The 69410-nt window shown below is 48.4% G+C and overlaps 1 protein-coding gene across 2 annotated transcripts; it reads right to left on the bottom strand.

Moving 5' to 3' along the window:
- Nucleotides 1–30259: 30259 nt before the first annotated feature.
- On the bottom strand, nucleotides 30260–58531 carry FAAH (fatty acid amide hydrolase). 2 transcript variants are annotated; one of them, XM_058303637.2, is made up of 15 exons: nucleotides 57789–58488; nucleotides 46463–46576; nucleotides 44173–44316; nucleotides 43783–43916; nucleotides 43499–43705; nucleotides 43253–43293; nucleotides 42888–43012; nucleotides 42179–42304; nucleotides 41546–41643; nucleotides 40234–40333; nucleotides 39875–39915; nucleotides 39032–39071; nucleotides 38438–38546; nucleotides 37765–37910; nucleotides 30260–30706 (listed from the first exon to the last, which is right to left on the bottom strand). In XM_058303637.2, the coding sequence occupies exons 1-15, from the start codon at nucleotides 57981–57983 to the stop codon at nucleotides 30644–30646; spliced, it is 1683 nt and encodes a 560-aa protein (XP_058159620.1). In that variant the 5' UTR covers nucleotides 57984–58488; the 3' UTR covers nucleotides 30260–30643. The 2 variants fall into 2 exon arrangements, with proteins under 2 accessions (XP_058159620.1, XP_058159619.1); XM_058303636.2 differs by lacking the exon at nucleotides 30260–30706 and adding an exon at nucleotides 36891–37297 and having other exon boundaries at nucleotides 57789–58531.
- Nucleotides 58532–69410: the final 10879 nt, after the last annotated feature.

Genomic DNA, 69410 nt, shown 5'->3' on the forward strand with positions numbered 1-69410 from the left:
GGACCAAGCTGGAAGAGAACAGCTGGAGGACAGAAGGTCATCAGGAGATCCCAGACCAGAGACCACGAGGCTGGCCACCCCTCACCCTGCTCCTCATCTTGGGCCAATCTGGGGAGTCCATGTATTGAGCATCCACACTGAGGAAACATAATGAAAAGGAATCCAGTGGGCTTCTAGGAGGAGGAAACATGAGATAGGTATAGTACTCATGGGCAGGAAGGAGCACCAGAAGCAGACGGGTGAGGATCCAGGAAGGCCTCTTGGGGAAGAGTGGGCTGTCAGTAGGGTTCCCCTTGGTTCTAAGCCAACGTCTCCAACTCCTTCATGAACCAAAGATACAGCTCCTCTTCCCACGGCAAAGCTCTGCACTGTACAGCCACCAGAAGTCCCACGAATCCTCCCACAGCCTGTCAGAAGAGAGGATCAGGGCCTACTTCCTGTTCACAGGCCCCTTGTTGGGCCCTTCTCAACACCCGTGCCACTCTGGGCCTCTGCACCAAGGGCAGGCCTAGGTTATACACTAGTCCAAGCATCTCATCCCCAATCAGTTTTAAGGTAGATATGTCCTGGACCTCTGAGTCCAGCCTTCCTCAGCTTTCAGTGAAACCTAGGAAGATCGTTCTGACTTGAGCTACAATTCTCCAGCAAGCTGACTCTATGTGATGAAATATAGAACGAGCACCCACCCAGTCAGCAAGGAAAGAAGAATATGCAAATCCCTGGTCCACAGCCTGGTTACACTTCTGCAGGGCAAGGTGAGCCCCGAGTCTTGATCTCAAACACAGGCCCAGGAACATGAGCCTGAGACCCTGCCATGAAATCCAAATATATGAGCAGAAATTCAACAAGTTTTCACTGCTTTATGAGGGTGATACCCTTTTGCCTTTAACTCTGGAGCTGGACCACCTGGCTTCAAGTGTTGTTCCTCCACTTCAACTGGCTCTGCAGCTTTGGTCAAGTCTCTTAACCTCTCTGGACCTCCATTTCCTCATTTGTAAAACAAGGATAACCTACTACAAAGGACAGTTGTGGGATTAATTATATATATAAATTTTAAACAGCTCCTGGAACAAAGTAGTAGCTCCAGAGATATTAAATAGAATAATTATTGTTATTTTCTCCAATTTCAGCAGTTCCACTGAGTGACTAGCACTATAATCAGACTTACTGTCTGACTCAGACATAGGCATACTTTTCAGTCAGTCTGTCTCCCTCTCTCATTAATGTCAGGGTTGTATTCTTAGATCCTACAGTAAAATAAACCCAGGTGATATTTCCTTTTATGGAGCCACCTCTAAATTAGTGACAGTAGCATTTTTGGACAATTTCTAATTGATTCATCCTCTTTTTCTAACGTAAACTTCAGCACAATCCTGCAAGGTAGATGCTTTTATTCCCATTTTCCTAGTGAAGGAATTGAGTCGCAGAGAGGGGCGGTATCCTGTCCAACCACGTATATACTCTAACCAGGGATCTGCGGCCTCTTCCACCCTGCCTGCTTCTGGCACCAACTTTCTTTACAGAAGTATCAAGAAGACCACTAGAATGACTTCCAGGAAGATGGCAGGCTCGAAAGACACGGGACTCTTCTCCTCCAGAAAAATAGCTAAAGGACAGACTGAAATAGCCTGAAAAAAGAACTTCTAGGGCTTAGGACCCCAGGCGGAGGCTGAACACCACCCAGAGGAGAGAGGGACAAAGGAGGGGAATCATGAAGACAGGACTGCAAGTTGAAACCAGTGGCTGCTGCTGGCACCCTCCCCTACACGAAAGACACTTTAGTATTCTCTAAATAAGGCCTCTGAGAGGGACACAGGCTAAGGCTGACTCAGCTTCTGGCCCACAAAGTTGGTCTGCTGTGTCCCAGGAGCCTGTCCAGGTCAGGTGGGGCCCACAGCATTGTTCGCCTTGGGAGCCGGCAAGGGGCTATAGCTATACCACCCTCCCAATCTTCTCTACTAACTGGGACTGCCTGTTGAGGACTCTGAGAGGAGTGGAGGTGTTTCCTACCCGGGAAAAGGGGTGTGTGGGGGGGTGGGAGGGTGCTGCCAGAGAAGGCTGGAGAACTGTCTCAGAGAAAGTTTGAATTACAAGGCTCCAACCTCCAGACAGGAAGCTCTATCATATTATCTGGTATGTGTTGCAACAAATACACTCCAACCAGGCATCGAACTGAGAGCTGCCAATGAGCGCCACCTGCTGGCAGACCAAGAAAGTGCATGCAAGATTATTAAAAATAAGTAAGAGAGGCTTTTTCCCGCCCCTATACTCTCCCTCTCAAAGGTCCTAGGAAATGGGTCTACAGTCAATTACTGGATCCAGAGTCCAGTTTTGAGCAACTAGCAGGGATAATCCTAACAATTCAGGTCAAACCAAGAATCAGAGAGCAGTAGTAACACACAGACTCCTGCCACTAAATCCCTACAAAAGCAAAAGAAATTGAGCATCTGAGTAAACTACATCCTAACCAGATGCCTAGAGATCAGCAAAAAATTATGAGTCATACTAAGAAAATAGAAGACATGACCCAAGAAAAGGAATATATCAAAGCCCCAGAAGAGATGCAGGATTTGAGAGAACTAATTAGTGAGATGCACACATATTTCCAAAATCAAATTAATGAGTTGAAAGACAATATGGTTAAAAATATAAATGACACCAAGAAGACATTGAGGGGTAGCAGCTGTGTCTCAATCGATTGTGCTCCCATCTACCATATGGAAGGTCCTGGGTTCGCATCCCTGGGCCTCCTTTTGAAGGCAAGCTGGCCTGCGCCCTCAGAAAGCTGACAGCCTGCACCTGTGGGGAACTGGCAAAGCAAGATGATGCAACAAAGGGAGACAGCAGACAAGCAGAAAAAATGCACAGCAAATGGACACAGAGAGCAAGCAAGCCACAAGGGGGGGGGAGATACATTTAAAAATAAATAAAAATAAATTAATTAATCTTTAAAAAAAAAAAAAAAGAAAAACAAGACATTGAGTGAGCACAAAGAAGGATTTGAAATCCTGAATAGAAAAGTAACAGAGCTCATGGGAATGAAAGACACGATAGTGGGATAAAAAACACATTAGGGGGAAGCAGCTGTGGCTTAATCAGTTGGGCTCCCATCTACCATATAGGAGGCCCTGGGTTCGCATTCCGGGACCTCCTTGTGAAGGTGGGCTCGCCTGCACACCATGGAGAGCTGACTCAGCAAGGTGGCGCAACAAAAAAGGGAGACGAGTAAAAACACAGAAGAACATGCATCAAATGGACACAGAGAGCAGACAACAAGCAAGCTGCAAGGGTCGGGGGGAGGAAATAAATAAAAATAAATACAAACACACAGAAGAACGCACAGCAAAAGGACACAGAGAGCAGACAGCAAGCAATCCACAAGGGGGGAAAATTTGAAAAAAAGCACACATTAGAGGCATACAACAGCAGACTTGAAATGAAAGAAGAAAGAATAGCTGAAATTGAGAAGAATGGGAAAAAATTGAGCAGGGGCTCAGAGAGTTGAATGACAACATGAAATACAACAACGTATGTGTCATGGGAGTTCCAGAAGGAGAAGAGAAAGGAAAAAGGGCAGAAAGAGTATTTGAGGAAATAATAGCTGAAAATTTCCTAACTCTCACAAAAGAAATGAATTTACATGCCCAAGAAGCGCACCTTATCCCAGTCAGAATAAATCTGAATAGACCTACTCCAAGACACATATTTCTCAGAATGTCAAATTTCGAAGATAAAGAGAAAATTCTCAGAGCAGCAAGGGAAAAACAAACCATCATATACAAGGGACACCCAGTAAGACTTAGCACAGATTCTTCTTCAAAAACCATAGGGACAAGAAGACAGTGGTATGATACAATTAGTGTACTGAAAGAGAAAAACTGCCAACCAAAAATTCTTTATCCAGCAAAATTGTCCTTCAAATATGAAGATGAGTATAAAACATTCACAAACAAACAAAAACTAAGGGAATTTGCAAAAAAGAATCCACTTTTGCAGGAAATATTACAGGAAGGCTTACAACTTGAAATAAAAAGACAGGAGAGGGAAACAGACTTGGCCCAATGGATAGGGCATCCGCCTACCACATGGGAGGTCTGCGATTCAAACCCTGGGCCTCCTTGACCCATGTGGAGCTGGCCCATGTGCAGTGCTGATGCGCACAAGGAGTGCCGTGCCACGCAGTGCTGTCCCCCGCATAGAGGAGCCCCACGCGCAAAGAATGCACCCCGTAAGGAGAGTGCTCAGCATGAAAGAAAATGCAGCCTGCCAAGAATGGCGCTGCACACATGGAGAGCTGACACAACAAGACAACAACAAAAAGAAACACAGATTCCTAGTGGTGCTGATAAGGATGGAAGCGGTCACAGAAGAAGATACAGCAAATGGACACAGAGAGCAGACAACTGGGGTGGGGGGAGAGAAATTTTTTAAAAAATACATTACCAATTATTAAAAAAAAAAAAAGGAGAGAGAACCCTGGTGGAGAGTATAGAAGAAAGAATAGCAGAAAGGATAACCAAAAGAGTAAAAGAACAAAAATATGATATAACATGAAAACCAAAGAATAAAATGTAGAAGTAAATAACTCATTTACAGTAATATCATTGAATGTGAATGGATTAAACTCCCCAGTCAAAACATATAGGCTGACATAATGGATTAAAAAAAAAAAGGGGAAATGGACTTTGGCCCAGTGGTTAGGGCGTCCGTCTACCATATGGGAGGTCCGCGGTTCAAACCCCGGGCCTCCTTGACCCATGTGGAGCTGGCCATGCGCAGCGCTGATGCGCGCAAGGAGTGCCGTGCCACGCAAGGGTGTCCCCCGCGTGGGGGAGCCCCCACACGCAAGGAGTGCGCCCGTGAGGAGAGCCGCCCAGCGTGAAAAGAAAGTGCAGCCTGCCCAGGAATGGCGCCGCCCACACTTCCCGTGCCGCTGACGACAACAGAAGCGGACAAAGAAACAAAAGCAAACAAAGAAACAAGACGCAGCAAATAGACACCAAGAACAGACAACCAGGGGAGGGGGGGAAATTAAATAATAAATAAATAAATCTTTAAAAAAAAAAAAAAAAAAAAAGGCATGAACCATCCATATGCTGCTTACAAGAAACTTGCCTTAGACCCAGGGATATAAACTGGCTAAAACTGAAAGATTGGAAAAAGACACTCCATGGAAATAGTAACCAAAAAAGAGCAGTGGTAACTATCCTAATTTCAGAAAAAATAGACTTTAAATGCAAAAAAGTTATAAGAGATACAGAAGGCCATTATATATTAATAAAAGGTACAATCCACCAAGAAGAAATAGAGTCATAAATATCTATGCACCTAACCAGGGTGCCCCAAAGTACGAGACACGCTCTGGCAAAACTGAAGGGAGAAATAGACATCTCTACAGTAATCACTGGAGACTTCAACACCCCACTCACATCAGTCAATAGAACAACTAGACAGTAGATGAACAAGGAAACAGAGAACTTGAACATTATTATAAACGAGTTAGACCTAACAGGTATATACAGAATGCTGCATCCAAACTCAGTGGGTTATATGTTCTCCTCAAGTGCCCATGGCTCTTTCTCCAGGATAGAACACATGTTAGGTCACAATGCAGCTCTCAATAAATATAAAAATATTGAAATTATACCAAGCACCTTCTTAGATCATAATGGAATGAAATTGGAAATCAATAATGGACAGGAAAAAAGTAAATTTGCAAATGTGTGGAGGCTGAACAGAATGCTCCTAAATAATCAGTGAGTCAAAGAAGAAATTGCAAGTGAAATCAGCAAATATATTGAGACAAATGAAAACAAGAACACAACTTATCAAAACTTATGGGATCCAGCAAAGGCAGTCTTAAGAGGGAAATTTATAGCCCTAAATGCTTATACTAAAAAAGAACATCTAGAAGAACTAGAAACTGAACATCTAGAAGAACTAGAAAAAGAACAGTAACCCAATCCCAAAGGAGAGAAATAATAAAGTTTAGAGCAGAAATAAATGAAAATGTGAACAAAAAAATAAAAAATAAAGAAAATCAGCAAAACCAAAAGCTGGTTCTTTGAGAAGATCAATAAAATTGACAAACCCCCAGCTGGACTAACAAATGAAAAAAAGAGAAGGTGCATGTAAATACAATCAGAAACAAAGGGGAAGTTTCAGCTGACCCCACAGAAATAAAAAGAATCATAAGGGGGCATTACAACCTACACTGATGCTAAAAGAAATAAAAGAACTTAACAAACTAATCACATTTAAAGAGATTCAATCCATCATCAAAAATCTCCCAGCAAGAAAAGCCCCCAACTTGGTAGAAATGCTTCTACCAAGCATTTCTAAAGAATTAACACCAATCCTGTTTAAAATCTTCCAAAAAAATTGAAGAGGAGGGAAAATTACCCAATATGTTTTATGAAGCCAACATCACCCTAATACCAAACCAAGATAAAGATAATACATGAAAAGAAAATTACAGACCAATCTCTCTAATGAACATAGATGCAAACATTCTCAACAAAATACTTGCAAATCAAATCCAACAGTATATCATATCCAACAGTATATCAATATATTATATATTATGACCAAGTAGAACTTTTTCCTGGTATGCAAGATTGGTTCAACATAAGAAAATCAATCAATGTAATATACTACATTAACAAATTGAAGGGAAAAAAAACACATGATCACCTCGAATGATGTAGAAAAGGCATTTGACAAAATGCCTTTTTTGATAAAAAAACATTTTAAAACATAGGAATAGAAGGAAAATTCCTCAATATAATAAAAAGGCATATATTAAAAAACCCACAGCCAACATCGTACTCAATGGGGAAAGGATGAAAGCTTTGCCTCTAAGATGGGGAAAAGACAAGGATGCCCACTGTCACCATTGTTATTCAGTATTGTACTAGAAGTTTTAGCTAGGGCAATTAGACAAGAAAAAAAAAGGCATCCAAATAGGAAAAGAGGAAGTAAAACTCTCACAGTTTGTGGCTGACATTATCCTGTAATTCTGAAGTATCCATGACAAAGCTACTTGAGCTAATAAATGAGTTTAGCAAAGTGGTAGGATGCAAGATCAACATGCAAAAATCAGTAGTGTTTTTGTACACTAGTGCTAAACAATTTGAGGAGGAAATCAGGGAAAATTCCATTTATAATAGTAACAAAATGAATAGAATACCTAGGAATTAAATTAACCCAAGAAGTACAGGACCTATATGCAGAAAACTACAAAACAATGCTAAAAGAAATTTTAAAAGATGTAAACAAATGGAAAGACATTCCATGTTCATGGATTGGAAAGAAATAAAAAAATATGTAAACAAATGGAAAGACATTCCATGTTCATGGATTGGAAGCCTAATATCGTGAAGATGTCAGTCTTACCCAAGCTTATTTATGGATTCAATGCAATACCAATCAAAATTCTAACAGCCTACTTTACAGAATTAAAAAAGGCAATTACAAAATTCGTTTGGAAGGGAAAGTGCACCTGAATGGCCAAAAGCATTCTAAAAAGGAAGAGCAACATGGGAGGAATTTCATTGCCTGACCTTGAAACATCTTACAAAGCTTCAGTGGTCAAAACAGCATGGTACTGACATAAAGACGGACACATCAATCAGTGGAATAGAAATGAGAGTCCAGAAATAATCCCTCACCTATGTGGTCAACTGGTTTTGACAAACCTACCAAGTCCATGTTAACAGGACAAAACAATCTCAACAAATGGTGCTGGAAGAACTGGGTATCTATGACCAAAAGAATGAAGGAGGACCCCTATCTCACTCCTTATATAAGAATGAACTAAAAATGAATCAAAGACATAAATGTAAAAGCCAGGACCATAAACTACTAGAAGAAAACATAGGGAAACATCTTCAAGACCTTGTAGTAGGTGGTGGTTTCTTGGACCTTATACCCAAAGCATATGCAACAAAAGAAAAAATAGTAAATGGGACCTTCTCAAAATTAAACACTTTTGCACCTCACAAGACTTTATCAAAAGGTGAAAAGCAGCCAATTCAATGGCAGATATTTGGAAATCACATGTCAGATAAGGGTTTAATATCCGGAATATATAAAGAGATGTTACAACTCAACAATAAAAAGACAAATGACCCAATTTAAAAAAGGGCAAAAGACTTGAGTAGACATTTGTCCAAAGAAGAAATACAAATGGCAAAAAAAAAAAAAAAAAAATGCTCAACATCACTAATGATTAGGGAAATGCAAATCAAAACGACAAAGAGATATCATTTCACACCTATCAGAATGGCCACTATTAAAAAGACAGAGAACTGAAAGTGTTGGAGAGAACATGAAGAGATAGGAACATTTATTCATTGTTGGTGGGAATGCAGAATTGTACAGCCACTGTGGAGGACTGTTTGGCAGTTCCTAAAGAAGTTGAATATAGACTTGCCACGTGACCCTACAATACCACTACTGAGTATATAATACCCAGAAGAACTGAGAGCAGTGGCACAAACAGACATCTGCACACTAATGTTCATAGCAGCATTATTCACTATTGCCAAAAGTTGGAAACAACCCAGGTCTCCATCAACCAAGGAATGGATAAACAAACTGTGGTGTCTTCACATGATGGAATATTACACAGCTGTAAGAAGAAATGAAGTCATAAAGCATATAACAACATGGATGAACCTGGAGGACATTGGTGAGCAAAGCAAAGCAGCCACAAAAGGAGAAATACTGTATGATTGCATAACTATGAACCAAATATATTGTATAACATATTGTATGATTAAAAAAAAATTATGTATCCAATACATGTAATTGAGAAATGTATGTTTTTGTTCAACTGTGTTTTCTTTTTATTATTTAATTGTTTACATTTTCAGTTATTAAAGGTATAAAATAGGGAAACGGACTTTGGCCCAGTGGTTAGGGCGTCCGTCTACCGCATGGGAGGTCCGCGGTTCAAGCCCCGGGCCTCCTTGACCCGTGTGGAGCTGGCCCATGCGCAGCGCTGATGCGCACAAGGAGTGTCTTGCCACGCAAGGGTGTCCCCCGCGTGGGGGAGCCCCACGCGCAAGGAGTGCGCCCGTGAGGAAAGCCGCCCAGCGTGAAAAGAAAGAGCAGCCTGCCCAGGAATGGCGCCGCCCACACTTCCCGTGCCGCTGACAACAACAGAAGCGGACAAAGAAACAAGACGCAGCAAATAGACACCAAGAACAGACAACCAGGGGAGGGGGGGAAATTAAATAAATAAATAAATCTTTAAAAAAAAAAAAAAAAAAGGTACAAAATAAAAAAGTTTTTTAAAAAGGGTTAAAAAAAAAAACAAAAAAGACCACTGATTTTGCAAAGTGCTCTCTCCTGGTAAGCACAGGGCTGATGTGGAGGTCAAATGGTGTGTCCTCAGAGCAGAATTGATAAAGCTTAAGCTCTAGGAATAACCAGCCCCACCTCCCACTTCAACCTCAGTCCCCATCTGCCACACCCGGGAATAAGGAAGAATCAGTCCTAGTTTGTGCCCCTTGGGGAGGGGTACGGACAGGGAAACTGATCTCCCAGAAATTTTTGTCAAAATTGTCTCCGTAGTATCCCTTGTGGGAGGCCAGGTCCTCCTCGCCCTGCATTGTCACAGTGGGGATGGGCACCGAGCCTACGGGGACGTTCAGGATGTTGTACAGGTTCACACAGGAGGAGCTTCCTCGGCAGCTCCCAGAAGACTCGGGTTGGGAAAGAATGTGGGTGAGCGCTGCCTTCCGGTCTCCTTGGAACAGCGGCCTCTGGGCTCCGGGTAGCAGCTTCAGGACCAGGAGTCAGCCTGACAACTGAGCCCTGCTTGTGAAGTGCTGGGCCTGCCTGCCTCGTGCTCTCCCCAAGGTGGAGGGAAGGAGAGAATCGGCACCATGGAAGCCTCCTCAGTGCCAGGCACTGTGCTGAGCTCTTTGCCTTGCTAATTCCTGGAGTCCTCTGCACCCCTGTGAGATGGGAATTCCCAGTGTACAAAGAAGAAAACTAAGTTTCCACAGGTTAGGTGGCTCGGAAGGGCTAGTGGTTGGCAGAGATTTCCACTCATGTCCTCCACTCTACTGGACTCCATGTTGGGAAGTGTGTGGTGGGGGTGTGCTTTGCAAACCTGGATTGAAAAGACAGCTCTTCTGCAGCAGCCACCTTTGTGCAGAGAGCATCTTCGTGATGGTGATGTCAACAGGGGACATCAAAGCAAAGCCAGGTGTGGGATGTGTGTTACCCAGCCAGTATGAGGGGACACAGGGAAGACATGTTCTTAGGTCAGGGACGAGGAGTCAGGCTTGGGTTGGGATAGGATTTCATTCTGCATTGAGCATCACCTCTGAGATCAGCACCTGTAGGTAGAGGACATTGGCCCTGTCCTCAGGGCCTGTGGTTCAGGTTTGCCGGACCGAAGACGCCATGTGAAGTGGGGGCAGCAAAGAGCATGTTAGGTGTGCGTGGATATGCTAAGTGCAAGAAGTCAGACACAGAAGCCTCAAACCTGATGATTCCACTTATATGAAATTCTAGAAAGGCAACACTAGAGTGACAGAAAGTAGAACAGTGGTTGCTGGGGATGGGAGTAAGTTGGGGAGAACTGCAAAGGGACAGGAGAGAAATTTTGAGGGTGATGGAAATATACTAGATTTTGATAGTGGTGGTGATCACACACTACGTACATTTGTTAAAACTCATCAAACTATGCACTTAAAATTGGTGAATTTTATTATTTGTAAATTATACTTCAATAAAGCTCATTTAAAAAGTGAATTGAGTGGAGAGGGTGTAGCTTAGTGGTTGAGTGCCGGCTTTGCATGTTTGACGTCTGTAGCAATTTGATATGGTTGTGAATTCCAAAATTAGGTATTGGATTATGTTTGCAATCTGATCTGTACCTAGGATTGATTAAGTTATGATTAGGGCTTTGATTGGGCCACATTATTAGGGTGTTGAGTCCTCCCTTTGGTGGGCGGGGACTCACAGATAAAAGGCATGGCAAAGGACAGAGTTGAAGGTTTCTGATGTTGGAGTTTTGATGTTGGAGTTTGATGCTGAAGCCTTAAGCTGGAGCCCCAGGAAGTAAGCTCAGAGAGGAAATAAAAGCCAGTCCCAGGAAGAGAAAAACACTGAACCCAGGAAGAAGCAAGGTCTGGGAACAGAGGAATCCTGAACCCAGAGAGAAGCAAAATCCTGGAAGAGAGGAACCCAGGAAGGCTGAACCCTCGCAGACGTCAGCAGCCATCTTGCTCCAACACGTGAAAATAGACTTTAGTGAGAGAAGTAACTTATGCTTCTGGCCTGGTATTTGTAAGCTCCTACCCCAAATAAATACTCTTTATAAAAACCAATCAATTTCTAGTATTTTGTATCAGCACCCCTTTTGCTGACTAATACAATGTCTCAGGTTGGTTCAATCCCTGGAACCTCCGGAAAAAAAAAAAGTGAATTGAGCTAGAAGGGGTTTGCCTGCATTTAGCAAATATGCACTACATTGTCTGTTCAACTTTTTCAACGACTTTTCTAGTGGAAGTGTAGTTTTGTCTTCATAACACACACAAAATGTTAAGTTAAAAACTAGAATAAAATATTTCCTCAATTTAAAAAAAAGCAAATTGAAAATGGAAGTGACTGCTAAGAGGTATGGTGTTTTCTTTTGGGGGTGATGGAAATGTTCTGGAATTAGATAGCAATGATGGTTGTACAACATTGTTAATATACCAAAAACCACTGACTTGTACACTTTATTTTTATTTTTTAGATTTACTTTTTATTTCTCTCCCCTTCCCCCCACCACCAGTTGTCTGCTCTCTGTGTCCATTTGCTGTGTGTTCTTCTGTGTCCGCTTGTATTCTTGTCAGCGACACCCAGAATCTGTGTCTCTTTTTGTTGCATCATCTTGCTGTGTCAGCTCTCTGTGTGTGCGGCTCCACTCCTGGGCAGGCTGCACTTTTTTCGCACTGCGTGGCTCTCCTTTCAGGGCGCACTCCTTGCTCGTGGGACTCCCCTACGCAAGGGATACCCCTGCGTAACAGGGCACTCCTTGCACCCATCAGCACTGCGCATGGGCCAGCTCATCACACGGGTCAAGGAGGCCCTGGGTTTGAACCTTGGACCTCCCATGTGGTAGGCGGATGCCCTATCCATCGGGCCAAATCCACTTCCCTGAGTTGTACACTTTAAAATGGTTAGTTTTACCTTAGTGTTTTAAATTGCAAGGAAAAAAATAGTGAATGGAGACAGAGGTGAGAGCTACAGAGGCTGCAGTAGGACCCAGGAGTCCTGGCTCTCCAGCCTGGACCCCGCCAGGACCCAGTGCTGTGCTGGCAGGATCGCCTATATAAAAGGCCCGTCCAGGCCTCGGGGTCGCCAGGGGGCTATGCACTATTGCGATAGTCCTGCAGGTGGAGCAGGTCAGGTGCTGCCAGGCAGAGTCAGATTAGGCATGAGGAAGGACTCCCAAGCCACGAGATCCAGACTCAGCCATCTGTGGAGGGGCCAGGTTTTCCCGGGACAGAGATAAAGGGATGGGAAGGAGCGTTTCAAGCTGCAATGATTTGGGGATGATGTATCCCAGCCCCAAGGGGTTGGATTATTGATTAACAGGGCCTCACAGTTTCCTCCAAAAGCCACAGGTTCCTTCCCCTAAACTGTGAGGCTCCAGGTCAGTCCTCAGGCCACCCCAGTCCCTACTCCCACTAGCATCTCACATTCAGTCCCCACCACACCCAACAGCAGACCCAACCCAAGACCAGAATCCCCTCCAACCGTGTATCTCTCAAACATGTATCTCTAACCATAACTCTAGTCCCACTGCAATTCCAACCTTAATCCAAACCCTAAACCCAAAATTGTCTTCACGCCCAACCTTAACGCCAACCTCAACACAAACCAACCCCAAACGCAGCCTCAATGGTAAACTCAACAGCAGCCAAAACATAATGTCAGCCTCAACCCCAACCTAACTCCATTCTTGCGTTAACTCAGATCTTATCTTTAAAGCCAACCCCAGCTCTAACCAGCCAACAAATCAAAACTTAAATTGAACCCTGGTGACAGCATAACCCTAAGGCCCTAATTAGATCCCCAAATCTAAATGAGCCCCACCCCCGCCCTTCCCACAGGACGCCAGCTCAAACCACAAACTCCGCCCCCACCACTCCATGGAAAACACTTGTGGGCAGGAAAGCACTGGACCTACGGAGTATTGGCCACCCACCCCACTCCACGAATCTCTTCAAAACTCGGGCCAGCTCAGGCGTCCTAGAGTCAGACAAGATGGGGAGCCCAGCTTCAAGAACCACAGGGAAGCAGCCCACCTGCCCAGGACGGGGTCCAGAGAGAGCAACGCCACTCAGGCACCTTGACGTGGAGCCCTCTGCGCCTCGGCAAGGCCCGACTCCCTCACCAGGCCGAGACCCTCAAGCCCTCACTCCTCTCAAGCTCCCCTTCCCACCCATGAGTGCCCACGCAGAAGGGTGGCCCCTGTATCAGCAGACAGACGCCCTAAGGACAGGTGTGGGATGCTGTGCTCTCTACAAGGATAGAAAAGGGTGAGACGTGTGCGGACAGAGGCTGAGTCACCACCTCAACCTCCTCCCACCCCACCCTGTTCTCTCTCTGCCTCTAGGATCTAAAGAGGGATGCCCTATTGTAGAAGTCGAGAGAGGCTCAATTATTTGCTTATAAAGATGGTTTATTGAGAGAGGTTACATTATTTGTGCATAAAGATGATTTATTGACAGCCGGCGGGACTTGGGAGTTTCCTATTTCAAACCCAAGCCCAAACAAAAATTTTGAGTTCCTTTTATACAGAGAGGAAGGGCCAAATCGTTCTTTGTTTCAGTGCTCAATAGGCTTGAATTAGCATATATCTTCCACATCCTAGGTAAGCTTTTGGCATGGACTTTATACATTTTAGATAAGCTTTTAGCACATTTGGTTTGCATTTTCCTGAATATTTAAAATTTATAGAGTTTGCACTGCTAAACTGTTTCCCAGGACTGGAGTCGTTGCTATGGTCACCAACGGCAAGACTGCAGCCTCTTACTGTCCCACACCCACAAGTCAGGACACAAACAGTTTAGGTTATCTACAAAGAGACTAACAGCCTCCCACCCACAGCCATCCATCTCCCTTCACTGCAGCTCCTCAGTGAGGCACGCCTACATGCGTCCCTGTCCTGCAATAGCCACCCGCTCAACAACTCTTGATCGCCTGAGCTTGATCCTCTGTGCTCACCACAAAACAGAGAGGTCTTTTGTAACGCATGTCCATGTGCAGATGGGGAAGGCAAGTGAGAGCAGCAGAACTTCTAAAGAATGCAGTGTAACAAGATTTACTTATCAGTTACCAGTTCACAACCAGTTCCCAAGGCTTGCTTTTTAACTCTTTAGGAATGGAAGTTTGCTGAGACTGAAAGAAGAAAGAACTGGAAGTGTTGGGGGAGAAAATGCCAAGTCATATATACCACAGATGGAATTAGAGTAGTCTTCATTTCCTGTGTGCTTGGCTGTGATGGAGCCACTGTGACACGTGCCTTACATATATGAACTTGTTCAATCTTCATGGCCCATGTGGGAGAAATCTGAGGCCCAGAAAGGTTAAGAGACAAGTCCAAGGTTACATGAGAGGCATGTGGCCAGTCAGCAATTCTCAAAGGGGAATTGGAGCCAAGGAGATAGGATTTTTGAGGACAGAGAACTCCCTCCAGCTATTTGGTGGAGGCAACAGAGACCCAGGCTAAAGGAATTATAAGCATGAAGCCCTGAATCCTCACCACAAAATCATGATGCCTTTTTCTCAGGGTGGGACTCACCCTGCCCCTACGGCTACCTCCACCCCTCTCAGTCTTCTCCAGAAAGCTTAGGGGGAGCACAATTATCTCAGCAGCCCAAACTCAGACCTGGACCTCCTCCTCCCTGGGCCCCTTTCGAAGGAGGGCTTAGCCCAGCATCTTCTCACCAGTCTAACCTCCCTCCCCACCAGGGTCAAGCGAGTCTACCTGGTGTCCTACATCCTGGAGCAGACTGGAGGTAAGCCTCACAGCCCTGGCCATGCCAGGGGATGGCTGGGTGAAGCAGCCTAAGTCATAAGAGCCAATCTTGGGGTAGTACTAGAGTACACCTGAGGACAGAAGGAACTGAGTTATTCTCTGGGGAGACTGGACTAGAGCAGGGAGGCCTCACTCTGCAGAAGTCAGACTTCTAGTCTAGGCCAGAGCTTTGAGCCACAGCTTTCCTTACTCAGGGAGGAATCCACAGGGCTCCCCAAGAATTCCTTGGGATCTCCCCATATGCTGTTCAGGCTCTGGGTCCTCTCGAGAAACATCTGGAAGGATGATGGATGGATGGGTGGATGGATGGATGGATGGGGAGATGGGTGATTGGGTCGATGGCATGAACAGGCAGGTAGATTCATGAATGGGTGGGTGGATGTATAAATAAGATGGTGAATGGATGGGTGGATGGGTGGTAAAAGTTTGAATGTATAGGTGGGTGAGTAGGATTGAGTGGGTGGGCAGGTACATGGGTAGATGAATAGATACAAATATCTTTAAGCTAAAGAAGAACTGTCAGGAATGGAGAGATCAGTAGGGGAAAATAATGTATGGCAGACAATGATTACAGATTAATAATACTAGGGTAGGGATAGGGAATCAGATAACAAACATTGGTTGGATGATAAACATATGCTCTTCCTATGGAGAAGGTTCCAAAGCCAGATAAGGTAGGGCTCAAAGTCCAGCTCGGCCAGTTGCTAGATCATAGACAAGTCATTTCACTTCCCCTCAGTTTCTTCATCTATAAAATGGGGAGATCAATGGTCGTTCTATAGAGTGCATTAGGATGAAAGTCTGGCACATAGTAGGTACCAATAAATGTTTGTTGAATGAATGAAGACTGCTAGAGATGAAGGGTCTAGATCGATCTTTCAGTCTAACCTCTTTATTGTACTAATGGGGAGTTTTTTTTTACAGAGAAAAGAAACAAATTTACTTTTAAGTAAATACTTCATACTGAACCCCAAATAGCCATCACACATGTCAAGAATCAGAACATCGAAGTCACACCACACCCTTTCCAACCCCACTGCCCTCATCACACTCCCTGTCTTGACATTTGGAATGATGCTTTCCTTCTATTGCTCTAGAAATTTTCATTTCTATATGTCCTTAAGTGATACAGTTTATTATTTTTCTTCCATATGTCTGAGTGTCATATAAATTGAATAATACTGAATACTCACCTTTTCTCTTGCTTCTTTTTGTCCAATATTGTTTGTTGTTTGTATCATTTACCTTTTGCATTGTATTTTTTTATTTTTCATTTTTTTCTTCTTTATTTTCTTCTAAATGTTACATTAAAAAAATATGAGGTCCCCATATACCCCCCACTCCCCCTACCCCACTCCTCCCACATCAACAACCTCTTCCATCATCGTGGCACATTCACTGCACCTGGTGAATACGTTTTGGAGCACTGCAGCACCACATGGAAGGTGGTCTACACTATAGTGTATACACTCACCCATTCCACCCAGTGGGCCACGGCAGGACACACAATGTCCAGCATCTGTCCCTGCAGTACCACCCAGGACAATTCCAAATTCTGCAAATGCGCCCACATCATATCGCTTCTTCCCTCTCCCTACCCTCAGCACCTACTGTGGCCATTTTCTTTACATCACTATTACAATTTCTTCCCTTATTAATCGCAATTGTTCCCCAGAAGAACACCAGTAAGTCCACTCTAATCTATACTCTATTCCTCCATCCTGTGGACCCTGGGATGGTTAAGTCCAGTCCCCCTCTACATCAAAAGGGGCTTAGATTCCACATGGATGATGGATGCAATTCTCCTGCTTGCAGTTGTAGGCACTCTTGGCTCCCTGGTGGGGTGGTTGACCTTCTTCACCTCCCTTTTAGCTGGCCAGGGTAAGTCCAATAAACCAGAGGGCAGGAGTTGCAAGTGGGTCTCAAGAAGAGCTGTGATTTGGCCAGGATCAACCAGAAGGTTAAAAACTCAGTTTAGCTAGATATCCAGCTTTCTGAACCATGCCTTCTAAATATCTGCCTGTGTGTGTTGGATATTTGATGTTGGAGCCTCTCTCTGGGGGCAATTACCGTTATGGCTTCAGGTGGCCAAGAGGCCAAAGCAGCTGATATCCAACAGGGGTGGGAGATGAATATGCCTGGGCAGGTGGGCTTCTTGCTCACTTGTACCTTGGAGTGAGAAAGGAGGTCTTCACAGAAGATGGTCAGGTGGCAGACAAATCAATGAAGAATGATGGGAAAGGATGGAGAAGAGCCCACCGGGTCTGTTCCCCTACCCAGCTCACTTCCTCCCTGAAAGGTGTGAGGGGTGCAGTGGGGGTTCAGCTGGTACATATCCTCACACAGTAGGGCCCACAGGTACAGTGCCCAACTCTTCCCGTCCTAGTCAAGAGGCCAGCCACTGTGGTCACTAAACATAGGGGAGGAGAAAGAGGTAGATACCTCTCAAACTTTCTGCCCTAGAGACCCCCACTGCTTGGCCTCAAAGGACAGGGCCAAGAGTCATAATCAGGATCAAAGGAAGACATCTTGGTGCCATCCTGGGTCAGGAGGTGAGGATAGGTCGTGTTGGTACACCAACCACGGCAACTCTGGTGCCTGATGGGAGAATCTCAGGTGGTGCAGACCATCAAGAGCCCAGTAGGGGGAAACGGACTTGGCCCAGTGGTTAGGGCGTCCATCTACCACATGGAAGGTCCGCGGTTCAAACCCCAGGCCTCCTTAACCCGTGTGGAGCTGGCCCATGTGCAGTGCTGATGCGCACAAGGAGTGCCCTGCCACGCAGGGGTGTCCCCCATGTAGGGGAGCCCCACGCGCAAGGAGTGCACCCCGTAAGGAGAGCCGCCCAGCGCGAAAGAAGGCACAGCCTGCCCAGGAATGGTGCCACCCACGCTTCCCGTGCCGCTGACGACAACAGAAGCGGACAAAGAAACAAGACGCAGCAAATAGACACAGAGAACAGACAACCGGGGGAGGGGGGGAATTAAATAAATAAATAAATCTTAAAAAAAAAAAAAAAGAGGCCAGTAGGAGAGATTAAAGCTAGATAATAAGAAACACTTCTAACTGGGACCAGAGTCACTGGAGTAGAAGGGGGAAGTTATATAGGCCCTTTTCCCAGATACTTTCATCACAGGAGGGCTGATCTGTCTGGAGATAGAGGTTGGGTGAAATACCCTTGGGAGAAAGGCTGACTAAGCCATTTTTAATGGGTGTGGCCACAGGTGCAGACAGGGACTTACCTGTAGCGGTTTGATATTGTTTATGAATCCCAAAAATAGATATTGGATTATATTTATAATCTGGTCTGCTCCTCTGGACACATCGGATTGTATTTACTTCAGAGGTTTCACTTTTACTTGATTAAATTATCATAAGGGCTTTGGTGGGTGGGGACTCACAGAGAAAACAATATGGTGGAGAAGAGAGTTGGAATTTTTGATGCTGGAGCCCCGGGAAGTAAACACACAGGAGGAGAACACAGAGGAATAGAGACAGCTCCATAGACATGGCAAAGGCCCTGGGAGAGCCTGATAGTCTACAGCTGACCTTGTGGAGAGATTGGAACAGCTGAGCCTGGAGAGGAACAAGCCCCGGGAGAGAGACGAGACTTATCCCAGCCTACAGCTGATATTAGAAGAAGCTGGGACCACAGAGCCTTAGGAGGAAGAAGGTGGCTGAACCCTCGCAGATGTTCGCAATCATCTTGCGCCAATACGTGGCAACAGACTTTGGTGAGGAAAGTAACTTATGCTTTATGGCCTGGTAACTGTCAGCTTCTACCCTAAACAAAAACCCTTTAAAAAAGCCAACAGATTTCTGGTACTTTGCATCAGCACCCTTTGGTTGACTAATACATTACCCAATTCCTTGTCCTTGAGAGCAGAGGCAACTCCAGAGTAGCTGTAAAAACCCCCACCCCGAGCTCAGCTCAGCACCTGAGGGGAGGCACCTGGGTACCAGGATGCTTAAACATCCATCCAAGACACTTCCCCTGGGCCCACCATACAGAAACAGGAGCTGCTTCAACCCCTCTATGATTCCCTACTGCCCACAGCATCAAGTCTGATCTCTTTGTCTGCCCTTCAAGGCTCTAGAAAATTAATTCCTTTCATAGTTCCCCTTTTACCCCATCCATACACACAGATTGCTCCCTTCAAGCTAAGTTGCTTGCCAGTCTCCTTACAAAACCTGAGCCTTCTAGACCACAAAACCAAGCTCAAATTCTGCCTCCCCCAGGAAGCCTCCCTTCTCTGGCCCTGTCTCTGAAAGTCTAAAGTCTAAGCTTTTAATAAATCCCTTTTGAAGAAAATGCCATCTTCATCTCATGAGTTCCCACAAGTTTTGACTCTCTCCTACAGTCCTGATCACATTTTACCTAAGCTATTTGGATGTCTAAGAGCACAACATGGGCAGGGGCTGGGTCTGAGAGTCCTTGGTGTCCCCAATATAGGGGGTACCACAGTGTAATTGGAAGATGGAGGGAGGGAGGAAGAGAGGAAAGGAGGGAGGGAACAAGGAAGGGTAGGAGGAAAAGAAAGAAGGAAGGATGTCTGTCTGTATGTATATAAATTTTACAAGGGCTGGGATATTTGTCTACTTTGTTCACTGATGTATCCCAAGCACCTGGTAGACTCCCTGACACAGAGTAAGCATCTTAATAAACATTTGCTAAATAAAATAAATAGTGGATGAATGGTGAAATTGATTGATGGATAGAAACTGGGATGATGACTGCATGGATGGGTAAATTGATGAAGACTAGAAGGATAAATAGACAGATTGACAAATGGGTAAGAAAGAGAGTAGGTGACTGCACAGATGTGCATTTGAATGAGTGAACTGATGAATTAATGAATGAATAAAAGGCCCATTCCACCCTACCTAGTCCAAACATGGTATGTTTAGCCATAGTGGAGGCAGATCCTGGAGCCCTTCTATGTCTACCTACTTCCCCTAGTATTGAGCTAAGTGGATGGGAGTTGAAGCCAGCCCTTCTATTATCCCAGAATCCAGACTCTTCTCAGCTGGGCTGAATCCACACTACCACCACCATTAAGTGTCTGAGGTGATATCTTGTGGTCAGGAGGTCATAGACTCCACAAAAGCTGGCTGGTACATGGATGCTGCCACTTGTGTCAGTTCCTATGGCCAGGATGGATCCCCCTTCAGCCAGCAGAGCTCCCTCATCCACTGAGGAGCCCCCGAGTGTCTTCTTTAAGTTCCAGGATTTCAGAGTTTGCCCATAGAAGGGGTTGCTGCATATGAAGCTGATGGAAGTAGAAGAAGGGGAGCTCGGAACTTAACTGGGGCAGGCCACCCCTCTCTCCACGAGAAGCCAACCACCCTCAGGAGTCAGCCCCAGGACTCCTTGGGCTTCCATGGTTCCATGAGCTCCTCCCTGGGGCTGGGCGCTCCTGGTCTCCCTTCTGACTGGGGTGAGGGGCTTATGCTGCAGGGAAGATCAAGATCATTCACCAACCACAGCTTCTAAAATTAGGATCAAGAAACTCACAGCTCTGTTGTCAGAATTGAGAAGAGTTTCCTCAGAAAAAAATGATACGCTGAAGGTGGAATGGGGAAGAGAGGGACTAGGAGATGCAAGGAATACCTGAAGAGACAAGCTGGTATAGAAACAGTGATGTAACCTCAGAGCCCAAGGGCCCTCAGAGACCAGGGGGTCAACCCTCTCATTAGAAGATGGGCCAGAAAAGCCTTGCCCAAGAAGCCCGGGCCTCGAGGTCTGCAGGACTGGCTCCACCTCCCCCTCCACCCTCAAAGGAGCTGTTTCAGCCCTGGGCCCTGCCCCAGCCCCCAGCCTGCCCGTTTCAGAGACCGGAGCAGCAGGTGGGGAATGTTGGCCTTAACAAAGGGAATAGCTCCCTGGGCCTTCAGCACTTTCACAGTGACCCCGTCCTTGGGCCAGGTCACACGTAGGGTCATGACCCTGCAGGGGGTGGGGGGTATATGGGGACCTAATATTTTTTTAATGTAATATTAAAGAAATAAAGACAAAAAAAAAAATGACCCTGCAGGAAAGGGACTATTATCTGCAGCCCTGGGGGTCAGGTGGAATTACCCAGCCTGCAGGCTCTCATCACTCTCCCCTCCACTCATGTACATTCTCACACCCTCTGAGACACAAGTGCTGCACACTTAGGAGAATTCATGGGTGGCATGTATCTGTATACGAACATACAGAGTGTGGTGGTGAAGTGTTTAGGTTTTGGAGCCAGGCTGCTGGGTTTCAAACCCCAGTTCTGCCACTTTCTACCCACGCAGCGTTGGTTAACTTACCCAATGCTGTGCACACCGGCTCAGTGGCATGTGCACATGCACACAAACCTGCACACGTGCATATCCACCTCAGGGCTCACTCTGAAATCATAGGTGTCCTTGAGGCTGATGGGGACCCCATAGAGAGGGTCTCTTGCTCTTCTTGAGCTTCTGCAACTCCTGCAGTTGCTCCTCACACTCCCCCAGGAATCCACCTGGCACTTCACCTCTGGGTGCACCTGCAGTGCCTGAGGAACACATTGAGGGAGACCAGGAGAGGGGCCCAGGGTGAGGGCACTCAGGCCCCAGCTCCTTCTACACTCTGGCTTGGAGCAGAATAGAGGTGACGGATGACTGCGGTGTGTCCCCCAGCCCAGCCAGGTGAGCCCCAAGGAGTTACACCTGACCCCAACTCCTGTAAACAGAACGACAGGCGACGTCCTGACCCAGCCTGAGCCCAGGTCCAGGTCCTTCCCCTAATTCCCACCTCCTCCAGGTAGCCACCGAGGACACTCCAGACTCAGCTCTCCAGGCCGAGGTTCCTGGGCCATAGTCACCAGGGGTAGCCCGGATGGGCTTGGGGTCCCGACCTGGCTCCTGAAGAGATGGGGTGAGGCGGGGAGGTGTCAAAGACTGGCCCTCTACTCGGGTCCACTCCCGCATACTTAACCTTGCACACCATACGCTCCACTGGACACAGAGTTGCACCCACGTCCATGTGCTCAGCACCTCTCTGTGCTCGCCCGTAGTGTCAGTAAAAACACTTCCTGGTCTGTCTCCTGGTAGGCATGACAGGCCCTGCAGGGCTCCAATGTTTTCCCCATTTCTGCCTCCCCAGTGCCCCACCCAGGGCCTGGCACAGAGGAGGGTCTTGCCCCTCGTGTTTGCTCTACAGAGGGGGCACGATGGAGGGGGAGTGCCCCTCCACCCCTCTTGGGTGATGGGAAGTGAGTTTCAGCTCTGTGTGGTGCGCCTTCAGGAGGCACCCCGGGCATCCCACTGCTCCTTCCTCTCCAGACCACCACTCCTCCAGGTCAGCCTTTTCACTGCACCTGGGTGGTCCTTATAAAACCTAAGTCTGACGAAGGATCCCAACTGCTGTCCAAATACAGTTTCAAGATCGTTCTCAGTAAGGTTTATAAGACTTTCACCATCAACATATTACATGTGTTCACATACAGATACACATGGATTCACATTTATGGAGTACTTGTGTGTGGCTGGGAACTGTGCCAAACACTTTACCTGCACATTTCATTAAACCTTCACAAAAACCCTCGCTCCTATGATTATTTCCATTTACCAATGAAGGCAACTGAGGCACAGAGAGGTCAACACTCTTGCCTGAAGTCACAAAGATAAGGAAGACTGGATTTAAACCTGGGTAATCTAAACCTTAACTGCTACTCTCTGACAGTTCTTGTTCTTGGGGAGGGGAGGTTGGTTTGTTTTTAACGATTTTTTTCTTCCATTAAGAGAAGTTGTAGGTTGACAGAAAAGTTATGCATACAATACCGAGTTCCCATATTCCACCCTATTATTAATACCTTGCATTAGTGAGGCACATGTGTTACAGTTCATGAAAAAATATTATTCTAATTGAACTATTAGTTATAGTCCCTGGTTTACATTTGGCTTCGCTGTTTGTATTGTGCAGTCCTATGTTGTTGTTGTTTTTATTTACCACCCCCCAGCTCCCTCATCTATCTACTCATTGTTTTGCTTGCTGTGTCTGCTCGTGTTCTTTAGGAGGCACAGGAACCTGAACCCAGGACCTCCCGTGTGGTAGGCAGGTGTCCAACTAGTTAAGCCACATCTGCTTCCTGTTGTTGTTGTTGTTTTCATTTTTTAATTCTAGGAACAAATATATAACCTAAAAATCCACCCTCCCCCCCTTTAACCATGTTCAAATATATAATTCAGTGCTGTTAACTACTTTCAAAATTCTGTGCTACCATCACCATGACCCATTACCAAGACTTTTCCATAACCAGGAGGGAGTTTTTTGGTGAAGTACTTCCCAGGTGCCAGGCACTGTCCCAGGTCCTTTAGCAGCAGGGGTCCCGGTGGGCCCAGCTCACCAGCCTGCTCTTTCATGCCCCTCCCTCACCCCCACATTCCCTGCTGCTCTAGCCACCCCACTCAGTGCCTCCACTTGGTAGGCCATTTTGCCACTTGGGTGCCCCAGCCTGCGTTCCACAAGGACAGGACGTTCCGGACATGGTCTCCTTGGACAGGGCACGCATTCAGCTAGACTGCATCTCTGTAGTGCACCGGTGGTTAAATGATGAAATACTTCTGAGTCACTTAGTAAGAAGTCAGGGGAAGCGGATGTGACTCAAGCGACTGAGCTCCTACCTACCACATGGGAGGTCCCGGGTTTGGTTTCCGGTGCCTCCTGGAGAAGACGAGCAAGATGGTAAGCTGGTGTGACAGGCTGGTGCAGCAAGGTGACTCAACAAGATGACGCAGCAAGGAGACACAAAAAGGAAACACAATGAGAGATACAGCAAAGCAGGGAGTGGAGGTGGCTCAAGCAATTGAGCACCTCTCTCCCACATGGGAGGTCCAGGTTTGGTTCCTTGTACCTCCTAAAGAGAAGATGAAGCAGACACAGAGAGCACACAGCAAATGGACACAGAGCAGAAAGCAAGTGCAAACAACAAGCGGGGAGAGGGATAAATAAATAAATATTTAAAACAAAATAGTCAGGCCCTTGAGCACCCAGCTGGGGAGCTGCCCTAGCCACTGCCCTGGGACAGCACCCTCTCCTCACAGTCCTACAGATAAAGAGTTAATGCCCGGCACAGCAGGGAGCATCTTGGCACAGCAATTGATTCCCTCGTCCCTGTTGGAGGGCCAGCCTGTGCTCCCATGCCCTGCTCCCTGCAGCCCCAAGGAGCCCCAGCAAGCACTTCCAGGGGCCACCCTAGCACTTATCCAAGGCACACCCCTGAGACAGCTGAGGCTGCCACATACCAACCCCTGTTCTTATGTATCTACCCAGAGGAAACGGTGGCAGGAGCAATGGCACCCTGGGGAGAGACCCTGTGAGCAAATGCGCACCTGGCCCTCTAAGGCTGGGTTTCCCTACAGTTGTCCTTGCATGGTTTACTTGTAGGAATAGCAGCCTTTGGGGGATTTTGGCTCTCAAGGAGCTGAAGAGAGGTGGGGATGGAGAGCAGGTGTAGCTCAGTGGTTGAGCACCTGCTCCCCGTGTACAAGGTCCTGGATTCAATCCCCAGTGCCTCCTATTAAAAAAAAAAAAAAGAGGTTGGGAGAAGAGGCCGGGGGCAGGAACGGGGGCCACTGCAAGTGTCTGGTGGGCTAGCCAACTCAGTGGGCACTCCAGTGACAGGAGGGGGCTTTCAAGGACCCAGCAAATCCCTTTCCCCAATCCTATTGAGCATCACTTCCATCTAGTAGAACAAATTCATTGAAACTCACCAAATGCCCACTTGCCTTGGACAATAACAACATTAATAAAATTATAAGTCTTATTTTAAAAATGAAAACTAGAATGCATACGGTGTCTGCTGTGTGCCAGTCACCCCTGTAAATACTGATTAAATCACCTGTGTACTATAATTACACTCACCACCCTATTGTCAAGATGAGGAAGTTAAGGCATAAGGAGGGTTTTTTTTTTTTCAGATATCTGAGTTTTTTTATTTGACAACTTTTGGAGCTCACAGTTTTGTGTGCAAAGAGGTCCCTAACATCATACCCCATCAACAAGCAGACATGACTTTATCATGCATTATGTAGCCCTAACTGACCAGCTTCTTTCTCTTAACAATATGAATTTGTGATGCATCCATGTCTTTCTGTGGCATATAGCGCTTTTCTTTTTACTGCTGAGTAACTATGTGGCCATAGTTGTACCACAGTTTGGTTATCCATTCACCTAGTGAAGGACATCTTGGTTTCTCCTAGCTTGTGGCTATTACAACTAAAAGTTGCAATAAATAGATCCGTGCTGTTTTTTTTTTTAATGTGGACATTAGTTATCAAACAAATTTGGGTACATGCCTAAGAGTGTGCTTAATAAGTCACATGCTGAGATATGTTTACCTTAGTAAGCCATGCTAAAATGTCTTCCAAAGTGGCTGGGCCATTTGCATTCCCTCCAGCAAGGAAGGAGAGTTCCTGTTCATTGCTAGCAGTTGGACTGTCTGTTCTTTGGATGTTAGCCATTCCAATGGGTGGGTAGTGTCCCTCGTTGTTGTTTTAAGTTACTTTTCAAATAATGATAAATGATGTTAAGTGTCTTTATATGTGTTTATTTGCCAGTTGTATACTAATTTGGTAAGGGGTCTGTTCAGTCACTTTCCAATTTTCTTGGTTGCCTGGTTTGTTTTCTTTTTATTGAGCTCTTAGGCCTTTTGTATATTTTGATACAAAATATGTGTTTCATAAAACTTTCTCCCAGTACATCAGTTTCAGTAAATATGATATGAATAAGTTAAAAGATCATCGCTGTGCCAGGGAGGTTATTTAAAACATGTCAGAATCAGGATTCAAACCCAAGCAGCCCAGCAAGAGATCACAGTCTTTTTTTTTTTTTTTCTTTTTTCTTTTTAAAAGATTTATTTATTTATTTAATTCCCCCCCCTCCCCTGGTTGTCTGTTCTTGGTGTCTATTTGCTGTGTCTTGTTTCTTTGTCCGCTTCTGTTGTCGTCAGCGGCACCCCCTTCTGTTGTCGTCAGCGGCTCGGGAAGTGTGGGCGGCACCATTCCTGGGCAGGCTGCTCTTTCTTTTCACGCTGGGCGGCTTTCCTCACGGGCGCACTCCTTGCGCGTGGGGCTGCCCCACGCGGGGGACACCCCTGTGTAGCAGGGCACTCCTTGCGCGCATCAGCGCTGCGCATGGCCAGCTCCACACGGGTCAAGGAGGCCCGGGGTTTGAACCGTGGACCTCCCATGTGGTAGGTGGACGCCCTAACCACTGGGCCAAAGTCCGTTTCCCAGAGATCACAGTCTTAGTGGCCATGTTACGCAAGACTTCTCCCATGGCCTGAAGTGTTGGGACAACACAATTAGGAAGATATTCTAATTATGATTATTTACCGCTTAGCTGACAACAGCACTGCTTGATGGTGTAAGATCTCATAGTATTACTCATAACAGAAGAGCTCAAGAATTTTGAGTGTCTGGCAGAAGCTGAGAGAGAGGACTTGGCCTAAGGAACAACATATCATTGATGAGAAAGTCTGTACTTAGTGAGTTACCTAAAGACTCTCCACTTATTGGGACAGCTTCGAAAAACAAGAGCATCCTGCCAAAGACAACAACCACTTCAAAAGATCCCCACAAATTCTAAAGATCCACAAATTAGTTTGGAAATTATTTGCAGGATTTGATAGAAGTTGAGTCTCAGCTTGATATTTTAAAGCAGTTTAAACATCTAATTTAGTTTTGAGCAAATCACCCCCTCCATGAACATCTGGCCCTTTCTCCACTCAACTGACGCTGACTCTCATCATGGCTTAACAAATAAATATTTTTTAAAGTTTGTAATAAAGTGCTTAATATTTCCAAAGTGGTTGTTAAATATTCTTAATCTGATAAGAACCCTCAACCCTCAGGGTGGCTGGGTGTGACCTGAGGGACCCGGCCTCACACAGCTTGTCTGGTTACTCCTGTGGGTCATGGGCACATTCTTTTTCATGTGTTCTACAGATACTCTGCCTTCTCTGAGACTCTTCCCTCCCTGGTGTTGCCTTTCTCCTTCTGGAGAACTCCTACACATCCTGCAAGGCTCAGCTCCAACACCACCTCTTCAATGAAGCCTTCCCCACACCCATCCTCCCCAGACAAAACGCATCACCTCCTCTCAAGTCCCACAGCTCCGCACGCATCTGGCCTAACCCACACTCGGGTAAGCCGCCTCCCATTGAGGTTTGCTGAACCTGTTTCTGCCCCATCCTATCCAGATAGAGGGCTTTTTTAAGGCAAGTCTGGATCAGATGTCTGATTCATCTCTCTTTCCCGAGAGTCTGGTACAAGACAAGACACAGAAGAGCCCTCAGTGAAACTGCTAAACTGAACTGAATTGGATTCGTTTGACTGCCCCTTGCGAGGGTTTAAACAGCGTCCCAGCTTCCTACCACCCCCAGAAACATAAGGCTGGATGCCTGAGGCCTTGGGGGTATCCCTGACAGAGAAGAGACCTGACTGGGAAGGTTGGGGAGGGAAGGTACCAAGAGACAAGAGGCCTGCAACCATGAGACCTCATGGGTGACTTGCCCCAAGCCCCTTCCACACCTCCACCCAGCCGGACACACACCCTCACCAGACACCCAGCCAAACAGTCACACACCCCAGACGTCCACATGTATACTAACCAGGTGCCCTCACCCAGCAACCAGACCATCCGCACATCTACACGTATACACTCCAGCCAGTAGCAGGAACCCAGCACATAGGCCCTCGGCCAGACACAGCCACACGCACACACATCGCACGTGCGACAAGCAGCCCACAGCTGGGTCCACACCGACCAGAACACAAACACCAGCGGCAGGCACACGCAAGCAGACCCTTGTGTTTATAGTAAAGGAACCTAAACTCCCCGCCACGCACAGATGGGGCCTCCACAGGCGCCCCGGAATTCTCTCCATCATGCTGATTCGCCACAGCAAACCCATTAGCCCAGACGTCCTCCCCATCAACCGGGGAGGGGTAGCTGCTCTCTGGGGGCGGATTGATTTATCCAACTAATTAGCCCCAATTAATATTAATACACATTCTCAGCAACTGTAGCAGCTCGAGCAGGGAAGCTGCCCGTTGGGGCCATCAATCACCATCCAGGGGACGGCAGAGGACACTCAGCAGCTCCCGAGCACAGGGATAGCGCCTCAGGCCCAACCCCCAACCCCCACCTCCGGGGCTCCTGCCTATATACCCACCCCCCCCCCCCAGGGGCTTTCAGAGGGAGTCTGCCACCATCGGGACAAAGCAGGGAACCCTGAGATACTGTGAGCTCCCCTCCACGGCCAGTTGGGAACCCCAAAGCCCAGAAAGGGGCTGCTACATCCTCCAGGCCACACAGCTGCAAGCCCCAGGCCCAGGCTAGGGTTGTCTCCGTGCCCCTCCTTCCTGCCCTTCTCTCTGCCAACCTAGGAAGGCTTTGCTGGCACACCCACAGCTCAGCCATCTCACTTGCTAATCCCAGGCCACAGACCAGCCACAGTGATTGGTCCTGTGCTTTGAATGTCTTGAAATACCACCACTGAAGCTGTCAAAGTCCTTTTTAAGCCTCCTGGGAGGGCCCTGTCTCAGTGACCCCTTATGCCTTGTGCCTATCAGGTGCTGAGCAAACATTTGCCAAACTGAACGGGGTAGGGACGAAAGGGAGAATGTGCAGACCAGGGCTCCTACCTCAGCGGGGTTTGGGGATGCTCAGGGATTGAAAGAGAGGCCTGGCTCCCTGCCTCCAATTGCCTTTACCAGTTTATCTTAACAAATACCTCAAGTGAGCGTCCGCCGCGTGACTGAGCCAGGTGCTGCGCGCTGGGAGAATAGAGAAAATATACAGTCCCTGACCTCAAGTTGCTCAAAGGATGCAGATGGAGGAGGAACTGCCAGCGACACAAAGAGCCAGGCCCGGGGAGGGCTTGGGACCCCTGTATTCTGAAGGGGGCATGAGTAATGGGAGGGGCCCTGCCCTGAGGGAGGGTCCACCTATTGTGATTGAGGGTCAAGGTCCCCAGGGGCTGATGCCGGCTCACCTGCAGCGGGAGACGCTGGGCCACGGCCTCCATCTGCTGCAGCGCAACCTCCCTACGCTTCCGTGCCCTGGGGATTGTGTTCCGCGCTGGAGCCTGCCGGGTAAGGCAGCCCCCAGAAAGGCCAGCAGCAGTAGCAGCACCAGGGAGTAAGGCATGTGGGACAGCCAGGCCTTCCCGGGCCCTGGGCAGCCTGTGCAGATGTATCAGCTGCTTCCTCCAGTATCCCGCCTGCTCGTTACTGTCAGCCTCGAAGCCAGGGCTCCCACTCACAACTGGGGCCCAGGCAGGCGGGGGCCATGGCCCTGGGTGTGGGAGAGCTACTTCCTCCTCCCAGCTAGTTCTTACCCCTTCTGAACTTGGTGAGGACAAAAACCCACATCCCTGAGGCCATGCAGGGGAAGAGGCTTCGGCAGAGATGAGCCTGACGACCGAAGGGCCCAGGCTGTGGCTGGACAGGTGACGAGGCCCTGACCGCCCCTCCAGCCACTCACCCACTCTGCCCCACAAGTTCCTGACGGAGCTGTTCCTGTGGTTTCCAGTTGTTTTGGGATAATTGCCAATTACCTTAATAGGGTTCACAAGGCTCTTTGTTCCCCATAAAAAAATACATGGAGGTGGACTAAAAAGGCCACATTTGCCCTGAATGGTAGTTTTGAGGGGGCGATTGGCCCAGGGAAAGAGGAAAAGAGGGAACGCTTGGGGGAGCAGTCGGGGGCTCTTGCGTTCTGTCCCTCATCAGGGCTGAGGCTCCTGCCCCAGGAAGATGAGCCAAGGAGGTGAGGGCTGAGGCATCGGCCACAGCCTTCAACCCTGCCCCTGCCCTGCCCCCCAGCTGGCCTTCAGTCCCATAACTCTCAAAGCAAGGCCGTACTCCTGATCCTGGCATTCCAGCCTCCCCAGTCTGTTGGTTCTTTCTTCCAGTATCATCTCCCACTTTCTCATCAGATAGGAGCTCCCTGTGGGTAGGGACTATCAATTGTTCACCTCTGAGTCCACCGCACCTATGGAATTAACTTAACTGAGGCCAGGGGAAGGGACCCACAAGCCAGGCAGTGAAAGCAGTGGTGGGAAGGAGTCTGTGGGGGTGGGGGTGAGTATGGGGAGGTCAAGGAGACTTCCTAGCAGAAGAGCAGGAAAGACCTGGCAAGGTGTGAGCAGTAAAACAGAGGGGACTTGGTTTGGGAACCTTCCACTCTTCTTTTTTTTTTTTTTAAGATTTATTTATTTCTCTACCCCCCCCCCACCCCCCAGTTGTCTGTTCTCTGTGTCTATTTGCTGCGTCTTCTTTGTCCACCTCTGCTGTCAGCGGCACGGGAATCTGCGTTTCTTTTGGTTGCGTCTTCTTGTTGTGTCAGCTCTCCGTGTGTGCGGCACCATTCCTGGGCAGGCTGCACTTTCTTTCGCACTGGGCGGCTCTCCTTACCGGGCACGCTCCTTGCACGTGGGGCTCCCCTACGTGGGGGACACCCCTGCATGGCAGGACACTCCTTGTGCGCATCAGCACTGAGCGTGGGCCAACTCCGCATGGGTCAAGGAGGCCCAGGGTTTGAACCGTGGACCTCCCATGTGGTAGACGGATGCCCTAACCACTGGGCCAAGTCCGCTGCCCCCTTCCACTCTTCTTGAGATGTTTCAGTCCAGTCTTCTGTCTCAGAGATGGAGAGAGGAGCAGTTAGTGATCTTAGCTGCCAGTCACTGTGACATGGAGAATGGTGACTTCCTCAAGACCAGGAAGTCAGGAGAAGCAGCAGATTTGGGGGGGAAGGAAATGCTTGTGGTGGTTACTGTTGAGTCTGAGCATGCAGTGACCACAGAACCAGCAATCTGACCCACTGGTCATGATTTAAAGGGTAGTCCCAAGGTCATCTGCCCTCTAACACTATGACTCTGACATCTCCAAGGGGCTTCTGGAACTCCCCATGTTCTCTGCCTCTTCTCTGACCATTTCCTCCCCTTACCCCATCACTGGCTTTCCCCTCTTGGCCTCAACCTCCCAGGCCATGTCAGCCGGCATCTGCTACCACAGCAGCTGGACCTTGTTACATCACCTTTTCTCAAGTTGCTCCCCTTCATTACCACACCACCCCACTATATTTCTTTACACTTATCAGTAGATGAAATGATCCTATCTGTTATTAGTTATTTCCTGCCTCCCTCTCCAAAAATTTTCATAAGTTCCATTTTTCAAAATGTCTGGCACATGGTAGGTGTTTAACAAATATTCCTTAAATGAAGGAATGATGGAAGGGTTGAGCCTACCCATTCCTACCTTTACTTATCCTCTGTGTATCTCTGCTGGGTCCTTCCAGCATTAACATGCTAAAGTTTCTCCCATCTTAAAAGAAAAAAAATGTTCTTTGAAATCTGTACTCTCTGTAGTTACTACCCCCAATTTCTTTCCTCCACCTCACAGCCAAACTTCATGAGCTATCTACACCTGCTACCTTTATCTCCTTGTCTTTCACTCACTCCTCAACCTAATCCAGTCTGGTTTATGCCCTGATTCCAATTATTTCCTCACAGCTAAAACAGCAGAATTTGAAGCTGTCAAATCCACTGTTCTTGAAACGTACTTATTCCTTGACCTCTGTGACACCACAGTTCTCAGCTTAAATATCACTTCCCCCAGGAAGCATTCCCTGAAACACTCATATTCACACACACATTCCAGGCTGGATCAGTCCCACTTGGTTTACTCTTACATTATGCAGTGTTTCTGCATTATTGCTTTTTTTTTTTTTTAATGATTTATTCCCCCTCCCCAATCCCTGCTGTTTGCACTTGCTGTCTGCTCTCTGTGTCCATTTGCTGTATGCTCTGTGTCTGCTCATCTTCTCTTTAGGAGGCACTGAGAACCAAACCTGGGACCTCCTGTGAGGGATAGAGGTGCTCAATCACCTGAGCCATCTCCATCCCTGCTTTGTTGTGTTTCTCTTTATGTCTCCTTGTAGCATCATCTTGTTGCCTCAGTTCACCATGCCAGCCCATCACACCAGCTTGCTGTCTTGCTCATCTTCTCTAGGAGGCACTGGGAACCGAACGCAAGACCTCCCATGTAGAGGGAGCTCAATCACTTCAGCCACATCTGTTTCCCTGTTATTGCATTTCTAGCAAGAGTTTTTGTGTAATTACATATTTGATGTTTGTCTTTACTTGTAATGAAAGCATTCTTTGGGAAGAACTCAATATATTCCTGGATATATAAGATGGATGGATGGTTGGTTGGTTGGATGAGTAGGTGGACGGGTGGACTGGTGGGGCGGCAGGGGGGAGGGATAGATGAGGAACTGAAGATCAGGAAATAAGTATAGAATGGGAGCCATCTGTCCTTAAGGATGCTAATCAAGATCATGGCAGTGGGTAAAATAAATATGAAAAGGACAGAGAGTCAAGAACTGACTGGGAAATTACCTGTTGGGGGCAAGAGGAAGTACTCAGGATGGGCCATAATGGGCTCACTAATAACAAGTCACCCATCCGTCCATTCAAAAAGCCTTTGCTGGGTACCCATTAGGGTCAGGCACAGAGCTGAGTGTTGGGCCTACAAGGTTAAACCACATGCAGCACTGACTCCAAATGGTCTCACTTTGCACAAGTTACCCAGTCATCACTCCAAATCACGTGTGGGAAATCTGGTAGGGCCCAGCCAAGGTTGGCTGCCCAAAGAAATGTGAACTGAAGATAGTTCTGGTTGGGAGACCTGTGACTAATTATGTGGCTGTCTCTTAAGGGTGTGTGGCAATGAGCTTGCCCTGGCAGGTCACCTGGAGTGACTCACTTTAGGGCTCTTTTTTTTGCCTCTAATCTGCTCAATATATTTATTGTTGACTTGGATGAAGTTGAAGTGGTCCAGTCCTCAAAGAGTTGTAGATGTGCAAGTTGGGAGGCAGAGGAGAAATAGTGGGCAACAGAGCCAGAATACCAAAGGCTCTCAACAGGCTGGAGCCCCAAGATGACCCTAAAAGTTGTGCCTAAACAGGGACAAATGGCAGGTAATCTTTCTGTGCCCTAAACTTGCATAGCACAAGCCCAGGGAGTGGAAAGGGAGGGTGGATAGAGGCATGGCAGACACCTTCTCTAAATATATGTCAGCTGAATAGCACAAGTACATGGATATTGCTTCTATCTCCAAAGTATTTGTGGTCACCTAGTACAAAGCCTGGCACATGTGAGACTGCTTAATGCATGTTCTTGCAATGATTATATAAATGAGGAAATCTTGCCTTCAAGCAAGCACAGAAGCATAAAAAAGCCCTTTCAACACAGCCTCACAGAGATGTAGGACGAGGACAATCGTTCGCACCTTGGATGAGCAGGTTTTTGGGTAGAGATATGGGAAGTGGCATTCCAGGAAGGGCAATGGGCATGGAATTAGGAGGTATATAGTGTCCAGAGGACTGCCTGTGGCCAGGTGGCCAGGAAGTGAGCACTGGGAGGAGGGAGGTGAGACCAGAGTGGTCAGCAAAAGGGTCAACGAAGAACACCTGCTGGGCCCAGAAGGGCGATAGCTCATAGTAGGTACTTAGTAAATGTGAATCCAGGAATTCAGAAAGCCCTTTCTCTCCTTTTCCTCATCAAAAACCACCTTTTCCCTTTATGCACTAAATATTTAGGGGTCTTCACTAGCACACCTGCCTGCTACCCTTTCTCCTTTCATTTATTCAACAAACATCCTCCAGAATGTCAGCTCCAAGAGGGCAGGAACCAAGCCTGTCTCCATCATCACTGCAGTCCCAGCACCCAACACAATGCCTGGTCCCTGTAGGTACTCACTTAATGCTCACTGAATTTATTGAGCACCTGCCAAGCACCATTCTACATGCCAAGAACATAGTGGTGGGGAAGCGGATGTGGCTCAAGCAATTTGAGTTCTTGCCTACCACATGGGAGGTCCATGGTTCAGTTCCTGGTGCCTCCTAAAGAAGACAGTGAGCTGGCACAATGGGCAGGCATAGTGAGCTGACACAAGATGATGCAACAAGAAACACAAGAAGAAAAACATGATGAGAGACACAACAAAGCAGGGAGCAGAAGTTCCCAGGGCCTCCTAAAAGAAGACAAGGCAGTGAGCTGATGCAACAGGCAGGCATGGCAAGTTGACACAATAAGAGACACAAGAAGAAAAAACATAATGAGAGACACAACAAAGCAGGGAATGGAGGTGGCTCAAGCAATTAGGAACCTCCCTCCCACACCGGAGGTCCTAGGTTCAGTTCCTGGTGCCTCCTAAAGAAACAAAGAAGGCGAATAGACACAGCAAGGGCAAACAATGAGGGGATGGATAAAAATAAGTAAATAAAATAAATCTCTAAAATAAAATAGTAATGAACAAAACAAAGTGCAACCCTCAGGAAGCTTATGTTTTAGTGGAGAAGACTGAAGAAAAAAAAACAATTTCAGACAATAATAATGCTATCAAGAAAGTACAAATAGTATGTGTTAGAAAGTGATGGGAAGCTGATTGGGGAAGGTGACATTGGAGCTGAGTGTTCCAAGCAGTGGGAACGGCTAGCACAAAAGCACTGAAGCAGGTACCAATTTGAGATGATCAAGAAACCAAAAGTGCTCATGTGACTGGAGACAGTGATCAAGAGAAGCAGCATGCAAGATAAGGCTACAGCAGGGTAAGAGCCATGATACACAGGGCCTTGTAAGACACAAGGCAGAAACTGGATTTATTCTAAGTGGGACAGGAAGGCACTGGAGGGTTATTCTGATTTTGCACTTTTAAAGGACCACGTTGGCTACTATATGGAGGCAGGAGAGGACAGAAGCAAAGAGACAGTTAGGAAGTTATTGCAATGTCCAGAAGAGAGAGGACCGTAGCGTGGGCTAGAATATACCCATGGAGATGAAAAGCAGTAGACGCCTGTCTCAGTGACGACCACCCCCTTCCCTTGGTGGCATTTGCCATCCTGTTCCCCAGCCCTAATCACCTTGGTGCAGATGTGTTTGTGTCCATGTCCAGCTCCCCTACCAGCCTCAGGAGGCTTTTAAGGATTGGAACCATAATATTGGTCTCCAGTGCCACTCAGCACAGGGCTGAGTCTGGCTGGCCATTCAGGGCCTCCAAGGGCTGAATCAATAAACCATTGAGGGAACAAAGTCCCAGTTGTTTCTGAGAAAACAAGGATATCAGTAACAGAGAAATGGGGTAGGTGGCAGGTGGTTTTATGGAGCAATAGGAGGTAATAATAGAGCAGCAGTTAAAGGAGTCAGAGCAAAATGCGCCATGGACCTGGATGTCCAGATCCAGGTGTCCATGTGGGCTGGGCCCTTGAAGAAGCCCCAAGGCATGTGGCCATATGCCTGCCCCCAGGGACACTACTGGCAGAGAGTGCAGTCACTACTGGGTACGGCAGCCTGGAAGCCCGAGTACGAGAGCCTGGAGGGGAAAGCCATTCTGGAGTGGCAGGAAAAGCAGGGCAGTGAAGGCAGCCTTGGAAGTACAGCTTGCCTTGAAAAAGGATTTGAAATTGACCAGGTGAAGGCCTGGGTCTACCCCGCCCAGAGAGTCCAGGCTCAGTAATGTCTTCTACAACAAGCAGGGAAGCTGGCATTGGGGCTAAGGAGGGTTGCGGGGACTCTGCTGGCAGGGTCAGAAGCCCCTGGAATCTGTTACATACTAGCCACACTTCCACCCACCAGGCAAGGCAAGACGTGAGTGGGCAGCCTGGGCAGGGGTGAGACTGAGCTGAGCAGCTCACCTCCATCCCAACCGTTATTTCCCAAACCACCCCTCTCTCCACCCCTGGGCCACTGCCCTAGCTCAGGCCTCAAGCCCCCTCCTCAGATGAGGGATCATGGAGCAGCCTCTTTACCTTTCTCCAGCCTCTGCCCCTCCAAAATCTACTCCCTCACTGTGCCTGTGTGAATCTTCAAGTGTTTCTCACTGTCTTTGGAATAGAATTCAAGTTCCTGGCCTGGCCCCTAAAGTCCACCTTGATCTGGTCCTGCCTACAACTCTGCTGCTTCTCCTGCACCCATTCAGCACACCTCCCCCACCTACTAACCTCACTGTGGCTTCTAGGCATGTATTCCCCTCTTTATGGGATGTCCTCACCCCCTATCTTAGCCTCTGAAAACCTTTTAGACTCAACATTGATCCTCCTCTTTCAGGAGGAATCACAATCCTTGCTAGAGCAATCATGTCCCTGGGCATCCCTGTGAGAACTTTCAGCCAGACAGCCTTGTCTGGTGCTCACCTACCCCAGGCCGGTGGGCTCTGCTTCCCAGCAGCATCAGCTCAAGGCCAGCACTCCTGACATCCTGCAGCTCAACCGAGGTACTCCCCTGCTGCCCTGTGCCCAGCCTGATGCTAACCACAAAGGACAAAAATGTAGCAACAGGGTCTCTGCCCTCAAGGAGAGCCCATGTGCCAAAGGAAGCAGACCCATCTACAGATGCACACCACTCAGGGCAGACTGGGAGTTAACAGCCCACTTACTCTGGGTGCTAAGAGGAAGAAGGGACACTTCTGGTGGAAAAAGAGGGGCCTGAGCTGGACCTTAAAGGATGCAATGGCAGAAGAGCAGAAAGGGCATGCTTGGCAGAGGGAAGGAGCAAAGGAAGGAAGAAGAAAAAGGGCAGGGTCTAGCAAAGTAGGGCTTAGTCTAAGTGGGAGAAGAGGGGCAGGGGTGAGGTGTCAGGGGTTGTAACACCCACTCTGAGAAGCCAGTGTCTGTTCTGTGGGTGATGGGAACCAGGGGAGGTTTTGGAGCAGAAGACTGACAAGGCTGGAGCTGGGCTTTAGAAGACCAAACCAGCCATGCTCTCAGCAGGCTCCAACCCCCAGTACCCCCAATAATGATGCTCAGAAAATACACACATTAGGAACCGTTTCTTGCTTGTTGATGGGCCTTTACCCATGTAATAGGTACTGGATGCTACATGAGGGATGGGTTGGGCTGACAGCAGGGACCAGAGGAGGGAACAAGGTCTAGACTCAAGGGGCCTGGGCTCCTGGTGGCAGTGGTGGGGGGTATATGGAAGCCTCTGCCCCAGGCTAAACTTTTCCTTGCAGCGGGGCAGCTGTGCCCTGGCTAGGCTGGGCTGCAGCGTGAGTGGGCCTCAGGTCCTCAGCAGCCAGGCAGACAGGTGCGCTGCAGTCAGAATGGCCGCTTTGCAGGGACATCAGTTGCTCCACCTCCCGCATGAACCGCAGACACAACTCTTCCTGCCAGGGCAGAGCCACACACTGCACGGCCACAGGCAGCCCTATGCTCTTCTTCATGGCCTGCAGAGATACAGGTGTCAGGATGGGGGTTAGCAAGGCAGGACCCCATCCGGGTCCAGCGTCCCAGCTGGAGAGGAGGGGTGGCAAAGCAGGGTCATGGCACGGCCTTCGGGGGCTTGCTTAAAGAAAGGCCAGTGAGGTGCAGCCTGCCCAGGAATGGCACCGCACACACGGAGAGCTGACACAACAAGATGACGCAACAAAGAGAAACACAGATTCCTGTGCTGCTGACAACAGAAGCGGACAAAAGAGGAACGCGCAGCAAATGAACACAGAGAAAAGACAACTGGGGGTGGGGGGAAGGGGAGAGAAATAAATAAATAAATAAATCTTAAAAAAAAAAAGGTAACTTAAAAAAAAAAGAAAGAAAGAAAGGCCAGTGAGAACTAACACTGTTTCTTCCACAGTGGGGTCCGGATGTGAGTTCACGGGAAGGTGGGGGCTCAGAGCAGGCCCCACGGCCTCACCTTGTGCAGCACTTTGTCCCAGAAATCTCCGAAGTAGCCCTTGTAATGTTCCAGCTGGGCCTCATCCTCGGCGGTCACCGTGGTGACAGGCACCACCCCCGCAGGGAAGTCCAGGCAGTTGTAGAGCATAGTGTAGCTGACGGCCCCTGGAACATATCACAAGGGGCTGGCGCAGGCCGTGTGGCCTTTGGTGCTGACTGTCCCTTCTGGGCCTCAGTCTTTTCCCTGGGAAATGGCATCCTGCCCTCGCTGGCAGGGAAAGCTCTCTGCCCAGGGCTGAGATTTGAGTGACAAAGCTCACGGATCCAGACTGCAGGACAGGGCTGGAGGCCTTGCTGATACTTGCCCTGTCCATTTGCCCATATAGTTTACCCCACCCGAAATGTTGTTCCCTTTTTTTTTTTTTTTTTGCTTACCTAAATTCCACCTGGTCTTCAAACGCCACCTTTCAAAGCCACAGCCCCTGCAACTTGAGATTCCCAAAAGCTTCCCTAACTTCAGTAGTGCTGAGACAGCTCATTCCCTCCCAGGGCATTCCACATGACACCCATCTCTCCAGCCAGCCGAATGGGAGCACCTCCGGGTGGGGAGACAGGGCCCACCTCCAGGGCTCCTCTTCCGGCGCAGGATGAGGCCAGGGTGGCAAGGGCATGGGTGGGGCAGCAGGCCTCACCTGTGGCCCTGCCTGGGGCATTCAAGTCCATAGCAGGGCTCAGCATGGGTGTGAGCAGCACATCCAGGTCCAGTGCTCTCCACTGAGCAATCACGGCGTTGCGGTACAGCTGGGGAGGACACCAGCACACCAGATGACGCATTCAGAGCCAGCCCACCACGTGGGCTCTGCAATGCAGGGACTGCGGCTGGGGTGGCTTTGGCCCCAGTGCCTGCCCCTGGATCTGGGCTGAGCCATAATGGGCTGGAGGTCCTCCTGGCAGGCAGGTAGTGGCTGCTTTTCATGGGGCATCTTTTGTTCTGCCTCCTGCATAAAACGTAGAAGCAGCTCTTCCTGTCAAGGCAGAGCCACCTAGTGCATGGCCACAGGCAACCCCAGAGGGGTGAAGAAGCAATCAGATCAGAAGCCCCAGGCTGGGACTCAGCGTCTGGGCAATGAAGGTCAGAGAACAGGTAGGTACAAGAAGTGGAAGAGGGAATGCTCAGCGGCTCCAGGAGACCAGTGGGACCAGTAGCTAAGAGACTCTGCTGGCAGGTGCCCTGTCCATCTCCACGCATCCCCCGCCCTGCTCTAGTTTAGGGGCTCGGGCCTCACCTCAATCTCATGCTGCAGCTCCCAAAGCTTTCCAGCCGACCTGGACAGAGGGAGTGAGGTCAGTCACCATGATGGGCATTGTCAATGGGGTCAGCAATATCAGACCCCCTACCCTTTACACCTTCCGGATCTCACTCCTCCACGGACCCTTCTAAACGCTATGGAATCCTGGGAAGGAAGTAGTGCTGGAGAGAAGTGCAAACCAGCTACTGTCTGGGTGAGAAACTCAGGCCCCAAGAGGGACTTAACCAATGTCACTCCATGACTCCATAACAGAGCTAGGACTAGAACAGGCCTAATTCCTAGCTGTCCTTCAGAACACAGGAGAGCCAGAACTGTCAAAAGTCCTGAATGCCTGGTGGCAAGAAAGGAAGACCACAGAATGTCAGGGCATGAGAATGGGTGGTCTGTGCGCTCCTTTTCCAGCTTGAGGCACTAAGGGGCAGGTGGGATCTGATACAGCTCAGTTCAGTTCCAATCGCTAAGAGTAGAATCTCTCACCAGGTCCCTGGTATCCATCTACCCCTTCCCCAGCCCAACTCCTCCCTGGTTCTTTCTACCCCTGCCCCAGTCAGGTCAGTCTTCCCCCTCTACCCCCTGCCCTCACCCTCTCCCACTCTGTGATCTCCCTCAGACCCTTGCTCTCCAGCCAGACCTGGCCTTGCAGGCTGCCTGCCTCTGCTGAGACAGAACTTCCAGGCCCCACCTGAAGGCCACAGAGGTTCCACCCTGCCTGAGCCACTTCTAGCCTTGCAAGCTACTTCTCTCCAGTCTTTTGCTGCTTGCTGTTAGAAAGCACTTGGACCCAGAGACAGGGCATCTGGGCATAGGAAATAATCTTACCGAGATCTAAGGCTGCTGAGAAAAGATGACAACCTTGGGAACTACAGAATGGAAAACACAGAGTCAACGACTAAGTCCTGGCAACAATCTTCTTCAGGCTGAGCCACCCTTTCCTCCTCCCTCTGTCTCACCCCCTCACCCCCACACCCCCAGGTTCCAGGAAAGCACCCCTTTCCACATGCAGGGTGGCTGAAGATTGCAAGGGGGTGGAGGCTGGAGAGAAGAGAAGGCTACGCCTGCCCAAACCAAGAGAGGGTGAAGGGAGGGGGAAAAAAGCCAGAGGCCATGGAAGGCAACAGGAGGCTCCCAGAGGCCCCCTCCCACGCCACCCCAGTCCCTTCAACTCCTTGTCCCCTCACCAGCGGCTTCAGCAGGAACGCCAGCAGTCCTTTAAGCCACCTGGGCAGCTTCAGAATTAAGACCATGTCCCCCAAGCAGGGATCCACGAAATCACCTTTGCTGAGAGACAAAGAGTCCAGCCCAGAGCCCTCCCTCCCCAGGCATCCCTCCTGGCTTACCCACCCACTGTGTCCCCACTGTTCCCCTCCCTCCAAACCAGAATCCGGAACCACTGGTGTCCAGCCCCTTCATTTGCCTCCTCTCAAACATGAGGCTTGTTTCTGCTGATTCATCAGGTGCCTGGGCTCTACCCACAGCCATGGGAGCTCCCCCAAGGCAGGGCTCCATGTCTCCTTCCTTGGCCAACCCAGCTTGGCACAGTAAGAACCAAAGGCAGCTTCTCTCTGACCAGGGCTTGATAGGAAAGCATCCCCTGCTCTTGATACTGATGCCAACCTAGCGGCACAAGTGGGGAGGTCCAGCGTGGGCCACCCATGAGTCTTGTCTTGGAAGCTATCTCTGACTCAAGATCTTGGGGAAATGTCTCATTTCCAGGTCAGGGTGAGGGGCTAGCCCTTCCCACTGAAGCCAGGACCATTCTCAGCTACTGGGGGAGGGGAAGAACACTGCAGGCTGGGCCCTTTGGTTGAGTGCAGGTGCCCAGCTTCCCCACAGGTGAGAAAGAGGCGTGGGTTTATGGTCTGAAGGGCACCAGTCACCCCAGCCCAGGCCTTCACCTTCACAGGTCTGATCACCATCCCTGCCAACTCTTAGAGACTGAAAACAGCCAAGGGGAACCAGTTTCTCTAAATATGAGCCCTGCAAAGTTACTTTAAGTGGGTCTGGTCCAACCCACCCACTTAACAGGAGAGGAAAATGGAGGTCCTCCTCAAAAGGGAAAGACTAGGCTCAGGTCGGGCAGAGCCTGGAGTCACAGATAATGTCTAGACCCCACACTCCTGCCTTGATCCTGCCTCTTGTCTCTCAATTGCCCCCACCCTGACAGTAACTACCCTGTCACCTCCTCCCTCGCAAAAAGCTCAGCTCAGAGCCATGCCATGGATGCTCAATCCAGTCTCCCCCTGGCCTGGCATCTTTCCAAAGCCTCCCTGGCAAGACATTCCCAGGCTCAACTTGCACAGTCTCAGGGACAGTGAGGTCCCGTCCCAGAATTCTCAGACCTTCTTCCTGTTCAGCTGGCACCTGTCCTGGTCCTCTCCCAGCTAGCCCATCGTGGGGCTCACAGCACTGAGCTGCTTTCCCTGCCCCAGGACTCCCGGGTCTGCCCATCTCCTGATCCCACCACGGGCCGCAAAGCCCAGCATCACTCACAAGTTCTGCAGGAAGCTCTGCCCACCGTCGCTGAACAGCCCACCTATCGACAGGATATCCAAGGCACGGGGTATGTCGCTTGGCAAGAAGGGAACCAGCTGTAAGGGTTGAGGGATATAAAGCCCCCAGAACTAGCAACCTCTGATTCCCATGACCTCAAACTGCTCAGGGGGCCCTGAGGATGGACTGGACCAACTCTGCCTGCTTGGGAGCTCTAAGGGAGCCACAAATCAGCTTTCTTGACCCATGAAAACTTCCTGTCGAACACACACCATACACACCATGAAAGAAGTCTAAAGTCACAGTTAAAGTTTCCTCAGATAAGCAGACCAGAACCCATCTCAGGGCCTGGGGACCTCCGGATAGCTGTGCACTATTGCTCATAGTTGACAAGGCCCTCCAATTTTGCAATGCTCACACTTCCACCCAGCAGAGGACCGAGTTCACCATCAACCACTCTCCACAATACTCTGGATCAGCCCTCTGTATACCCATCGCATGGGGACACAGGTCTACCCCAAGCACAAAACACTCAGGTCGGGAGAGCATTCCAGGGAGGGGGTGGCCATGGGTACCAGGAAGGCTCCTCCAGAGAGGGGAGAGGCCAGGACTTCCAGGCTCCCGCAGCCATACCGTGTGGCCAGCAGCTTCGAGGCATTGCTTGGTCTCCAGCAGGGCCCGCGTCATGGCTGGTGTGGGCCTGGTATAATTGTCAGTCTCATAGTAACCCACACGCAGGGGCTGAGAACTTGTGTATACCTGGAGGCAAAACACAGAGGTTGGGGTAAGGAGAGGTCAGCCCTAGGCAGGCCTCCCGGAGGTCAGAGAAACCCCTCCGCCCCAGGCATGGCTGTGAGGCTGATATTTTTGGAGCCAGCATTCGATGCTACCCATAGATACCAGCTTCCTCTGGGAGGGAGACATCTCTGCTTCTAACTGCCCTCCACTCACTCACTCTGTTATATGCCAAGCATCATACCGGATGCTGGGGATAGGGGAAGGAATGCCGTCAAGAAGTCTCCTGTTTACTGAGGGCCAAACATCGCTGACATGGGTGTTAACTCCCATTTCTCAGTAAAAGCAGCAGAGGCTGGGCCAGCAGAGGCGACTCCCAGCCCCTGTCTGAAAGTTTGGGAGTGTTTCCAAATACATACAAGGGCTCTATCTGCTGGCTAGCCACACAGCAGCAGCTGAGCCTGGCTTCAGATTCCTGGGAGACAGTTTCCAGGAGACAGGGCTTCCAAGGCCTGCTCATACCACCTGGGGGCTGCATCTGGGCTCTGGGGCACCAGTGATAACTGAATTGACCCCCAGGTTCATCTCTCCTCCTACCCCTGCTCACCTCCTCCCTGAAGGGCAGGGGGGGCACGGTGGGGTCCAAGTGGAACATGTCCTCACTCAGCAGGGCTCGCAGGCACAGTGCCAGGCTCTCCACATCCCGGGCCATGGGGCCAACTGAGACTTTCACTGTGGGGTAGGGATGGGGGCAGGAAGGAGGAGGAGTCACCCAGCCCCAGTGGTTACTGGGGCTGGGTCAAAGCAAGGGGCTGGGTCATGGCCCAGGAACTAAGCAGACACAAGCAGGTAGGAAACTCAGAGTGAGAGGGGCCTGCAGGCCAAACCCTTCCCACAGGAGAAGTAGGGGCAGAGGTGGATCAGGTAGACCCCTATCCTCCTCCTGGGAGCTGAGGGAACCACAGACCTCACCTGTCTCCTGTCCTTGGATACAGCTCTTCAGGCCACTCTTGCTAGATAAGAAACAAAAGATATTAGGAGCAGTAAAAGGCCACTCTCTGCCCAACCCCACACCTACACAGCAGTTCAGAACCCTCACAATTTTGGAAACTAGGAATCTGGTGAGTGAATCTCTGCCTGAAGCCCAGAAAGGTTGGAAGTAGGCCAAGGTCACACATCGAGGGGCCCAGAAGCTTCCTCCACCCACCTCCACCATACCTGAGGCGATTACTCGTAGGCTTGAGACCGCAGATGCCACAGAAGGCAGAGGGGAAGCGGATGCTGCCACCGATGTCAGTGCCCAACCCCAGAAGGGAGCCTCCAGCCCCAATGAGGGCCCCCTCACCACCTGAGGAGCCACCCGGGCTCTTCCAGGATCTCCAAGGGTTGATGGTCTGGCCGAAGAGGGGATTGCTGCAGTCGTAGCTAAGGGGAGCAGGAATGGGTCAGCCCCATGTCATACTGGCACTGGTACCCTTGCCCCATCCCACTGGAGATCCAACCTGAACATGGACTGGGGAATGTTGGTATGCACGAAGGGCACGGCGCCCTGCAGCTTCAGCACCTGCACTATCACACTGTCGCACTCTGCCGGTATGCCCTCATTCAGGCTCAAGCCCAATGTTGAGTTTTGGCCCTGGAAAGAAGGCCAGGCACCAAGAAGGACAGGACTGATGAGCCAGGAACCCTTCAGTAGCCCAGGTCCCTTGCCCCCTGCCCACCACCACAAGGGCCAAGGCCAGTGGAATCCATGGTCCCTTCTCAAGGCCTCTGGACACCATGCCTCCCCTGAGGGCCCAGGGTGACCCAGGATACAGAGCTGGCAGGGATGGGGGTAGGGGTGGGTGGAAACAGAGGCCTCAGACTGAGGCTCTCAGGGAAGCAGAGTGTACCTTGTAGCTGAAGCATTCCTTGAGGCTCACAGGGACCCCGTAGAGTAGGCCCTGCTTTGGGCCTGCCAGAATCTGGGACAACTGAGTCTCACAATCAGCCAGATAGGAGGTCACACAATTGGTCCATTTGTTCACTTCCCAGGCCTGGGGAGGAGGGAATGAATACAAAGAGGACAAGGCTGGCTCTTGAGAAAGAGAAAGGGTAATCAGCACCATGGCTCAGAGCAGAGGCAGAGGATGGCCTAGTGCCCAGCACCCACCTTGCTGGGAACATCTGGCCCCAGCTTGCCTGTCTCTTGCCTTCAGCTCTGAGATGGCAAGAGATCGCACTACCAGGGCGTACCCCAAGGCACTCAGGGAGTACGATAGCAGCCTCAGAAGCCCCCAGCAGGAGATGAGCCCTTGGCCATTCCTCTCCTCTTCCAAGCCACAACTCTACCCAAGGGAGGCAGGTGGGAACCAGACAGGGGCAGACCCCCATCTCAGGTCACATTGGGAGTCAGCCACAGAGCAGGCCTAGAACCCCCACTCTGACATCCCAGAGCCCAGCACTCTCTCCTCTGCCCCATGCCTGTCCCAGCTAAGCCTCCCCACTCCCAGGAACTCTGGAATCTGTAATCAAGCCACATGTTGGAGTGACTCACTGATACCAAGTGTGATCAAGTGTGGAGGAGTTTGACTGAAAGGAATGATGTGCTAATAGTGGGTGTCTGGCATGGACATTTCCAGAGCCCTTAAACCATACCCAACAGAGCCCGAAGAGAAGGAAAGGCCTGCGCAGAGTGTGGCGCAACTTTCAGCAAGTACTCCTCCTGCTCCTGTCAAACACCACAGGAAAAAGGGCACAGGTCCTCTTGCTACACTCAGGCACCTGGGCCCAGGCTCCTGAAATCCGTCCCAGGCTACCCAAAGCAGCAGAGGAGAACACCGATCTGTGACTAGAACACTCTCTTGTGGATGACCAGGAAGGACAGGAACCTTTTCAGGGACATTGTAGAGTAGGGAAGAGGCAACACCATCTGTTGAGATTATATATATGTCCTTCCTTTTAGTGTCACGCAGCCCAGGAGTTTCTGGACCTTTCTCCACACAGGCATTCTCTCTCTCTTGCTCTCACCCACTTGCAGCTGCACTCACATCATTTCATACACAGTCGTAACCGTGACATATCACACTTATATTCACCTTAGTGATCACTCTTACTGTCACATACTTCTTCAAGAAGTCATATACAAAGCCATGTTCATAAAGCACAATTCATTCATTCACTCTTTTTTTCTTTCATTTCAAATATATTTCTTTCTTTCTTTCTTTCTTTTTTTTAAGAGGTACCAGGGATTGAACCCAGGACCTCGTACATGCAAAGCAGGCACTCAACTACTGAGCTACAGCCGTTCCCTCAAATATACTCCTTGAACACTTACTATGTGAAGGTCATTGTATTTAGCACCTAAGTTCAAAAATGAAAAAGCTCTTTCCACAAAGACCCCACACTTGTACAGGAAAGAGAAAAGCCCTACATTGTGATGACAAATATGCTATTAGAAAGGGAGTGCTGAAGCAGAAACCTAACGGGCTGGGAATGAGAGGTCAGAGAAGGCTTCCTGAAGAAACAACTCCTACTCTGAGCCCTGATGATTCGACCTAGAGCCTGTGGCACCAAGTAGGGGAAAGAAGAGGCGGAAGAGCTTTCGGGCAAAGGGAAAGCTAGCACAGAGCACAGCAGGCCCTAGAGACCAGGGAAACGCTGAGTTGCTGATGCCCCAAGGTCCAGGAGGGCAGGGCCAGGGATAATGCTGGAGAGAGAGAAGAGCAGAAGAGCCAGTTCTGCTGACTGGCATTCAGTCAGGGACATGGAGACCTAAGAGGGCATCTGGCCAGAAGGCCGGTGTTTGGTCATGGAGGGAGCTGGCAGTAAAGGAACAGGGTAGTTGAAGGTAGATGGACACAAGGGGATGAACTGGACAGAATTAAGAAGCTATCAGACCAGATTTGGTAACTAATGGGGTAAGGGTGGGAGGAAAAGTCTGGACTGAAAGCCAAGCTTCTGGCTTTCTGGCTAAGACAACATGCTCAGTGTCATATACACACACACATACACATACACACACAGGCAACCTTATCAGGTCTGGCTCTGGCTCCTTCTTTCCCTGGCAGCTCCTGGCACTGCAGTTCCACCATGGCCCTCGGCAGGAAAGACACCAGGCCAGGTTTGCCCCACAGCCAATACAGAGAGGAGGAGGAGGAGGAGGGGGGAGGAGGATCGTTGGTTGGCTTTGGCTGTCCTTACCTTTCCCACGTAGGTGAAGAGTGCTGCTTCAGGAGACAGCTCCCCTCTGCGTAACTTCTGTGCCAGTTGTGGCAGGGGCAGGGCCAACAGTGTTTCAGAGTCCAGGTCAGGGTTCTGAGAGGGACACACTCCAATCAGTCCCCTACTCCACTTAGGTCCCAGATGCCTGCAGCAGACACGTGCAGTCCATTCCCCTTAGCCCCCACACTCACCCAAGCAGATGGTCACCGTCACATTCCAATTCATGACAAACATGCCTACCCGCAGCTCTGATACCCAAAACATGGCCCAGGTTGAGCAGGCCCTGGCCATCCCTGGACAGTGCAGATATAGCTCCTCCAGAAGGTAGGGCAAGCTGGTTATTAAACTGTTACAAAACAACCACCATGGATGGCTGCCTGCTGTGTGCCAGGCAACGCGCTGGTGTGCTCCGTGTTTTGATGAAGTCTTATTAACACTCCATTGTGCACATAGAGAATCTGAGGCTGAAAGAGGGAAAATGCCTTGCCTAGGACCATACCGATAAACTACAGTACTCTGCACACCCAACATAGGCTGTCCACTGACTGTCCACCTATATCTGATCACCTCAGCCCTGAGTGGTTGGAGCTATACCTGAAGGCCATCTCTGAAAGGGACAATTCATTCATTCATTCCAGAGAGAGGTATTAAGTGCCTACTCTGTACCAAGCACTATACTAGGCTTGGGAGTACAGCAGTGAACAAAAGAGGTATGTCAGGAAGTAGATGTGGCTCAAGCGATTGAGCTCCTGTCTACCACATGGGAGGTCCAGGTTAGGTTCCCAGTGCCTCCTGAAGAAACGAGGGAAGTGGATGTGGCTCAAGCAATCGAGCTCCCCTTTATCACATGGAAGGTCTTGGGTTTGGTACCCGGTGCCTCCTGGAAAGGACAAGCAAGACAGCGAGCTGGCACAATGGGCAAGTATGGCAAGCTGACACAACAAGGTGACACAACAAGGAAACACAAAGAAAAAAAGACAATGAGAGACACAACAAAGCAGGGAGCTGAGGTGGCTCAAGTGATTGAGCACCTCTCTCCCACATGGGAGGTCCCAGGTTTGGTTCCTGGTGCCTTCCAAAGAGAAGATGAGCAGACATAGAGAGCACACAGCAAACAGACACAGAGAGCACACAGCGAGTGCAAACAAAGGGGGGGGTGAGTAAATAAATAAAACAAATCTTTAAAAAAAAAACGAGCAAGACCGCGCATGACAGGCTGGCGCAGCAAGCTGGCAGCAACAAGATGATGCAACAAGAGACACAGAGAGGAAAATATAATTATAGACACAACAAAAGCAAGGAGTGGAAGTGGCCCAAGCAATCAGGTGCCTCCCTCCCCCAAGGGAGGTCCCAGGTTTGGTTCTTGGTGCCTCCTAAATAGAAGACCAGCACACAACAAACAGGCACAGCAAATGCAAATGACAAGGGAGTGGGGAAAAATAAATAAATGTTTTTTTTCAAAAAGAGGAACTTATATTTTTTATGTAACCTTTTATGTAATCAAAGTATCTTTTAAAAATAAATTAAATGGAAACGGACTTTGGCCCAGTGGTTAGGGCGTCCGTCTACCACATGGGAGGTCCGCGGTTCAAACCCCGGGCCTCCTTGACCCGTGTGGAGCTGGCCATGCGCAGTGCTGATGTGCGCAAGGAGTGCCATGCCAAGCAAGGGTGTCCCCCACGTGGGGGAGCCCCACGCGCAAGGAGTGCGCCCGTGAGGAAAGCCGCCCAGGCCCAGCGTGAAAAGGAAGTGCAGCCTGCCCAGGAATGGCGCCGCCCACACTTCCCTTGCCGCTGACGACAACAGAAGCGGACAAAGAAACAAGACGCAGCAAATAGACACCAAGAACAGACAACCAGGGGAGGGGGGGGAAATTAAATAAATAAATAAATCTTTTAAAATAAATAAATAAATAAATAAATTAAATATATATATATTTTTAAAAAGAGGCATGTCCATGTGTGGTGGTTTGGAGGTATATGTACCCCAGAAAAATAAGTTCTTAAACTTAATCCATTCCTGTGGATGTGAACCCATTGTAAGTAAGACCTTTTGATGAGGTTATTTCAGTTTAAAATGGCCTAGCCCAATCAGGATGGTTCTCCATCCTATTACTAAAGTCCTTTACAAGCAGAATGAAATTCGGACAGAGAGAGAAAGCCACAGGAAGCAAGAAGCTAACATTTAACGGAATCCAGAAGAGAATGGAGGGTCCAGGGTAGGCTGCCATGTGCACTGTCATGTGCCAGAGGAACCAAGGACCAAGGATTGCTGGCAGCCAGCCCCAGAACACCAGGTTTTGGGAAGAAAGCGTTGCCTTGTCTTAATGATGTCTTCATTTGGACTTCTAGCCTCAAAACCATGAGCTAATAAATTCCCAATGTTTAAACCAACGCATTGCATGGTATATGCTTGAGCAGCCCATGAATCTAAAATGCCCTACTTTTGGGGAGTTTATACAGGGTGCAGGGCTAGGGGTGAGCAAATAATTAAATAAGTAAACAAATAAGAATTTTAGGTAGCGAAAAGTAACTTGACAATAAAGCAGGGTATGGTGACTGGGAGGTACATGGATACAGAGAGGGTGGTGTATTTGAGCAGAGATCTGACTGCCAGGCCTCAAAGGCTTTCAGAGTCTCTGGGGTCAACCCCCACCTGCAGGCACCCAGCCACTTCCTACTCAGGGGTATTGGGTCAGCTAGCAAACAGAGACCTCTTTGTGCCAAATCCAACAGATACTTGACTCTTTATTTTGCTCCATGTCTCACAGGCATTTAAAGGTATTGATACCACACACCGACTCTCCAATTTCTTCCCGGGCATGGAGATACCACACTTTCCTGGTTTTCCTCCTGCCTCTCTGGCTGCTATTTCCACCATTCATTTATTTAGCCAGTCAACAAAAACATTCTGAGCACCTACTATGTGCCAAGGACTAAGACAGGGACTATGAATTTAGAGGTAGCCAAGACAGACAAGGTCCCCGCTTTCAAGAAGTCTACATTCAAGAAAATAAATAAGCTAACAGATGATGACAGATCATGACACATGTGAGAAAGCAGATCAATGGAGTAATGTGATGGAAAGAACAGGAGGACTGACAGTGGGCAGAACTGTCTGAGGCGGCAACATTTCTGCCAAGACTTGAAAGATGAGAAGCAGCCAGATGTGGGGAGAACCAGGAGCTCCCGACAGGCTCCTCTCCTTGCTCCTTCCTGCTCCTCTTCCCTCTCTGACGCTGGGAGAAGCTGTCCCCTCCCACGACTTCACTCCATCAGATATGCCCCCCGCCTCTCTACCAACCCATGGTCTCTTCACCCAGCCTGACCAAACTAATCTCAAACCAGCTTGCTGGGCTACTCCTGCTCTCTGGAGCCCTCTGTCTGAGCCTACCTCACTTTCTACATGCGCTTCTGGAAGTTTCCTTGTTCAGGGAAAGGCCCTGCCATCCATCCAGGTGTTGAAGTGAGAAAACAGGAGTCATCCTGGACTCTTCCCTCTCCCTCCCAATCCCTTGTCACGTTCTCTAAGGAGCTCCAGAAAATAGTCACTTCTCCATCCCCTCTACCAAGACCCTCAGTGGGGCTCATCCTTTGCTCCTGGAACACACTGGGGCCACCTAATTCACTGTCCTGTCCAAGCGATGCCCCTTCAACCCACCCTTCTCACTAAGGCCAGACAGCACTGCCCATCAGGCCCTGCCTCTCCCCTTAATATACCCATCACGTCACAAGCTCATCCCAGGAGGTTTTGCAAGGCCGTGGTCCTGCCAAACTCCTGTGCACCTGCTACCACCCACGCACACCCACCACACTCCCAGAACTGAACACCGTTCTCTACACACACACATAGCACACAGTTCTTGTACTTGATGTCCTCAATGACACAGCACTTACTTGAAATTTTAAAAAATAATACAGGGAGCTACAAAGAAAAAGAAAAAGATGGGTCCATGATCTCTTCCCCTCACTCACACCAGATAATCCCAGTTGATATTTTTTTAAGGGATATACAAAAATAAAAAAGAAACAAAAAAAGTTATACAAAATGAAAAGTGAAAACCTGCCCACTATCACCACCAGTCCATCCTGCCTGCTCTCTCATCTGAAAAGGAAACCACAGTTAAGTTTCTGATGAAACCTTACAGGAAAAAAAAAATGTATATGTTCTTTTTCTGCACAAAGGGATCATACTGTACACATAGTTCTGCACTTTGACTTTCCCACCTGTAAGGAAAGGGTTAAGTTTGGTTTTCATATGAAGGTGAACCCAAAACTGGCTCTGCAGTTGGAGGAGGGAGGGAAAGGAGTTCTAGTGGCTTCAGTGCCCAAAATTTGAAAGTGGCGCCAAGCGGAGGGTGGCACCAAAGCAAGGGCAGGGCCAAATGTGAAAAGCAGCACCAAATCTGAAAGTGGCACCAAGCTGCCAGAATGTAGGGAATGGGAACGGCAACTCAGGGCGGGAACCCACATATTATTCAGACCTATCAGATAGGCTGTAACCCCTGAAGTGCCCAATCAGTGGGAAACAGGGGAGGGACCTGTGTTAGGCTTAGGGTATAAATGTCATTGTTTCTTGTTGTTTGGTGAGTCGGCCATTTTATCCAGGTTGCACGTCTGTTCTTGCAAGATCTTAATAAAATTCTTTTCTTCTCCACAATCGGGTGAGCTTCTGTTCTCTTACAGGTGTAGTTTTCTTTCTAATGCACCTCACAATGAAAACAGCAACATTGCTTTATTCTGTTTTCTGATTATATAAATACGTGCTCATTGTAAAAATAAAAATAGTCCAGTCACCATCTTTTCTCACCTTCCCACAAAGTACCCATAAAGTCCTTTATTTTTTTTTTAAGACTTATTTATTTATTTAATTCTCCCCCCCCCACCAGGTTGTCTGTTCTCTGTGCTGCGTCTTGTTTCTTTGTCCGTTTCTGTTGTTGTCAGCGGCACTGGAAGTGTGGGCGGCGCCATTCCTGAGCAGGCTGCTCTTTCTTTCGCACTGGGTGGCTCTCCTTACAGGTGCACTCCTTGCGTGTGGGGCTCCCCTACGCGGGGGACACCCCTGCGTGGCGCGGCACTCCTTGCGCACATCAGCACTGTGCATGGGCCAGCTCCACACGGGTCAAGGAGGCCCGGGGTTTGAACTGCAGACCTCCTATGTGGTAGACGGACGCCCTAACCACTGGGCCAAGTCCGTTTCCCCATAAAGTCCTTGTGTACATTAACAATAAGCTATCAGCAAGTTCTCCACTCTCAGGAGGAGTTTTATTTTTTCCCAGGTTCTTCCATGCTGACAGTTGATGACACAGTTGCTAACAGCTATTTTTTTTTTTTTTTTTTTAATCTTCACCTAGTATCAGGAAACTGAGACATTTTCTCTTCCCCAAGGCCCCAAAAGAAGCCTGGACCTCCAGGAGACCTCACCACATTGAAGCAGGTTAGTATAGTGAAAGGGGAAAGGCACTGGTCAACAGACAACATGGCTGTGAGAACCCGCCCAGAAACCTTCTCAGAAGAAGGCTGCCAGAAAGTCCTTCAAGATACCAGCCACAAGAATCTCATTTGGAATGAGAATCCCATTCAGGGTCAAGGGAAAGCCCCAGATACCCTCAAAAGGCCTCACCATTGGTCCCCTAAGACATGGCAGGTGGGGCAACCAATCAGAACAGCAAACAGCTGGGGTCGTGTCCCAGCATTATGAAAGGGGAGGAGGAAAGACTTTATTCCCCCTCCAGATGGCTCCTCAATCTGTCTGTCTGCTCCTTGTCTGCTCACTGTCTCTGCTTGTTGTTTGCTCGTTGCGTCCACTCATCTGCTCATTGTGTCTATTCATTTTCTGCTCATCTTCTTTAGGAGGCACTAGAAACAGAACCCAGAACCTCCCATGTGGGAGGTGGGTGCCCAACTGCTTGAGCCACATCCTCTCCCTGCTCGTTGCATCTGCTCATTGTATCAGCTAATTGTGTCAGCTTGTTGCATCTACTCCTCTTCTTTAGGAGGCACTGGAAACTGAACCCAGAACCTCCCACGTGGGAGACAGGCACCCAACTGTTTGAGCCACAACTGCTCCCCAGAAAGACTTTTTAAAAAACCCTGACTGGGGCCCCATGCACAAACTCACCCTGCAGTACACTTGCAGTCCATGCCTCAGACTGTGTACTTTTCTCATTTTCTTGTTTCTTAATAAACTCTTTACTCCCTTGCCTACCCCATGGTGTGTCCTTAAATTCCTTTATGCAACATAAGCCAGAAGCCCAGAAACCAGAGGCATCCAATAACAACATCACATCCAATCCGCAAACATGGGGGAAAGTAAGTGTGTAGAGGATACAGGCAAGTACAGAGAACTTTTAACTAATACATGAAGGAATCATGTGGCTACCCTATATGTGTAATTCATTTTCTCTCTTCCATCTGCTGTTCTTTTTCTCCTTCTGAACCACCTATTGTCCTAATTCAGGTCTCCTAGATTTGCCTCTACGGCTCTTCGGCTCTTCGCTTCTCTCTCATGGCTCTTATCACTTTTGTTGTAATTTGAGATCTCTCTTGCATTTGAGCATGTAAGCCACTACTACTAGTCTCAACAATAACCAGATCTCCTTCAATCCATGTTCAAGGTCTACCTGGAGAAGGCCAAAAGACAGAACCACAGGTCGTAACCAGTTGAAGGAAGTGGCACTTGTAAGACCAGTGGGATTTTTGACAAATGTGTTGTAAGAGATGTGGAAAAAGGAATTCATGTGCCATATGTACTAAGGCACACAGAGGTATGAGCAGGCAGGCTTTCTGTGATGTTTCTTCCTATCTAGAAAGGCTATCAAACTATGATTCAGGGGGCAAGATGGGAAAAAATGGACAAGGGTTGTTACATGCTCAAAAGAGTTACCAGAAACACCTTTCTCTGGGGTTGCTCTAGAATCTAGAGAGAGGAAAACCATTTTGTGAGGATTCAGAAGGTGCTTAGGTTGCCCCTCCCCACCTCGCTCCCCACCCTAATTCTGGCAATGCCTTGGAAGACAGGAGGTATCTTAACTCTCAACAAACTTTGTTATGAGTCTCCCAGGACCTGCTCTGGGCCCTGATTAGCTCAGGTGCCCTTTGCTAACCAGGCAGGACTTATGCAAGAAAGGGAAGGGAAATGGAGAGATACCAAGGCTGGGGCAGAGTTCAGCTAACCCATCTCCCCACTCTGAGTCCCACCGCCCTAAGGGAGCTGTCATCAAGACTCCACCCCCACCTGAATCTCTGGACTGACCATGTGATAGCCAGGCCCTGAGCCTCAACAGACTTGCAACTTCTACACTCTGGTTTATTGGATTTACCTCACTCAGCTAACAGGGAGGTGAAGAAGGTCAATCACCACACCAGGGAGCCAAGAGTGCCTACAACTGAAAGCAGGAGGATTGCATCCAGCATCCGTGTGGAATCTAAGCCCCCTCTTTTTTTTTTTTTTAATTTTTTTTTTTTATAAGCCCCCTCTTGATATAGATGTGGAGTGGACACAACCATTCCAGGTCCACAGGATGGAGGAATAGAGTATGGATTAGAGTGAACTTACTGATATTCTATTCATGAACTATTGTGATTAGTAATCAAAGAAAATGTGGCATTGGTGTGGAGAAAGTGGCCATGATGGCTGCTGGGGGTAGGGAGTGGGAGAAAGAGATGAGATGTGGGGGCGTTTTCGGGACTTGGAGTTGTCCTGGGTGGTGCTGTAGGGACAGTTACCGGACATCGTATGTCCTCCCATGGCCCACTGGGTGGACTGTGGGAGAGTGTGGGCTATGATGTGGACCATTGACCATGAGGTGCAACGATGCTCAGAGATGTATTCACCAAATGCAATGAATGTCTCATGATGATGGAGGAGGTTGTTGTTATGGGGGGAGGAGTGGGGTGAGGGGGGTGGGGGGTATATGGGGACCTCATATTTTTTTAATGTAACATTAAAAAAATAAAAATAAAAAATAAAAAAAGACTCCACCCCTTTGCTGACAGGTCAAAACTACAGAGGCTCTAGTGCTACTTCTTCCTTTTTCCACCCTCTTCCTCAGAAAACCAAAATGCAATTTTCCATTTCCCCTGAAGGAACAGCCAAACTTTGGTGTACTGAGAGGAGATAAGGATCCCTTGCCCCAGGGTGTAGAAACAGCTTTTGGTATTCCAGGGTCAATAATGAAGGGGAAATGAATGTGGCTCAAGCAGCTGGGCACCCACCTACTACAAGAGAGGTCCTAGGTCCGGTTCCTGGTGCCTCCTAAAGAAGATGAGCAACACAGCAAGCTGATGCATCAGACTGGTGTGGCAAGCTGACCCAACAAGATGACATAACAAGATGACACAACAAAGAGACATAACAAGGAAAACACACAATTAGAGACACAACAAGCAGGGAGCAGAGGTGGCCATTGGGTGCCTCCCTCCGACATGGGAGGTGCGGGGTTCAGTTCCCAGAAGATGAGCACACAATGAGTAGAGAGTAAATATAAACAATGAGGGAGGAGGAGGAATAAATAAATAAATTTTTAAAATAATAATAATGAAGGACAGTTGCTCCAGGGGGAAAATATGGAGGCACTGGTACTTAGATTTTTTTTTTTTTTAAGATTTATTTTTATTTCTTTATCTCCCCTTGCCTAGCCCGTCCCTGTTGTCTCCTCTCTTGGGTCCATTCACTGTGTGTTCTTCTGTGTCCACCTGCATTCTCGGCAGCACCGGGAACCTGTGTCTCTTTTTGTTGCGTCATCTTGCTGCGTCAGCTCTCCATGTGTGCAGCACCACTCTGGGGCAGGCTGCACTTTTTTCACACAGGGCGGCTCTCCTTGCAGGGTGCATTCCTTGCACATGGAGTTCCCCTACATGGGCGACACCCCTGCACGGCATGGCATGGCACGGCACTCCTTGCGCATGGCAGCACTGTGTGTGGGCCAGCTCACCACATGGGCCAGGAGGCCCTGGGTTCTAACCCTGGATCTCCTATATGTAGGCAGATGTTCTATGAGTTGAGCCATATCCACTTCCCTGGTACTTGGATTTAAAGTTGCAACCAAGGGTTAAGAATTAACAAATAATTATGATTATTAAATCATTATATAGATGCCTTTGTATTATAAAATAGCAAAAGATTAATACCTGAAATTACTGTAGCTGTCTAGAGTGATCCCACCCATTTATGGTTGGTCTAGACTTATCCTCACCTTTGTGTATGCTTACTATTGGGATGGTAACCAATCCACCTACCTCTGTTTAATACCTGCATGAAAGACCTTGTAAATGACCTTTGTTCTGTAGACCCCAATCCCAAATCCTTGTGACTGACCTTAGTTTGTTACCCCACCACCATTTGTCCTATTGAGTTCCTTAATGTTTATTAATGAAGGAGCCTGTGTTTAGCTCCACCCCAATTACTCATTAGCATCCCAATGTTATAAAATATTAAACTTTTGTAGATCAGGGAGGTAGTTTGGAGCCATGAGGCCACTGTGCTCCATTGCTTGCACAACCAATAAAACTTTCTTTGAAATCCCAGTGTCTCAGGAATTGATTTTAACATTTTCTTTCTTTTTTTTTTTTTAAAGGAGGTGCCAGGGATTGAACCCAGGACCTCAGATGTGGGAAGGAGGCGCTCAACCACTGAGCTACATCCCCTCCCCACTGATAATTGGCTTTTTTGTTCATTTCCTTTGGTATTAGGAGGTACCAGGGATCGAACCCAGGACCTCATATATGGAAAGCAGGCACTCAACCAAATGAGCTACATCCACTCCCCAGGAACTGGCTTTAAAGACCCTGGAGAAAAAAACCTGCTCAGTATCAAAGTTCCACCACCCTACACCCTTGCCAGCCAGGTGGCTTTCTTGAGACTAGGATTGGATTTCTGGAAGTAGGAACTGTGGGCAGATTTTAACACCTGCCACCCCCACCCCCTACCCCCCAAGTAGCTTTTGGAGCTGGCAGAATTCAGCTGGTTCCACAGAAAATCAAGGAGCAGAATCCAAAGCTTGAACCTTGAGAGCAGTTGAGGGTCTCCAGACTAAGCCAGAGGTTATAATGAGGATCCTTGAGAGGGCTACCTCCAAAGCCCAGACAGAGAACAAGGGTTAAAAGGGAAGAACTTGTGCTCAGGTAGAAGTGGCCACTTTGGATTGAACCCCAGGGCCCTTTCAATTTGAGAGGGGGAGCCCTAAAAATTAACTGATGGTGAACTTTTCAGTCAGCTTGAGCAGAAGAGGCTGGAACCAGATACATTGGATTTCAATAAATAAATCAATGTGACATATCCTGGCCAGAGAATGGAGTAAAATAAATTCATATGATTACATTCAGCTAAAACCTCACTGCATTCAAGGCCCCAGGCTCCCTTCCTAATACCACTTCCCTGCTCCTTGCTACTGGAGTGAGGCTGGGGTATGGGGGGATAGTCCTGCTGAGCACTTAAATTCTAGTTCCAGCTCTGCCTCAACTGGAAAATCACTTGCTGCAACTGAACATCTGCAAAATGCCAGTTTTCTATGACTCCCTCTGTGCCTTCTACCTAGGAATGCCCTCCTGACTACTGCTGTCCGCATTACCTGAAAAGTCCTCCCACCTGTCAGATCCAAGCCCTACCAAACACATACCACCAATAACATTCAGGTAAGTCTTCCCTCTCTCATCTTTCTCCCCAATCTCTCCAGGGTTTAGCTTGAGTCCAGCGTTTCATATCCCTGGAAGGTAAGTCCCTTTCGAACCCTCCCCTCCAAACACACACTTTAAGCTGAGAAAGCTTATTGACAGATGACCCAGAGAAGGTTTGGAACTAAACCTGCTCGTAGATGGGGCTTGCTAAGGCTTGAATGAGACAACCTGGGTGGCAGGAGCTGGGGCAACTTCCAATGCAGCCCGGCTCTGCCATTAACTCCTGTACAATTGGGCATGTGCCTTTCTGCCTCCTTTTAGGATCATCATGTACATATTAACAGGGGGAACTCAAGCTTTCTGGATTCCCTGCTCATTAATCCATGAATTCAAAGTCTTAAACGCTAGCATCCTATTGGCTCTCAAGCTTGGCGTTTTGGCGTTTAATAATCAGTGATCTTGAGATTCTTTGGCACCAAGCAAGGCTCCTCTTTGACCCAGGGTCATCTGCTCGACCCCTTTTAGTTTCCTTTTCTCCCTTTGCCCCCATCTGGCTCAGAATGTGTGAGGAACGCATTCGGGCGAGGGGCGGCTCCGTCATGTTAAACGCTTGCGCTGCCCGCCGCCCCTCAGGCCCTCCGCGCAGTGAAACGTTCCCCCACCGGTAACTCTCAACCCCCGACGCTCACCTGTAGCCGGAAGCGCCTCGCCGCCTTGTCCATGGTCTCCAAGGACGCTTGCTGCCTCTGTCGCGCCCGGGCCGCCGCACCCTGCGCCTTTCGGCGCCGGGACCAGTGCAGGGCCAAGGTCGCAGACACGAAGATGCAGGCCAGGGCAGCCCCGGAGGCGCAAGGCAGCGCGACCCACAGTTCGTCAAGCACCATGATGCCCCGCTACCGACCACTACCGAGGGCGACAGGCGAAGACGCTGCCCGCGCGGCCCGACAGCTCCGCCGCAAAACCCGGCCTGGATCGGCCCCGGATCCCTCCTTCCAGGGCTGTGGGGGAGGAGCGCGCTGTTGCCTGGCAGCGGACCCGCGGCCTCAGGGTCAAGCCCACTCCGGGCCCCGGGCCAGGCGGAGGAGGAGGGGCAGGGAAGGGCGCCCACGCGAAGCAAGGTCCCTCGGAAGCCGCAGGTGGTAGCGGTTCGGCACCAGAGCACGGAACCGGTCTTGGCCCGGCGCACCGCAGAGCCCCACCTCCCTGAGGACACGGGAGCCCCTGCGGGACTTGCTGACCAAGGGGACAGGGAACAGCGAAAGACTGGGCCCGCAGATCGTATTAGCCTTGCAAATAGTTGAGCAGCATCTTTCCTGAAGAGGGCATGCCCCGCAGGGAACCCTAGCTCTCCCCAGCGCGGGGCTTTCGGGGCCCCACCCAGGGACGGACACAGGAAGTTCCTCTCAGGGCTCCCACCTGCTGCCCCCTCCCCTTCCCCTCGCGGACCGGTTGTCTCTTCTTTATGGCCAAAACACCCAGTACTTCACTTGTTCTTTTTTTGTCACCTCCCACAGACTGGCCTCCCCAGGGTGACCCTCTCCATGACGGAGGGATCCCTTCTGGATTTCATAACGCGAAGCAGAAAGAAGGCCTGACGGGGAGGCCTGGGAACCTGAAACCCTCCCCTTGAGGAAAACACAACACACACACACAGTGCTACTCCTGCCTAAGCCTCTGTCACTGGGCTTTGTACTATATCTTATTTATCCTCCCAATAGCCTTAGCAGGAAGACGTTTTTTATTATCCTCATTTGACTATGAGAAAACTGAAGACTACAGAAGTTAAATGACTTCCCTCAGTCACACAGGTGGGTAAGTGGGGATTCAGACTTGGGTCTAATTCCGAGGCATGTTCTTAACCACCAGGCAGTACTGCCCTCACTGCTGAGGGAAGGGAGGCTCTGTGGAGTAGGGTAGAGGGTGGCAACCCTGACCCTGCTGAAACACCGTCCTCTCTCCTGGCTGGGCCTCCACCTGCAGAACCACCCCTCAGCTGCCTGGAAAGGCTCCTCTGCCCCTGCTTGCTCCCGCGCCTTGTGCTCTGTTCTCTCTCTCTGCACCTATCCCCAGGAAGAGCTCATCTACTCACACAGCTTCAACTGCCTCCAGTATCCGGAAGACTGAAACCTCCTTTCAGCCTAAACCTCTACCCTGGGTTCCAGACCCAGTGTAGTAGCTGCCCACTCCCAACATTTTCCCTGGATGTTTGTGGGGTATCTCAGACTGAACCTGTCCTTGAGAGAAGTGGGAAGGGTACCCCTGTAAGGTAGACATGGATGAATCACAGTCTCTCAACCGTGGAGAAAAGGGGAGTGGTAAAAGGGAGCCAGATAAACACTCACACACATTCCATGTGATGCCGGACACTGGGCCAATCAAGGAAATGGGCCCTATGGTTGCTTGGAGCTATGTACTCCAGAAAAAAATATTCTTAAACTTAATCCATTCCTGTGGGTATGGATCCACTGTAAAGATCTTCAAGGTGAAAAAAAAAAAAAAAAAAAAAAAAAGATCTTCAAGGTGTTACTTCAGTTAAGGTGTGGCCCAAATGAATCAGGTTGAGCTTTAATCTAGATAATCTTAAAAAAAAAAAATAAAGCATGTCATAAGGTCAGGGCAGATCCAAGGGGTGGCTAAATAGACTCCATCTCTTATGGGGGGAGTGGCAAGCCACATTGCAAAGGGCATGCAGTGGGGAGTGGGTTATATGGGAACCTCTTATGTTTTTTAATGTAACGTTCTTTGTGATCTATTAACTTTAATTTTAAAAAGCGTAAAAAAAACAAAGGGCATGCATACCAGGATGGGAGGGATTATTGTGGTCAGCTACCACAGGACAGATAAGGGGTGGCTTAGGGGAGGAGAGAGGATAGAAGTATTTAAGACTGGCTAGAATCAAATAAATCAATTTTGAGGCTATTATTATTCAGTAGGATAATAAGGTCTGGTCTAAAGCAGGAACAGTAGGAAGGAAGGGAAGAGATTAAAAAAACATTCAAGTAAGAAACTTCAGATTGTATGTCATTTTTTCAAAGAAATTTAAGTAGTCAATGCTTCCTTTCTTTTAAAAGGGAACAAAAAGTAGTACCTATCTTCTAGGAATTTTGTAAAGATAAACATCATGAATTTTTACATGTTTTCTGCATAAGCCTGGTTCAGTTATTGCTTAATATATAAGAGTGATTACTGTCACTGCTCTTGTTAGGAAACAAGGGCAGCAGGGTGGATGGGTGTTGGTGCTGTGTTTGGAGATGAAAAATGCAGGACAGAAAGAATAGCTGTAGAGGAGAGACTTGTGATTTGAATTGGCCACAGGAAATCTGCTTGCCTTCCCTTGCTTTCTCTAAAGGCCTTCAAATCCAGAGACCTAATCTAAAGGTTTTTAACTTGTGGTTTACAGAAGGGTTTAGGGAGTACCCAAACTCCTGAAATTATACATAAAATGCTATTTTTCCCCGTGAAGGGGCAATGCTTTTATCAACCTTTCAAACTAATTTGTGACCCCAAAAACATGAAAACCCAGATCCCAATTCTCTCTATCATAGGGGTTCTTAACCTTTTTTTGTCCTCCAGACCCCTTTGCCAGTCAAGTGAAAACTAGGGAACCCTTCTCAGAATGTAGCAGCAGATAGTTTTATGACAGTCAACATTAAAGGTCAGAGAAAATAAAGATAATAAGTTGATTTTTTTCAATTCAAGTTTATAGACCTCCTGAAATCTTTCCACGGATCCCTGGTTAAGAACCCCTGCTCTGGGAAGCCTATGTGGCTCAGGGAAGTAGATGTGGCTCAAGCAATTGGGCTGCCGTCTACCATATAGGAGGTCCAGGGTTCGATACTGAGGGTCTCCTGGTGAAGGCAAGCTAGCCCATCTGGTAAGCTGGCCCATGTGGAGTGCTGCCCCATGCAGGAATGCTGGCCCATGCAGAGAGCTGGTGCAGCAAGACAATGCAACAAAAAGAGGCACAAAGGGGAAGTGGACTTGGCCCAATGGATAGGGCGTCCGCTTACCACATGGGAGGTCCATGGTTCAAACCCTGGGCCTCATTGACCCATATGGAGCTGGCCCACGCACAGTGCTGATGCCTGCAAGGAGTGCCGTGCCATGCAGGGGTGTTCCCCGTGTAGAGGAGCCCCATGCACAAGGAGTGCACCCCATAAGGAGAGCAGCCCAGCACGAAAGAAAGTGCAGCCTGCCCAAGAATGGCACTGTACAGATGGAGAGCTGACACAACAAGATGATGCAACAAAAAGAAACACAAATTTCCAGTGCCACCGATAAGGATAAAAGCAGTCACAGAAGAACACGCAGTGAATGGACACAGAGAGCAGGCAACTGGGGGGGGAGGGGGAGAAGGGGAGAGAAATAAATAAATAAATCTTTAAAAAAGAAACACAAAGGAGAGATAAGGGAGCTGAGGTGGCACAAGAGTATGATCACCTCTCTCCAACTCTGGAAGGTGCCAAGATCGGTTCCTGGAGCCACCTAATGCGAATACAAGCAGATACAAGAGAACACACAGTGAATGGACACAGAGAGCAGACAATAGAGGGAGGAGGGATATATAAATACTATCTTAAAAAAAAAAAGAACCGGGAAACGGACTTTGGCCCAGCGGTTAGGGCGTCCGTCTACCATATGGGAGGTCCGCGGTTCAAACCCCGGGCCTCCTTGACCCGTGTGGAGCTGGCCCATGCGCAGTGCTGATGTGCACAAGGAGTGCCGTGCCACGCAAGGGTGTCCCCCGCGTGGGGGAGCCCCACGCGCAAGGAGTGCGCCCGTGAGGAAAGCCGCCCAGGCCCAGCGTGAAAAGAAAGTGCAGCCTGCCCAGGAATGGCGCCGCCCACACTTCCCGTTCCGCTGACGACAACAGAAGTGGACAAAGAAACAAGACGCAGCAAACAGACACCAAGAACAGACAACCAGGGGAGGGGGGGAAATTAAAATAAATAAATCTTTAAAAAAAATAAAAAAAAAGAACCCCTGCTCTATGGGAAGCAGCTGTGGCTCAGGTGACTGGGCTCCCACCTACCACATGGGAAGTCAGTGGTTTGGATCCCGGTGCCTCCTAATGAAGACCGCAAGCTGGCACAATGGGCAGGCACGGCAGGCTGACATAGCAAGAGACACAAGAAGAGGGAGCATAATGAGAGACATAGCAAAGCAGGGAGCAGAGGTTCCCAGTGCCTCCTAAAGAAGACAGCAAGCTTACACGAGGGGCATGCATGGTGAGCTGACTCAATAATATGATGCATCAAGAGATGTGCAACAGAATGAGACACAACAGGGAAGTGGATTTGGCTCAACGGATAGAGCATCCACCTACCACATGGGAGGTCCAGGGTTCAAACCCAAGGCCTCCTGACCCATGTGGTGAGCTGGCCCACACGCGGTGCTGATGAGCACAAGGAGTGCCCTGCCACAAAGGGGTGTCCCCTGCATAGGGAAGCCCCACACGCAAGGAGTGTGCCTGTAAGGAGAGCCACCCTTCACAAAAAAAGTGCTGCCTGCCCAGGAGTGGCGCTGCACACACGGAGAGCTGATGCAGCAAGATGATGCAACAAAAAGAGACACATTCCCAGTGCCGCTGACAAGAATACAAACATACACAGAAGAACACAGAGAGCAGACGGGGGGGGGGGGGGGGGGAGCAGGGGAGAAATAAATTTAAAATAAATTAATAATCTTAAAAAAAAAAAGAATGAGACACAACAAAGCAGGGAGCAATTAGGCACCTCCCTCACATCAGTGGTCCCGGGCACAGCTACCAGTGTCTCCTAAAGAAACAAGGAAAACGAACAAGACACAGCAAGTGAAAAACAACAAGAGGGTGGGAAGAAAGAAAGAAATAAAATCTTAAAAAAAAAAGAACCCCTGCTCTACCATAACCCATGGCTGCCCCAACACCTGGTCCTCTGCTAAAGTTGGGCTGTTGTGCATCACAAGAGGAACTCATGAACAGGATGGAACCAACAAGCTAAGATTCCAGGTCTCCAGTCATCGCCCCTCCCACAGTCCCACATTTAGCACTAGTTATATTCTGCTGTGCTTGGTTCCCTACTCACTGGTTTTGGGCTTCAGGTATACAAAATTGGATTAATCATAATCCTTGTTCATGACACAGTCTTATGCATGTATTTTTAATTAACTTAGTTCAATTGAGTAAGTAATTAATAATAATGTAATAAGCTTCTAACGTGAAAGCCAGAACACTAATCTATATCTAACTATGTATTCCCTCTAGCTCCATGCTATCCCCCTGCCCAAGGGAATTCTTATCCTGAATCCCACAGTGATAACCATTCTTTCCTTTTTATGTAATTTTACTGCATATATGTTCTTTTAAAATGTTTTATGGAAGCAGATGTGGCTCAGGTGACTGGGCTCCTGCCTACCACATGAGGTCACTGGTTTGGATCCTGGTGCCTCCTAAAGACAGCAAGCTGGCACAACAGGCGGGCACGGCAAGCTGGTGCAACAAGCTGACACGATGAGACACAAGAAGAAAAGGCATGATGAGAGACACAACAAAGCAGGGAGCTGAGGTTCCCTGTGCCTCCTAAAGAAGACAGCAAGCTGACATGATGGGCAGACACGGCAAGCTGGCACAAGATGATGCAACAAGAGACACAGGGAGGAATAAACATGGTGAGAGACACAACAAAACAGGGAGTGGAGGTGGCTCAGGTGATTAGGCACCTCCCTCCCACATCAGAGTCCTGGGTTCAGCTCCCGATGCCTCCTAAAAAGACAAGACAAACAGATACAGCAAGTGAAAAACAACAAGGGGGTGGGAAGAAATAAAATCTTTAAAATGTTTTAAAATTCTTAGTTGTATTAAATTTATAACTTCATTAGTCCTCAGAGAAATGCAAATTAAAACCACAATTAGCTACTAAGATACACCCACTACAATGGCTAAAGAAAGACTGACAATACTAAATGTTAGCAAGGACGTGGAGCAAATGGAATTCTCATACATTGCTGATGGAAATACAAAATGATAGAGCCACTTTGGAAAACAGTATGGCAGTACCTTATAAAGTCAAACACTCATTTGCCATATTATCCAGGAATTCAATTCCTAAATATTTACCCAAGAGTAAGAAAAAAAATTTCCAGGCAGCTGTGGAGCATGCTGGTTCAGGGTGCTTCTGTGGTGCAGAGTCCTTCCCTCGGCCTTGGCTGCTAGCCATATGGCAACCTGCTATCTATTCCCCAGAGCTTTGTGCTGCCTGAATATCGTCGGTTCACGGATTGAGGAGCAGGCAGACAGGGAAGCCAGCAAGGGGCACCCAGAGTCTGGCACAACAGATCATACTGGTCCCAAGTTTAACATCCATGTGCTGGTTTTACTTGTGAGATAAAAAATGCAAAAGATATTTGTGTAATTAAGCCTCATCCAGAGATGAAATATAGAGATTTTGTGATTGGGAGTGGGATCTCCACAGACACTTACATGCCATGGCCTACTTTTGTGAAAATATACAAGTGTGTCTCATGTTAAGACTAAAGGGAAAAAAAAAGACTGAAGGGAAGGACACTGGTGACTGGATTTGTGTGGATTTGGCAGCATGGTTATTCATTTGATGCTTCCAGAAACCTATGTAGTAGACAAGTTATGGGCCCTGCATTCTTACAATGACTGGTTAGTCAGATACCACCTGAGACATTAACTGAAGACTTCATTCTTGGAGTAGAATACAACACCTTATCCTCGACTCCAGTGGAGTTTTTGTGAGTAAATGATGTGAACTGCTTAAAAAAAAAAAGTCCACACAAAAATGTGTATATTAATGTTCTTAGCAGCATTACTCATGATAGCCAAAAACTGGAAGCAACTCAAATATCCTATACAGAATTTAGCAAGGAAAAGAAACAAAATACTAATATACACAACAAAATGAATCTCAATAACATTATACTAAGTCAAAGAAATCAAACACAAAAGATTTGGGAGGACCTGGCTTCGATCCCCAGGGCCTCTTGGTGAAAAAGAAGAGGAGAAAGCATGCCATGCAGCAAGCCAGTGCCCACACAAGTGCCTACGTGGTGAGTCAGTGCCCTGTGCAAATGAGTCATGCAGCAAGATGATGATGCATCAAAAGAGAGACAAGGGGGAAACGGACTTGGCCCAGTGGTTGGGGCATCCGTCTACCACATGGGAGGTCCGCGGTTCAAACCCCAGGCCTCCTTGACCCGTGTGGAGCTGGCCCATGCGCAGTGCTGATGCGCGCATGGAATGCCGCCCCATGCAGGGGTGTCCCCCGCGTAGGGGAGCCCCACGTGCAAGAAGTGCACCCCGTAAGGAGAGCTGCCCAGCGTGAAAGAAAGTGCAGCCAGCCCAGGAATGGCGCCGCCCACACTTCCTGTGCCGCTAACGACAACAGAAGCGAACAAAGAAACAAGACGCAGCAAATAGACACAGAGAACAGACACGGGGGGGGGGGGGTGGATTAAATAAAGTCTTTAAAAAAAAAAGAGAGAGAGCGAGACAAGGGGAGAATCACGGTGAAGCACAGCAGAAATCAGGAACTGAGGTGGTGCAATTGACAGGGACCCTCTCTCCCTAATAGCGGAATCCAGGATTGAATCCCCGTGAATCCTAGAGGAGAGAAAATGAGAAGACAACAAAGACAGCAAAAACAGCAGGGTGGGAGGAGGGGAAGAGGGGGAAATAAATAAATCTTAAAAGAAAAAAATACTATGTACTATATGATTCCATTTATATGTGGAAAAATTCCCAAGATATTTGATTCACCAGACTTCACAAATCATACTCACAGCTTTTATTAATTTTTAAAAGATTTTTATTTCTCCCTCCTCCCTCCATCTGCTCTCTGTCCATTTGCTGTGTGTTCCTTCTGTGTCTGCTTGTATTCTCATTAGGTGGCTCTGGGAACCGATCCTGGGACCTTCCAGAGTGAGAAAGAGGTGATCATTCTCTTGCGCCACCTCAGCTCCCTGGTCTGCTACATCCCTTATTATCTCTCCTCTGTGTCTCTTTTAGCTGCATCATCTTGCTGCACCAGCTCTCTGCGTGGGCAGCACTCCTGCACAGGGCAGCACTCCTGTGTGGGGCAGCACTCCGCACAGGCCAGCACTTTGTGTGGACCAGTTTGCCATATGGGGCAGCTTGCTTTCACCGGAAGGCCCTGGGTATTGAACCCTGGACCTCCTATATGGTAGACGGGAGCCCAATTGCTTGAACCACATCTGCTTCCCAAACAACTTTTATTTAAAGGCAGAGGACATAATGTGCTGGAGGTGCAGTTAATGTTGGGGTTTAAGATATATTTAGGGGATTTGAATCTCTGGACTGACAATGTGATAGCCAGGTCCTGAGCCTCAACAGACTCCAGCACCTACAGTCTGATCTATTGGACTTACCACACTCAGCTAAGATGGAGTTGAAGAAGGACAACCACCACACCATGGAGCCTAGAGTGATTACAACTGAAAATGGGAGGATTGCATCCAGCATCCATGTGGAATCTGAGCCCCCTCTTGACATAGAGGTGCAATGGACACAACCAATCCAATGTCCACATAGAAGAGGTGGCATTGGATTGGGAAAAGTGGACATGGTGGACGATGGGTATGGGGAAAGGCAGGAAGAGATGAGAGGTGGAGGCGTCTTTGGGACATGGAGCTGCCCTGGATGGTGCTTCAGAGGTAATCACCGGACATTGTAAATCCTCACAGGGCCCACTGGATGGAATGGGGGAGAGTATGGGCCATGATGTGGACCATTGTCTATGAGGTGCAGAGGTGCCCAAAGATGTACTTACCAAATCCAGTGGATGTGTCATGATGATGGGAACGAGTGTTGTTGGGGGGGGAGAGGGGGGGTGGGGGGGTGGGGTTGAATGGGACCTCACATATATATTTTTAATGTAATATTATTACAAAGTCAATAAAAAAAAAATAAAGGCAGAGGACAGGGGAGCAGATGTAGCTCAAGTGGTTGAGCACCTGCTTCCCATGTACAGGTCCTGGGTTCAATCCCCAGTACCTCCTGGAAAAAAGAAAAAGAAAAATAGAAAATAATAAAGGCAAAGGATACAGAGAAAGTGTGGGGAAAAGTGTTTAGATTGTATTTGAACTTTGTATGACCTGTTCTCTATTGTAGATGTTGCGGTTGTTCCCTTATTGTTGATAATGTTACAGTTCTGATAGCAAACAACTGCTTGGTAGTTTCCAATAAATACGAGGTGGAAACTAGGGTCAAGGCTCCCAGTTCCAGAAGCTTTGAGTCCCCTGGTCCCATCTTTATCTCCTCTCTTGTGTCTTTCTGTCATTTATTTCATAAAGTTCTGCATCATCTTCCCTTCAAGCCAACCTATTCCTGAGCTGATCACAGCAACTGGTCCAACATGGGGCTTGAAGGGAAGAAGGCTTGCAGTAACTAGTGCCCGAACAGGGACCTGAAGGGAAGAAGGATCGCCTTGAGCGAAACTAAAGTTGGTGTATACAACTAAAAGTAGAATTGCATCCAGCATCCATGTGGAATCTAAGCCCCCTCTTGATAAAGATGTGGAGTGGACACAACCATTCCAAGGTCCACAGGATGGAGGAATAGAGTATGTATTAGAGTGGACTTACTGATATTCTATTCATGAACATTGTGATTAGTAATCAAAGAAAATGTGGCATTGGTGTGGAGAAAGTGGCCATGGTGGCTGCTGGGGTAGGGAGTGGAAGAAATGTGATGTGGGGGCATTTTCGGGGGTGGGAGTTGTCCTGGGTGGTCCTGTGGGGACAGTTACCAGACATCGTATGTCCTCCCATGGCCCACTGGGTGGACTGTGGGAGAGTGTGGGCTATGATGTGGACCATTGACCATGAGGTGCAACGATGCTCAGAGATGTATTCACCAAATGCAATGAATGTCTCATGATGATTGAGGTGGTTGTTGTTATGGGGGAAGGAGTGGGGTGGGGAGGTGGGGGGTATACAGGGACCTCGTATTTTTTTAATGTAACATTAAAAAAATAAAGACAAACATAAATAAATATAATAAAAATAAAGTTGGTGTAATGGCGCAGAGCCCCGAGTGGTCTGGAAAGCCTTCGAAGTCCTTGAGGGTTTGCCTGTATTTCCCCAGGAGACAGAGTATGTCCTGTGTAGGTACCAGCTAATCAGATAAAGCCATATCGTGAACGCCAAGAGATGACGAAAGTTCCCGTGGAGCCCAGAACCTCCAGTTATGCAGATGGAGAGACGGACACTGGAAACTACACGGCTGGGTCTCATCCCGAAGAGTAGAATGGCTTTACATCAAAGTATTTAAACTATAGAACTTGTTCAAGCATGGCATCATAAAGCAAGTATGACTTGGGGACAGAAAGAGATTAAGAAGGAAATTGAGAGGAGGAGAACTGGAAAAGTAATGTTGGATTATAAAAGAAAGCAAGAAGAATTAACAAAAAGAAAGTTAGAGGAAAGAAACAGAGAAAAGGCAGAAGATAGGGCAGCCCGAGAGCGCTAGAGCTGCTTTTGTGTTTGTGTGTTCAATGTCAGTGTTGTAATTGTTTCAGTGTGTGCGATTGTTCAAAAAAGAAAGAAAAGAAAGAATTGTCAGTGTATATTATTACCTAAGTTTAAAATGTTAATGAGATCGCTATAGTTATAAGTCTTGATTGATAGAATTACTGTTTCTTCATAAAAAAAGTTCGTAATTTGAAATGAATAATTTATTTTTCTTCATAGAATAAAACGAAAGATGTAAAAGTTAAGCGAATATTGAAAAAGGTAAAAGGTTTGTAGGAATGCTAACTGAAATTTAATAAGGTGTATTTTGTCCTAAAATAAAATGGTTTTATAAAATTAGAAATGGAGATATACGGGACAGAACTAGTATCCATATACCAAGTTGTAAAAGTACTGTGGTAACATTCAGTGAGATAATGTGTTTTGTAAAAGTAAAAGCCTAAACAAATACAGGAAGTGCAAAAACTATGTGAAAAGGTCAACAATGGACTTTTGCAGTTCTTCAAGGCTTTCTGCCCTGGCCTGATGTCAATGAATCTGGCTGCATAGAAGAAACCTGTGGCAGTGACCCTACTAAGAAACATCAGAGACAATGGAATAGGCAAACAATTGGGACAAGCTGTAAGGTCCCCGCTACTCTATCAAGTTATTTAATGTTGTTTGGATGGATAAAACAAAACTATACTATCTACTGTAATTGATAAAGTACAGTGCTTTCTCATGTTAATAGAATTTGTAATATTGTTGGAATACTAAAAATCTTTTGTGTTAATTAGGAGTGGAAGGACCTCCAACAGATTGGCTCAACTGATAGAGTG

The sequence above is a fragment of the Dasypus novemcinctus genome, chromosome 9 (assembly GCF_030445035.2).
Source record: "Dasypus novemcinctus isolate mDasNov1 chromosome 9, mDasNov1.1.hap2, whole genome shotgun sequence".
Taxonomy (NCBI): domain Eukaryota; kingdom Metazoa; phylum Chordata; class Mammalia; order Cingulata; family Dasypodidae; genus Dasypus; species Dasypus novemcinctus.

Bases quoted from the DNA above. Each gene is read 5' to 3' on its own strand.
- FAAH (XM_058303636.2), bottom strand. From the start codon at position 57,983: ATGGTGCTTGACGAACTGTGGGTCGCGCTGCCTTGCGCCTCCGGGGCT. The intron at 41,644-42,178 runs GTATGGCTGCGG...CAACCCTTACAG, and splicing joins TCGAAGCTGCTGGCCACACG to CTGGTTCCCTTCTTGCCAAG. The intron at 37,298-37,764 runs GTGAGGCCGTGG...GTATCTCTGCAG, and splicing joins GGGACAAAGTGCTGCACAAG to GCCATGAAGAAGAGCATAGG.